Genomic DNA, 72089 nt, shown 5'->3' on the forward strand with positions numbered 1-72089 from the left:
TGCATTTCTGGGATAAATACTAATTGATCTCAGTTTAGTTTTGTAGTGCAGTCTTGGATTCAGTCAACTATTTTATTGAAAATGTGTATGCCTGAGAAACTGAATAGAAGACCATGGGGGAGGGGAAAGAAAAAAACAAAAAGGGAGGGAGCCAAACCATAAGAGACTCTTAAAAACTGGGAAGAAATTGAGGGTTGATGGGGTTGGGAGGGTGGGGAGGGTGGGTGATGGGTATTGAGGACGGTACCTGTTGGGATGAGCACTGGGTGTCATATGGAAACCAATTTGACAATAAATGTCACATGAAAAAAAATGCCTGGTTGAATTCCCCTGAGAAGCCATCTGGTCCTGGACTCTTACTTGTTGGGAGATATTTTTTTTTTCCAACATTTTTATTTTTACCCTTGGGACGGAGAGAGACAGAGCATGAACGGGGGAGGGGCAGAGAGAGAGGGAGACACAGAATCGGAAACAGGCTCCAGGCTCCAAGCCATCAGCCCAGAGCCCGACGCGGGGCTCGAACTCACGGACCGCGAGATCATGACCTGGCTGAAGTCGGACGCTTAAACGACTGCGCCACCCAGGCGCCCCGGGAGATATTTTTTAACTGATTAAATTTCTTCGCTGGGTATGGGTCTGTTCATGTTTTCTGTTTCTTCCTGTTTGAGTTTTGAAAGTGTGTGGGTGCTTAGGAATTTGTCCGTTTCTTCCAGGTTGTCCAGTTTGTTGCCATATAATGTTTCATAGGTTTCCCTGATAAATTGCTTGTATTTATGAGGGATTGGTTGTAATAATTCCATTTCATTCATTATTTTATTTATTTGGGTCATCTCCCTTTTCTTTTTCAGAAGCCTGGCTGGAAGTTTATCAATTTTGTTTATTTTTTTTCAAAAAAAAAGAAAAAAACAACAAAAAAACCACAACTCTTGGTTTCATTGATCTGCTCTACAGTTGTTTTTCTTTTTTTCCTATTTTTTATATCTGCTCTGATCTTTATTATTTCTCTTCTTCTGCTGGGTTTGGAGTGCCTTTGCTGTTCTGCTTCTATTTCCTTTAAGTGTGCTGTTAGAGTTTGTATTTGGGATTTTCCTTGTTTCTTGAGATAGGCCTGGATTGCAGTGTGTTTTCCTCTCAGGACTGCCTTCGCTGCACCCCATAGAGTTTGGATTGTTGTATTTTCATCTTCATTTGTTTCCATATATTTTTTAATTTCTTCTCTAATTGCCTGGTTAACCCATTCATTCTTCAGTAGGGTGTTCTTTCAACTCCATGCTTTTGAAGGTTTTTCAGACTTTTTCCTGTGGTTGATTTCAAGTTTCATAGCATTGTGGTCTGAAAGTGTGCATGGTATGATCTCAGTTCTTTTATACTTATGAAGGGCTGTTTTGTGACCCAGTGTGTGATCTATCTTGGAGAATGTTCCATGTGCGGTCGAGAAGAAAGTATATTCTGTTGCTTTGGGATGCAGAGTTCTAAATAGATCTGCCAAGTCCATCTGATCCAATGTATCATTCAGGGCCCTTGTTTCTTTAATGATCTGTGTCTACATGATCTATCCAATGTTGTCAGTGGAGTATGAAAGCCCCTGCAATGACCACAGTCTTATCAATGAGGTTGCTTATGTTCGTGGTTAATTGTTTTATATATTTGGGGGCTTCCATATTCACCGCATAGACATTTTTAATTGTTAGAACATCTTGATGGATAGACCCTGTAATTATTATATAATGTCCTTCCTCATCTCTTGTTACAGCCTTTAATGTAAAGACTAGTTGGTCTGATAAAAGTATGGCTACTCCAGCTTTCTTTTGACTTCCAGTAGCATGATAGATAGTTCTCCATCCCCTCACGTTCAATCTGAAGTTGTCCTTAGGTCTAAAATGAGTCTCTTGTAGACAGCAAATAGATGGGTCTTGTTTCTTTTATAGATTCTGATACCCTATGTCTTTTGGTTGGAGCATTTAGTCCATTTACATTCAGTGTTACTGCTGAAAGACATGGGTTTAGAGTCATTGTGACATCTGATGTTTTCATGCTTGTAGTGGTGTCTCTGGTATTTTGTGGTCCTTGCAACATTTCCCTCACAGAATCCCCCTTAGGATCTCTCGTAGGGATGGTTTAGTGGTGATGAATTTTTCAGTTTTTGTATGTTTGCGAAGACCTTTATCTCTCCTTCTATTCTGCATGACAGGCTTGCTGGATAAAGGATTCTCGGCTGCATATTTTTCCTGTTCATCACATTGAAGACTTTCTGCCATTCCTTTCTGGACTGCCAAGTTTCAATAGATAGGTCTGCTACTACCCTTCTGTGTCGACCTTTGTATGTTAGGGCCCATTTATCCCTAGCTGCTTGCAGGATTCTCTTTATCCTTCTTTTTCCACTTTCACTATGATATGTCGTGCAGAAGATCGATTCAAGTTATGTCTGAAGGGAGTTCTCTGTAGCTCTTGGATTTCAATGCATGTTTCTTTCCCCAGATTGGAGAAGTTCTCAGCTATTATTTGTTCAAGTACACCCTCAGCCCCTTTTTCTCTGACTCTTCTGGAATTTCTATGATACGGACATTTTATCAAAGAACAAAGAACAAAGATTAGGTGAAGGCCCCTACTTGAAATATCTTCATTGTCTGGCATGGGGACCCTCTGGGGTTTGACACAAGAGCAGAAGCCAGAAGACAAATGTCTGGACCAGAGAGAATTCCTTGAAAATCTTTCATTTTCCTGGACAGGCCATGGTGATATTGGTCTATGTGCATATTATAAAAATACCCAAATGTAACAGTCAATATTCCATTTATACTAATCTATTAGGCGATAAAGTATAACGTTGTTAAAGGTTTTCTACAGGTGATGTTTATTTAGTAAAAGGAAGATTTAAATAATGAGGACAGGCACCAAGGTGGCTCAATGGGCGAGTTTCTGAGTCGATTTGGCTCAGTTCATGATCTCATGGTTCTTGAGATCAAGTCCCAAGTCAGGCTCTGCAATGACAGCTTGAAGCCCTGGTCAGGATTCCACTTCTCGCTCTTTCCAAATAAATAAAGAGGAAACAACAAATACAGACAGAGAAAAAATATACATTCTTTGAAGAAATAATAGCCCGTAAGACATGGTGTCATCTTCACAGTCCTTTGGCTTTGAGTGCAGCAGGTGTCTGTGTTTGTGTCTACGCGTGGTGAGCAGGTTGGGCATCCATCCAGGACTATGGTCTTGTACTATGGTATGTCCCCACAGTGGACAGGCACAGTCCTGTCCCCTTCTGCATTCTCAGGGGCCACACATCATCCTGTACTCTGCGTCTCCAGAAGCTGAATGACTGGGCCAATTCCAATATTTTGACTCTCATCATTGTACAAAAGGGCACATCTGTACGGGAACTCTCTCTTTCTTTAGGCGTGTACACCTAGCACAACTTTGGGGATGTGATTTATAGGCATTTTTCGGGCACTGCCTCCAGTTTCCAATATCTACAGACTCTTTACTCCGTTGCGGTCTTATGTGAAAATCAGGGACCCCCGGGACTGAGTGGATACCTGAAGAATAGGAGGACAAGCCAGCACTGAGGCCATCAGGGTACCTAGGAGTGACCCATGGGGCAGGGAAGAAACCACACTCCCTCATTCTGACCTCCTGCACAGCATCCCTGCCCCATGTCCTAGAACACACCCATCCAGGCCCCATCCCATGACAAACCCCAGTGGCCTGTGCACCTCCAGGTCCATAGCTCTGCCTCTCAGAAGAGCAGCCAGTCCCTGCTTTCAGGCCAGTGGAGGATGCAGGCTGGGCCACTGCTGTCTGCTTGCTGGCTCTCCTCCCAGGCTGGGTCGCTTACTCTCAGGAAAGTACCTTAAGTGCAGGTCAGGTCAATGAGTTAAAGACCATGACCTGAATGGGTTCATCCTGAGGATTCAGTGGCAACAGCCAAACCACTTGAACCTCGGCAAGCAAGAGAGTGCTTTACACAGCATATCAGCAGCTCAGGGAGACTGCAGGATGGAGACTCAGTCAGGCTTTGATACCGAGTCAAGCCCCTCCACCCTTCAGGCTCCTCCAGCAGTGGCGCCCGGCACCTGCCAGCCTCATCTTTGGGGAGCAGTGTCCCTGTCATGAGCAGCCACACAGCACCCACGGGTGACCACAAGACACACAGGAATACTGCAGGGCTCCCTGATCTCCCAGCAAAGAAAGTGCCATTCCAACCGACACATCCTCAGAGGATTCCAGGCAGATCAGACCCAACTCTGTAAAATCCAATGTTTTTGAGGTGCCTTTCAGGAAGTCTATGAAAAATGTAGGTCTCTTCCCAACTGCAGTATTCTGAGATGAATTCACTGAGCGGTGGAGTCAGGCACTGGGTTCCAGGACAGAAAAGAGAGACAAGGTGGCCAGCTCCCAAGATGCACAGGGCGTGTTGTGGCAATGTGTTGGGAACCATATATTTATGTTACAGCTCTCTGGGTCTGGTTGAAAGAAAACATATATCCAAACAAACCTTCTTTATGGACTTGGTGGATTATATCAACCACGAAACATTTCAGAAAATTTGCACACTCTCACTCCATATATCTGCTTACTCTCATCTAAATTCGATCACATCACCCTATATTCCCAGATACTTTTTCACTTACTGGGAGTGCATGATATGCTCTAGAGACACCACAGTGACTCTACAACAGTACTAGTAGACCTTATAAATGATTTCAGTCCTGTTAACATATGTATGCCGTTGTACATAATGTGCTTCATTTCTGTACATGAATCACAAAGTATCAGAGCGAGAAATTAAGAAAATAATTTTAAAATCACTCCAAAAGAAGAAAATTCTTGACAATAAATCACCCTACAGGCACCTGGGTGTCACAGTCAGTGAAGCATCTGACTTTCGCTCAGGTCGTGACCTCATGATTTGTGTTGTGAGACTTCTGTTGGGCTCTGTGCTGACAGCTCAAAGTCTGGAGCCTGCTTCAGATTCTGTGTCTCCCTTTCTCTCAGCTCTTCTCCACTCATACACGTGCTCTCTCTCTCTCTTTCTGTGTGTGTATGTGTGTGTGTTTCCATGTATCTCTCTGTGTCAAGAATAAATAAACATAAAAAACTTAAAAAGAAAAGAATGAATTTAACCAAGAAGATGAAAGATCTCTTTACTGAAAACCAGAAATCAGTGGAGAAAGAATTTGAACAGACAGAAATAAGCAGAAAGACATTCTATGCTAGTGGATCCCAAGAATTAAGATTGTCAAAATGTCCACACTACTTAAAGCCACCTACACATTCCCTAGGTGCAATCCTTTACAAAGTTGAAGCACTTTCCCAAAAATAGAATAATCCTTCAAGGTGGACAGAAGCACAAAAGGCTCTGAATACCAAAGTCATTAAGAGAACGAGGACCACATCTGGAAGCATCATGCTTTCTGATTTGAAACTAGATCTCAAAGCTACAATAACCCAAGTAGTACATTCTTGGGGTAAAAGCAGACACACAGGTCATTGGAACAGAACTGAAGTCCCAGGAAGAAACCCACACATATGTAACCAATTAATTCACAACAAAAGAACCAAGAATATAACCTGAGGCAAAGGCAGTCTTCCTCAATGGTGGTGCCCAGAATCACTGAGCACAGAAAAACAACAGGCGCGGAAAAACAACTTGACACCTATTTAGCATCACACACAGAAACGAAGTTGAAATGTACTACAGACTTGAGACCTGAAACCATAAATACCTGGATAAGAACTTGGACAGAAGGTGTGGGAAATCGCACAACGATCTCCTGAGTTGGGAGATTATAGGGCACGCTTGGCAGAGCAGATCACTGCTCTCTGGCCTTCCTGCAAACAGCCAGCAGCAGCTCACTTACCTAGTTGGTGTGTATCTGGGGGGCAGGCGAGACTTGGCTGATCTAGTGCGTGTGTATCTAGGGGTTGGGTTCTGCATGGGCTCACCAAGTCCTTGGACCGTGTTGTCACGTGGAATATTTTATCCTGTCTAGATATGGTTCGCACCATGTCTTCAATACGTTCTTTCTAGCATGTGGCCCGCTGGTGTGTTGCACATCGTTTGTAGGCTTAATGACTACGGGAGCCTGAGAGCAGCTCGCAGAGACGTCCCTTAAACTCCCTCTCACCTCTCTTGACTTGCATGGAGTGTGAAGCAATCCTTTCTGCTGTCCTTGGCTTTGCTGGACAGAGCCAAATGCCAAACCCATGAGAATGTTTGGATCACAGTCTTGACTTGAGTTTTGGGATTTGACACCAGAAGCCAAAGCTACAAAGGAAAACTAAACAAGTGGGACTACATGAAACTAAAAACAAAAAACAAGTTCTGCACAGCAACAATATCTTCCACAGAATGGAAAGGCAACATTGTTAATGGGAGAAAATACTTGCAAACTATATACATGGTCAAGGGTTAAAACACAAAAGATATCAAGAACTCCTACAGAGCGACAATGCAAAACCAAAGAGCAATGATAGAACTGGCAGAGTCCTGAAGAGGCATTCTTCCAATGAAGACATACAGATGGCCACCACATACATGAAGAGAAGTTCCATGTCACTCCACATTAGGGAAATGAAAGTCCAAAGCCAAAGAGATATCACCTGAAACCTGTCTGAATGGTCTTATCAAAAAGACAAGAAAACACAAGCATCGGGTACAATGTGGAAGAAAGGGAATCATTGGGCCCTGTTGGTGGCATTGGAACTTGGTGCAGAGGCAGTCGCAAACAATGTAAAGTTTCCTCACACAATTCAGAGGAGAACATCCATATCATCCAGCAACTTCCCTCAATTACCCCCCTAGGTACTACTCTGAACATGAAATCACTAACTCCCGAAAATACCTTCACACCTGTTATTATGCCACAGTGTTTATAATAGCCTGGAGGGCATTTTGCCAAGTGAAAAAATTCACACAGAGAAAAACACATACAGAATGCTTGCACATATATGGGGAATCTGACTCAAAAACTAAGGAAACAAAAAACAAAAATCCTCAAAACAGAATGAAACAAGCCCATCCATACATAAAGATGATTGCAACGGAGGGGGGGGGGGGGTGCAGGAAGGAGGGAAATAGGTAAAGGTCAAGACACATCATCGAATAAAAAAAGACCATGTCAACAGGGAAAGGGAGAGTAAAGGTGACTCAGTATCTCAAATTCTAGCTTCCTCTATTTCAGAGACATTAGTTCAGTCCATTCCATTCACTAGACCTACGTGAATAGTAACCAATTACAAGGACTTGGCAGTTCTTTACCAGGACTTGAGTTCTTTAATTAGGATTTCGTATCCAACAGGACAGATTGCTTAGATTACTAGGTAACTTAGATTTTCCATTACATTTATGGTTACTTGAAGTACCATGATGTCACTAAAACTCCTTAGATCTAAGTGGACGCTTTCATTACCCTCAACATATGTACATACCACTAAAAGAGTACAATGAAGTTAAGGTGCATTGTCCATCACACAAAAGTGATTGTTTTTTCCTTGTTGTAGCGAGCGTTTGGTGACAAAAAGGTTCCGGGAATCGAGCTCCTTATCAAATTCCATGCGATGGGTTATGCAGAATATAGTAATCATGGTAATCAAGAAAATAATGATCTTCAAGACAATCATAATCTCCAGAATTGCTGACAGAGACAACTCACCCCCCGGGGACAAAACAGATGCTTAGGAGCCTCAGCTGCTCAAAGTGGCCGACACCACACCATCTTACTGAAAATATAAAGTACCAGTCAGCTTGATATGTAAGTTTGGGAAAGCCTCAGTTCTCAGACTTTTGCTTTTGGTGAGGTCACGGTGCTGCCTGCAGGAAGTTTTCATCCGGTGTAACAGCATTGGGACACACTATTGAAATGAGAATTTCCTATGCAACAAAACTGTTTCTTTGGAAAGAACTGGGACCCTGCCGTGGTCCGGACTAAATACAAGACATGGTACCGCAGACAATTACACACATGCACGAACACAAACGCCAACAACCTGACAGAGGTGGAACCCATGCAATGAAAGAGCGTTTGCTCAAGACCTCATTTCCAAAGGAGGCTGAGAGAGGAGCACTGCCTGCTCCAGTACACACGCACTGGTTTCTAGGGACCCGGTGGGCTCCGAGTCACTGCTCCCTCGTGCTGCCTGGGGAGACCCGGAGGAGATGTGATTGCCAAGGACTGAAACTCTTGAGACACGGAACGAATGCAAGACAGGAGGCGCTCCACGGAAACGGGAAGCACCACGCCCCACCGATAGGAACAACAAAACCCACAAGTCTGCCTTGGACAAGGAGCTTTTCCATCCACCTTCCTCGCCAGAGTGCGAAGAAGACGTTCCCACCCAACATGTCCCAAAAGGATGACTTTGGACGCCATCCACAACACCCAGTTCTCTTCAGCACGCATCTCCAAGGAGGAAAGAGTCTGCATCACCCTCTAAAACACAGAAGCGCCACTTATTCCTGCCTCCCTGGCTCCGAGTTCATTGCTGGAATGCACACGGCCTTCAGAAACGAAGAGCTCAACAGGGAGTTGCACTTGCCCTAATCCAGACTCCTACCCCCTAGTCCCATTGACTCCCACGATGATAGAGGACCCCCCTTTCACCACAAGCGGGGTGAGATCTCCCCCTCCCCATCAGAGGGTGCAACTCTGCCACCAGGGGCAGGGCAGGGCGGGGCGCGGTGAGGCTTCGCAGGGCAGGAGAGCAGGTGTGGAGGGGGGAGGCAGGAGGCCTGTGTTCACCTGCTGCTTCCACTCTCAATCCCTTCAACACCATCCCCTGCTGGCCTCCAGCAACTCAGGCCCACCACCCTGACTCTCCCTGGAATGTTTCTCTGGAATCTCAGGTCCCTTGTACTTCATTTTCCCAGGCAGGAATGATTCCTCCTGCTCATGGCTGCCACTTCCCTGGCCCTGCCTTGACACTTTCCCACAACCGCAGGTCCACGCTTTCCTTCCTTCCTTCATTAGTTCGTTCTTTCCTTCGTAGGATCCCACCTCTACCCGCCAACCACCAACCCAGTCAGACCTCCATGGGCACTCAGGGTGCCCCCCTTCTCGACCTGAGACACTCCCCACCGCCTGGGCCTAATCCCCTACTCGATCTGGGGCCCTCCTCCTCCAGGGAACCGGGGTCCAACCCAGAAAGCCCACTCCTGAGGCCTCCAGACCGCAGCCGCAAAAGAGCCCAAGAAGAAACCCGGAGCACCAGGGAGGTGGGGGGGTGCTCATGGAAGGGGAAGACAGAGAGGGGCAGGGGGGAAGGCCACGTGCGACCTCGTCACTAGGGTCCCTACCTTGGCAGCACCGCGACTGAGGCAGGTCCTGGAGGGAGGCTGTGGGTCTCAGCTGCTCCACCTTTAGGCTTCTCCCAGATGGTCTTTCCGGGGCGCCGGGGGGGCATCGCATCGTGCTCTGCTCCAGCCAGTGCTGGCACTCCACCAGCGCGGCCAAAGACAGAGGCGCCTGGGAAGCGCGTCCCGCGCCCTGATCTCTGGCTCCAGGAGCAGCAGGAGCAGCAGGGCCGCCACCCTCCGAGGCTGGAGGCTTATGGCTCCCAGTCTTCTCCACGCGGGCTCCGCCCACGCTCCCGCGAGCGCCCCGTGAGCACTACCGCTACCCCTACCGCCAATGCCATGGCTACCGAGTCGCAGGCGCCAGGCAGCAGCATGTCCCCGGTCGGGGGCTGAGGTGGGCGTCAGTCCCTGGCTGGCCCAGACACTTGGGGGCTTGGGGCGGCAGGCGGTCTGGGAGCCAACTCACAGCACCGCCGCAGCCTCAGCTGTGTCCCTCACCGGGCTCTGGCCCTGGCCCACGCGCATGCGCGCACTCGTGCGCGCGCTCCCGCACATCTGCTTGGGCCCAGGATCCAGGCCGCCCCATCCCCCCACCCCCACCCCCACCCCCACCCCCCCGCAGGGGGCACAGCTCCTGGGCGCCAAGGTCTGCACCACCGCACCTCCCTGTGCCCACCAGATGCTCTGACCGACTGCCCGCCAGCCTGACAGCCGGGAGCCAGGCAGAGGGCTCCAGAGACCAGGCCAGTGGGACAGGGACTGGCAGGTGTCTCCTCCCAAGGTGGACACCTCCCTGTCACCCCTCAAGAGACCCAGGAAGCTTTTGCAAAGCTGGTTTCCCAGGGAGGTGGCTGTACATGAACCCAGTGCTCCTCAAATAATAATACTCAAATACTCAATAATGCTAAAGTAACACCGTCAAGTTAATTACAAAGCGAATGAATGGCTGTGACCGGGGCCAGCACCTGCCCTGGGGAACGTTCTGTTAATATTTGTTCATGTTTCCTTACTATGGAGAGAGAGGGAGTGAGATGGCAGGAGGGCCACCTGATACATATCTGCACCTTCCCTTTACCCACCTCCTCATTTCCCAACTCAAACCACATTCTTTCCCCTGAGGCTAACATCTATATCCAACTCTGTTTCCATTTTCCCCTCCATCTGCTAAGCTTTTCTGCACCAAGGTCCTCTAGGTTATGGTCTAAGAGGTTTACACTCCACAAAGAGGCAGTTAAAATACATGAGCTAGGAGGTACTCAAAATGGTTTGCCCAGGTCTGGCACTTAACTCTTACCTGAGGGAACAGTCAGCATCCTGTTCTCAGACATCAATCACCTGAGCCTCTTCATGTATGGTGGGTATTCAAATGGCAAAGGAAGAGAGGAGGGAAACAAGCAGAGATCATGTGGTACTTTCAGGAACCTGCCGCATCCAGGTTAGTCGCTGACTAGACTGCCAAGTCTTCATCCCCTCAGAGCCACTGTGCATCTGTTAAGAAATCAACACGCCAGAGGGCCTGCTTAGAGCCAAGTTCACAATCTGTTGATCCAGCCAACACAAAGAGTTAAGGTTCAAGTGGGGGACTTTCCCATGGCCTCCCACAACACTAAGGCACTTCTCCTTTTACAAGTGAATCAACTGTATTCAATGAGAGCTTCAGTAATTTCCTCAAAGACTCCCAGCCAAGGCACACAAAGTGGAGATTCTACAACACATGGTCATGTCATCATCTGCTAACATCCATATGTTCATTTCCCCTCAAAATCCATATGTTGGAATCCTGATGCCTGATGTGATGGTATTAGCGGGTGGGCCTCTGGAAGTTGATTAGACCATAAGGTCCTCACGAATGGGATTAGTGCTCTTGTAAAAGAGACGCCACAGACACCCCTTGCTCCTTCTACCAAGTGAGGACACAGCCCTAAGGTGTTTGGCTATGAATCAAGAAGATGGCCCTCATAGGACTCAACCATGCTGGGGCCTTGATCTTAGACTTCCTGGCCCTCAGAGCCATAAGAAAGAAATTTCTGTGTTCGATTTTGTTAGAGCAGGCCGAGCGGACTGAGACACCACCCAAACAGATGTTGACAAGTTTAACTAGATGAGATAAAGAATGCTAATGTGAAATAGAATTACAATAAATACATTGACCTCAATTTCAGGGTTTTTTTTTTAACGTTTTATTTTTGAGAGAGACAGACAGATGGACAGAGCACGAACAGGGGAGGGGCAGAGAGAGAGGGAGACACAGAATCTGAAGCATGCTCCAGGCCCAGCACAGTACCCAACTCGGTTGCTCCAACACACAAACCGCAAGATCACCACCTGAGCCAAGGTCAAACACTCAACGGACTGAACCACCTAGGTACCCCATTTACAGTTTGAAAAATATATACATTACATTACACATCTCCACAACTGTTGTGAGGATTTGTGGGTTACCAGGAGCCCTTGTCAAAAGATTTTAATGCCACTGAAAACTCAATGTGACTCTCTTGGCTTATCTTATCTGCATATGACAAGGTCCACAGGAGGGTTCTGATAGAGCCAGTCAGATCACGCCTATAGAACAGAGTGTCCTGAATGTTCAAGTAAGACATAATGGGAAGACATAGGAGGCAAGCCAAAGGCTTCATGACAAAATATACTTACCACTGAACTCATTCTTTCTTAGTAGTGTACCAACAACCCAGCCCACTTAACAGAAAGCAGCTCTAGAATCAATCTTTGGCAACAGGATCATAGGAGAGTACACCACAAATACCACACAAATGGACAGCAAAATGATCTCGCAGATCTCACGAAGATGCACTACCCCATGAAGCCTATGAAAGGGACAAAGATTCTGGCAGTTCAGCCATAATAATGACCCAATCCATGCTGAAAGGAGAATGGTAGCAAGAAAAAAGACCGAGAGAAGCTAAAAGAGGGCAATGAAGCTAGAGGGTTCGTTACTAGAGCAATTAATTATGTAAATATATATACATATACATACGTATATGTATATGTATATATATGGAAAAGTAAGACAGTACCTAGAGGCGCAATCAAGACATAGGCAAATCAGACCCCAGAAGTGCTCTGCTGATGACCATAAAATTGCCCAGATGCTTCTAGTGTCTTCAGAATAGTTGTTTGGCTTTGTTTTCAAGACATGGCTTTGTTCCCTCCAAAGGCTGATTTGGATTGCACAAATCTCATCCAAGGTGCAGTCGTGGAGGAACTCAAGGGAAGAATGAGGTGTGCCTGGAACCCTGTTCACCTCCTGCTGTCAACTCTCAGCTGGGCCTAAAGGGGAAGGTGGGATGGTATCCTTTGGACCTGCCCTTGCCTCAATCCTGGGATCCTTGTGCACCTCCCCCAAGAGGCTACGAGGGGCACCGTGGTCCTGCTCTCGGAACCCACAGCGTAGAAGCAGGAACCCAGATGTTCAGTGCGTGGAGATTTTGCAGGCAGGTGTCATCCTGAATGCCCAGGGCTTCCTGACTTTTGGTCACCCTTCCCCCAACAGTGGCCTAAAGCCTGTCGTGCCCAGGCCTGTGGGGGAAGGGTCGGGGGGCAGGTGGCCATGAATGCTGAGCTCCCCAGGATCTGATCAAACAGGGAGAAAAATGAGTGCTTCTCTTGCTGGTGCAAAGTTTTCCCTCATCTTCCCCTCACGCTGACACAGCCTTTCCTGTGTTGGCCTGTGTGAAAGACAATTTCAAGGTGGAGCCAGGCAAACCTAGATGAGCAGAGTACCTGTGCCTGCCCAAATGGAGCTGGTGGCCATGTGCAGATACACCTGTGCTGGCACAGACTGTCTTCTCCCTCAGGCCGCGGTGCCGTTGGCCTGTGCATGTTCTTCCCACCTGAGTTTTCGTTTGCGAGATTACCTCCACTAAGCACACTCCACCTATCTGCAAAGGGCTCCTTATCCGCTTGGTGAACTCACACTTCTCGGACTTTGAGGTCCTCTTCTGCTGTGCTGGCTTGCCATCTATGTAAGAGCCTCCAGGCCTTCAAATCTAGAGGCTGCACGGAATCCTTGCTTCTATAAATTATTATGATGGTTTTTGACTATTGCTGGAAGTGTCTCATCTGCTGCTCCCACAAAAGGAAGGTTTGGGCCCGCCGAAAAGCGGAGTGGGACAGGGGCTCTCATGCTCAGCTTCTGTTCCTCCCACAGGAACATCCTCTGTAATTCCATACACCACAACATACCCTGATTCTGGGGATTCTTTCCTTTTCAACTGTGTCTCCCCAAGACTAAGCCCAGCTCTCTCCACAGCAGTCAAATACGTGTCTTGTGGTTCTGGAGAGTCAGAAGCACAGAAATTTCCCAAGAGAAAAGGAAGAGCATGCCATGTGGGGTCAAGGAGTCACCCTGCAGAATCTGGACCTAGATTTCCCAGGTCATTCTAGGTTGATATTTGAGGTCAAAGTGGATGACAAGAAAATCCAAGAAGATCTTCGGTCTAGGTCATTCCTACATGTAAGAAATTGTGCTATGAAATCATCAACCATGTGACAAGTCACAGGTCAGTCACACCTGGCTGGCTCCATTGGTAGAGCATGGGAATCTTGATCTTGGGGTCAGTGAGTTCAAGCCCCACACTGGGCATGGAGCTAACTGAAAAAAAGTAAATTCACAGATCATCCTTCACAGGGGGGAAGTGGATTGTGAGTGCCAGTTCCGGAACATAGACAAAACTGAGTTAGATTCTGGAAATGCCCAGGTAGGATAAGCTGCTGAGGCCGATGCCCGAGTGTCACCCGCCTTAATCAGCTTAGGCTACCTTCACAGAATACCACAGAACACCATGTCTGGGTTTACCAGACATCTGTTTGTCACAATTCTGGAGGCTGGAAATCTAACATCAGAATGGGAAGTTCTCACCAATTCAGGTGTCAGTGAGAGCTCTGTTCCCATCCTCACACAGGGCCCTCTTTGCCCTGTGGTGTCACGTGTCCTTTTCTGGGTGCTTGTGCACGGGTGGGAGGTGGGGAGCTCAAGCTCACTGTTTTGGGGACATTAAACCTATTGGATCAAGGGCCCCATGCCCCTAACTTCATTTAACCTTATATCTTCTGTAAAGGCCTTTCTGCAAAGTCAGTCACATTAGAGTTACATTAGGCATTAGAGTTCAATGTGTGACTTTTTTTTTTAATTTTTTTTTTTAATGTTTATTTATTTTTGAGACAGAGAGAGCATGAACAGGGGAGGGGCAGAGAGAGAGGGAGACACAGAATCTGAAACGGGCTCCAGGCTCTGAGCTGTCAGCACAGAGCCCGACGCGGGGCTCGAACTCACGGACCATGAGATCATGACCTGAGCCAAAGTCGGCCGCTCAACCGACTGAGCCACCCAGGCGCCCCAATGTGTGACTTTTTAACAGGACACAGTCAATCCACACACACTCCTCCAGCCCTGTCCCCCCATGAAATCTGCTTGCAGCACACAGCTCTTATCCCTGAGAACCTTCAAGGCACTGGATCCTCAGATTCCTCCCACCACAGGGTTCCTCCTTCTCTCTCCCCAATTCAAATGCCTCAACACTGGCACGTGCACGGTCTTTCTTTCCCTTTTCCCTTTCATTCAGTTATGTTCTGGGAAATGTATACATGGCATACTGAAATAGTTTGAAAAATGACAAGCTCTGCTCATAATTTCTGCAGCAGCAAGCACAGAGCTGAATGTATTGCTTCCTTCAGGAAGGGCAAGCCCTGTCAGTCACTCACGGTCTCTCTGAACTGGCCACACTGCTGATCTTATGTAGAATTTTTGGGAAGTGTGGAGTTCTGGAAACGGTGGATGTCGGGGACATACATGAGTTGGTGTCAGCTGCTGACAGGTTGGCTCTCAAAAGCAGTAGACTGACGGGTGGTAATGTGCTGATTTAAGGAATGAGGAGATTGCATTGATTGACATGCTTTAGAGGTGTGTTCACTGATGGGGGTAGTAGCTATGGTAGACTAGAGCTTCCCACAAATGTCCACATGCTCACCCCATGAGTTTGGGAATACGTTACTTTACACGGTGATAGAGACTTTGTAGCTGTGATAAGATGAAGGAATTTGAGCTGGGGAGATTAGCCTGGAGGGGCCAATGTAATCACAAGGGTCCATGTCAGTGAAAGAGGGAGAGTCAGTGTCAAGATCATGTGATGTGAGAGTAACTGATCAGACATGGCCGGCTTTGGCTTTGGAGATGTCACGGGCTCCAAGAGAAAAAGGTGGGCATCCTCTAAAGGCTGGAAGGGACAACAAACAGATTCTTCCATGGAGTCCAGAGAAAGAAATTCAGTCCTGCTGCCATGTTGACTTTAGTGCCGGGAGACTCACTGTGGACTTTTCGTGTCCAGAGCGTAACAATTAGTTGGTGTGGTTTTAAGCAAGTGAGTTTGTGGGAATCTGTTACAATAGTAGGAGGCTCCTAGAGTGGTGATTGACGGATACAGATGATTGAAAACACGCTCTAATGCCTGTTCGGTACCATGGCTTTAGAATAATCGCTCTATTCCGAGAAATGTGAACTTTAAAAGTTTTCAAGTTTCATTGTAAATAATTTAAATAATACTGAAGGTTGAATCAACCATCCACACTAAGGATTCTATGCCCTGACCCTATGCTCTGGGCAGTATCAATGTCTGAGTTGTATTGTGCACGGGTGTGTGTTTGGGAGAGGGTCGGGGAGCGATTGGCACTGGGTTTAGAATGTTCTCCACAAGGCTGTCTCCATGGTGTTGGGCATTGGAGGATCTTTTGTCATATCCTGTCCATTCAGTGTCTGAAATCCCTTTGCATGCATGAGGAATTTCCCACATTTTGAAACCTGAATGTTCACATACCAGGTTTCTTAGTTTCCCTAAGAGCTAAGATGCCAGCCAGTCCCAATCAGAGACGTTTACTACAGGTTTTAACATGAGTTGTGAGACTCAGGGAGCAAGCACTGGAGATATTCCTTCTGGACTCTGCAAGAAAATCAACTCAAGCCCAGAAAAGGCTATCAGTTTTTCCCCATTGAGGATGATATTCGCTGTGGGTCTTTCACACATGGTCTTTGGGATGTTGAGGGATGTTTCTTCAGTTCCTAATTTATTGAGGGTTTCGATTTGAGAAAGAATGCTGTCTTTTGTTAATTCCTTCTTCTCCATCGATTGAGAGGATCATATGTCCTGCCCTCCTCAAAAGGAGTCACGATTCCCTGTTGACAAATCTCCCATGATCTAGGGGGAAATCGCGAGGGAACTAAGGTCAACTCTTGCAAGAAATTTGGCCACATCTCCAGGAAGTCAGCAGAAACAGGAACTCCCAGCCTTGCCTAATGCACACAGGGTATGCTGGCAGGTCTGGGACATTCCTGGATTGAGGACCGCTAAGAACAACGGTGGTTGCACCAAAGCTCAAAGATGCCACCAGCACTTCCACATCAGGTGCCTGGCTCATACCCCCAGCCTTTCAGCAGGAGGGTGAGATGCAGACCAAGACATAGGAAGGGATGAACCAGACAGCCCATTTTCCACACACAAATACAGGAGACACAAACCAGAATGCAGGAGGAGTATGGAGAGACAACGCACATAGGAACTGGCCATGAGCACACGAACCAAGTCCCTGAGAACTTTCCCAGGCTTTGGACATTTCAGGGCAGTCTGTGTCGTCCTGCCCCTGAATTCACAGGCACTCTTCCCTGGTGACCACTAGCGCTTGATGAAGGGAAAATCTCCTGAGATCTAAGGTCATATCTCAGAAGACGTGTGTCCAAAGCTCACCAGATCTTGAGTCACATCTCACAGGAAATTGGCAGCAGGAGGAACTTCCTGGTCTTGGCTGTACCTGCAAGGCACACCGCCAGGGCTGGGCCATTTCTGCATGGGGACCGCTGCGACATCCAGGGGTGTACAAAAGCCAACAGACACCAGAAGCAATTCACATGAATGGCCTCGCTCGTACTTTCTGCCACTCCCAGCCTTAAGGTACACTACAGCTAAACACGGACCAATGAAGTAAGAACAAATGGACCGGAGGCCCATTTGTCACACCGAACTACAGGACAGAGAAACCTGACGGCAGGAGGGGAAGGGAGAAACAACGTGCACAGAAAGTGGCTTCTGTGATCACACTAAGAGGCTACCTGAGAGCTGTCCCAGACATTGGACATTTGAGCATAGTCTGTGTCTATCCTGAGTCTGTAAAACGAAGCCACAGTCCCCTGGTCACAAGTATCTTGTGATCTAGGGACAATTCTCGTGAGATATAAGGCCAGATCATGCGAGATCTAAGTGCACCTCTCAGGAGATCTTGGGACAAATCTCACAGGAACTCAGCAGGAGTGGGAACTCACTCACCTAGTCTGGTTTGTGCAGGACAGGGACATTTATGGATTGGGGACACCTAGGAACTCCTGGACTTCCACAAATGTCTCCAGGCACCACCACCAAAGTGTCCCGAGGTGTCTCACCAGTACTCCCCAAGCCTCTCAGCATTCTAGGAGCAGTGGCGGTAACACGGACTACTGAAATAGGAAAGAATGACTGTGAGAAGAAAACCTTGGGAAAAAAAAAAAAGATAAAAGGGGCCAGCCTGATGACTGAGGCTGGATACTCCCCATGCTTTCTAATAGCTTCTGTGATCTTTTTTGCCTCCTGCCTCCACCAACTACCCGTAGAGCACACCACTGATAAGTACCCCCTCCCATTTTTCTTTTGTCTCTCAAGCCCCTGACATCACCGCCGGAAAAGGAGGCAAAGGCTGAGGTGCGGGGGCTCAGCCTTTGGAGGGAACTCCACTGGGCCGGCAACGTTGCCCCATAAACAGTGTTTTCTCATTGCCTGAATGAGTGTGGCTTGGCTCTTCCTGGGTGCCGAGTATGTGCTGTAACAGCTGGACTGCATATTGTTCATGCTAAATGAGAGGTGATGCAAACAGGAGGTCAGGAGGTGCAGAGAGAAACAAAGTGCACAGGAGCCGCCTCTTCTGAACACACAGGCATCCTGCCATTGCACCTCCCAGGGTGCAGGAACTTGAGGGCATTCTGTGTCTCTCTTGCCGCCAGAGAACACAGCCACCTTGTCCCTGTTGACAAGTCTCCCGTGATCTCGGGGCAGATCTCATGAGATCCATGGCCAAATTTGGCAAGATCTTTTCCAACCTCCTGGGAACTTGGCAGGAGCGGGAACTAGGTAGCCTAACCTCTTTTGTGCAGGATAAAGAAGTCGACTTGTGCTCTGCCTGGGTTGGGGACACCTTGGAAAACCTGTGGTCCCACAGTAGACCCTGCCATGTCACCAGCATCAAGACACGAGGGGTCGTGTTCGTATTTCCTGTCTGTCTCAGCACCCTAGATGTGGTGGGTGAAACACCTGGCCACAGAAACGGGGGCTGCTGGACCAGACTGACCCATTACTCCCAGTAAACTAGAGGCACAAGACACAGCAGAGGAGGAGGAGTGGGGTGAAGCACAGTGCCCAGAAATGGACTCATGTGAACACAGAAAAAGTATCCCTGAGCGCTGTCCTAGGCCATGGACACTTAGCGCAGTCTGTGTCTGTCGTGACTCTAAAAGATGCAGCCACCTCTGCTCGGTTGACAAATCTTGTGAGATCCCCAGGCCAAATCTCATGAGATGTCAGGCCAAATATAGCCAGAAGGGGGCAGGCACGACAACTCCTTAGTGTAGTCACCTTTGTGCAGTGTAAATAGGCAGGGTTGGGACACTCCTGCTTTGTGGACTGCTACCAACACCCAGGGTCCCACAAACAACCCAAGGCCACCACCCAAACGATATGAGGTCCCTGGCTCATCCTTTCCAACTCATCCAGCGTTCCAAGAGCAGCCGGGGTAACAACCACCACTAAAATAGGGAAGACTTGGCCTGGTGGCCCTTGCTTTCTGTGAAGCTAGAGGGGATTGAAACAGGAGGTGAGGAGGTGCGGGGGGAAAGGAAAGTGCACAGCACCTGGCTCCCCCGGACACACAATAAGCCCTCGTTGATTCTCCCAGGCTGTGGAACCTTGAGGGCACTCTGTGTTTCTTCTAATCTCAGAGCAAACGGCCAACTCTGTCCTGTTGACAGATGTCATGAGTTTGAGGGGCAAATCTCATGAGATCTTAGGTCAATTCTGTCGAGATCTCAGGCCACATCTCACAGGAAGTTGCGGCAGCCAGAACTTCCTCTCCTAGCCCGGTTTGTGCAGGGGAATTAGGGAGGGCTGTAATATTCCTGGACCGTGGACACCTAGGAAAACATGGAGGCCCACAATAGCTCCCTCCATGTCACCAGCACCCAGACACAAGGGGGCTCCTTCCAACTTCCTCTCTCAGCATTCTCACTACCGAGAGATCATGACCTCACCAGAAAGAAAGAGTGGGGTGCTGAAGTGTAAGTGAACACAGATATGTAGAATTCTTTCCATTTAACTGGCTAACTGGTCTGCAGTTTCAATATTTACACTATACTTGCAGTCATGTGGTTTATGAGAGTTTTCGTACTTGAAAACAATCAACCTTAAGAGGCACTTCATTGATTTCTCAACCACCAGTCGTTTAATTCCTACTGGCATAGATCTTAATGTAATTTCTTTAAATGTTTTTTAATGGTTATGTATTTTTGAGACAGAGGGAGACAAAGCGTGAGTGGGGGAGGGGCAGAGAGAGAGGGAGACACAGAATCGGAAACAGGCTGTCAGCACAGAGCCCGATGCGGGGCTCGAACTCACGAACCGTGAGATCATGATCTGAGATGAAGGCGGACGCTCAACCCACTGAGCCACCCTGGCGCCCCGATACTGTCATATATCTTAATACTATATGTCTGTAAGCTCACAAATTATGATTTTTAACCTATTGTTTTACTAATTCTTCTATTTAAAAGTCAATGATCCTTCACTTCTTAAAGATATTCAGAGATAGTGATAAAACGTCATATTCATGGGGCACCTGGGTGGCGCAGTCGTTAAGCGTCCGACTTCAGCCAGGTCACGATCTCGCGGTCCGTGAGTTCGAGCCCCGCGTCGGGCTCTGGGCTGATGGCTCAGAGCCTGGAGCCTGTTTCCGATTCTGTGTCTCCCTCTCTCTCTGCCCCTCCCCCATTCATGCTCTGTCTCTCTCTGTCCCAAAAATAAATAAAAACGTTGAAAAAAAAATTAAAAAAAAAAAACCAACAAAAATGGTCATATTCATTAATATGTAGAAATCACACACAAACACACACATAGATGTTTACTCTTCTTATTTCCTTCATACAATGTGTCCCGGAGGGAGAAAATTTTCCTTCAGCTCAGGAATTACCTTTGTATGTTTTCTGGTGCATATCTAGGGATGCATTTTCTATGGTTTGTGGGACATAGTTTCGCACAGATCATTACTTAAAACTTCCTTGCCTTTAAAACAAGGAATGAGTGTGGCGCCTGGGTGGCACAGTCGGTTAAGCGTCCGACTTCAGCCAGGTCACGATCTCGCGGGCTGTGAGTTCGAGCCCCGCGTCAGGCTCTGGGGTGATGGCTCAGAGCCTGGAGCCTGTTTCCGATTCTGTGTCTCCCTCTCTCTCTGCCCCTCCCCCGTTCATGCTCTGTCTCTCTCTGTCCCAAAAATAAATAAAAACATTGAAAAAAAAATTAAAAAAATAAATAAATAAAACAAGGAATGAGTGAAAAGGTGGATATTTTAGGCACTCTAGACCAGGCTGATAACATGCTCCCAGGTGCATTTCCTTGTTCTCTTTCCCCTTTATCGCCCCTTGTGCTGCTGGTTGTGCAAGTACCTGATATCCTCGGGAGGGAGAAGGGTAAAATGGAGGAACTCTGGGTTCCTCAATGACCACATGAAGGACTTTAGTCTCCAATCTAAACACACACCCAGCACCGTCATGTGAGGAAATCTATGGGGACATGCTTTTGAAATGTGGCACGTTCTCTTGTAATTCAGCATAACCTAATATATGTACAAAATGTTAACCTGCAAGATAACTTAGAAATCAGTCTAGTTCCATTAAAATTGGTTCTTTCAGTCAGTAGGGCATGAGACTCTTGATCTTGGAGTGTGATTTCACACCCAAAATTATGACTATACTGGAGTGAACAAATATACGATAAAATAAGTATTGAAAAATGACCCAGGTAAATTAGGCTACGATGACTGAGCTGCTAAATGGTGGGATGGATCTCCTTACCTCTTCAGTCAGCCACTGGGAATGAGCATCTGAGCATTCACATAGTGCCAGTGCTGGTAAGGCAGCCACGTCTTCCCTCTAGGAGTTCAAGGTCTAGCCAGGAAGATGGAAAGAACATGAAACAAAAATGGGAATGACATGAGCACTGACTCCATAGAAAAAAAATCCAGGTGTGACAACTGGGTCCTGAGCTCCACCAGGGGAGGGTCTGACAAGGCTGTGCTGAGGAAACGTTAATATAGCCTGCAGCAGTGCAAGAACGAGTCATCCCTGCACAAGTCCGAGTAAACGTAGCCTGGCAAATTGGTGTTCAGTTGGGGATCCTAGTCCCATCCTTGTGACTGTGGAATAGGTTTGGTAACAGGGCCCCTGGGAAGTTGGTGTCAAAACCATTCAGGCATTCAGATGCCTAGGGAAATGGAAGAGCCCAGGTTGGAACATTTGCACTTCGACTAGGCCAGAGGACTGGGAAGGGAGCTGGCCTCCTTTCTTGGCTGAGGGGACATGAAGTTACACATCCCCTTTCCAGATTGTTCCCATTCCCATTGGAAATATTGGCCCTCATAATGGACACTTGCTTTCCATGGTTCTATGTCTAACTATGTACCTGTTTAGACTTAGGAGTGGTGGAGCTGTCACTAACTCAACTGGCGCCCAGGCATAGATTTTCACACAAGCCTGTGCATGTTGGAAGTGGGCAGCCCACTTCCACTGGCAAGCAAGCAAGGCAGCCCAGCCACTGCTAATGGCAGCACTTGCACTTATTCAGACTTGGATTTACCTTCCATCTGGGGGCACAGAGGGCTCAGCAGGACCACAGGCATCAGTGGTGGGTGCAGGTCACCACCACAATGAGGTTTCTGCGTCAGGTGCCAAGGCATGAACAACCCTGTGCATCAGGCAGTTCCATAGCAGCCTCAGTGGCCCAGCAAAGCCATTCTGTGGTCAAGGTGTGGCAGCCATGGCATTGGCCTATGCAGTACTGTCCTCCTTCAACATACTCAACAGTAACAACAGTGATAGTTCTGGCTGGCAGGACTAGTTCCACAACAGCCTCAAGGACAGTGGCAGAAGGCAGGGCCTGGCAGATAGGGTGGAACCCATTAGAGCAATACTTAGTGTTTGCCTCCTTACCAGTTCACCTCTCCCAGCCCACATTTGGAGGATTAAAGTGCTTTCACATGTTTACCCTCACATGAAATGGATATGCATGTTGTGATGTGTAAGAGGACCAGGAATAAACTATGTGAGGAGATACTTAGTCAAGATGCTGGCCAGTGTGCAGTATGCCTGGAGAAATGCAGAGGAACGAACTAGAACAGGGTTGCTTTGTCTATTCCCATATTACTAAGGTTGCACTGGTTTAAAATAAATAGATACTGACCTGAGCATCATTCAGACACTGTAACACCTTCCCATTTTATAGTTTATTCTTGTCTTTTCAAGATGTTTCAAAACCCAAGAGGCTCTGAGGATCTGTTCATGGCAAAACAAAAAGAAAAACATAGGCCTACTTGGCCAGAAACCTGAGTTTGAGACTCATGCAGAGATGAACAAGCATATAGGGAAGTCTATCCTGTAAAGACCCTGGGGCCCTTTGGGACAACATATGCCACACTCACAATAAATGGACCAGAACCCCAGTGGAGAGCCCAGGATATGACAGTAAGACAATCACATGGAATGGACCCCAGCATGGGCTCAGCACTAAAATAGAGCAAAGGGGTGAAAACACATAGAGGGAATCCAAGAAGTCTGCATCAGAGATAAGAATGAGATAATATAGGAAGTTATGTGACTAGCACAGTCTTCCCCAGTTCACTGACTGACTCAGGAAAGAGAAACGCCAGCAGGATTTGGCCAACAGTGCCATGTATAAGTTCCACCTGAAAGCCCTGTCATCAAGAAGCCTTCCGATCTTGTTTTTTCAGAATCAGAGGGAAAGACCTGGTTCTACTTATGTGCTCTATCCTTGCCATCAGGACATAGGGGCAGTGGTGATACAGCTGTAGCAGGGATGTACTCCCAGCCGATGGGTAAGTGTTTGGAAGCAGTACATGGTACAGGATTCCATCCAAGGGGACTTTATGTGGTGATCAGATCTTGGAGCATCATGCCCACATGAAAACTGCCTGTTCTTCAAAATGAATGGATCTATATTAGTGAGGGGAGGGAGGGCAACTGGATAGTGATGCTTGTGCATACACTAGCCAGCTAAGCAACACCATGTGCTCAGGGACAGAAGGGCCAGGTTTCCTCTTAGATATTAGACCCAGAGAACCTTCAATTTACAGAAACTGACTGGGAACCTGGCACCATTCATATAGTCATGGCTGTGTTAATAACAGCCCTATGGTCCTGGAACATGAACTGAGACCTAGCTAGAAAATCAGCAATGGGATGTGTATGAGTACAAGCAGTGACAAAGTTCTTCATCTCCAAAGAGAATAGCATCCATCTGCAAAGGAGATATCTTTCTTAATTAAGTCTTGATGCAGATAGTAGGACGGTTCCCTTCCTAAAACCTCTGGCTTAGCCTACACACAAGCATTTTCCAGTGGGCACCTGCAAATGCTCTAGGCCTGGCGATGTCTACAAATTCTGAAACACAACTCCCAAAGTCCCTGTGACCAAACCTATTGCACACTCACCAAAATTGTTCCAGACTCCCTGCTTAATAGGAAAAGATATGACTCTGAGACACTGGCTCTGAAAGGATTCCAGGGAATCCCTTGATTCAAAAGAAGAGCAGTTATTCACTATTCCTATAATAGCCCGCTAAGCAAGAAGAGTTTGAGGACATGAGGGTCAGTTGTTCTCTGAGACATCAGACTCTGAGAGTCCTCCACTGGCTCAGGAACTGACTGAAACTGACTTCCAATCCTTGGAACATGGCTGGGTATAGACAGCCACATTGTCTTTCTGTGTGAACAGAGAGCAAGTTAGAAAAGCAGCAATGGGAGAGGAATGACTACAAGGCCAAAGTTCTCCATTCAAATGGGCACAGGTCTAATTGAGGAAGGAGATATCTCTAACATCCCTTCCTCTTGTCCCACCCAGGATGCAGGATCCTCCCCTAAACACTGGCTTAAACTACCCTCAAGGATTCTCCGTGGGCATCTTTACACACCTTAGGTTTGGGGTGGCCACGTAATTATAAAATGAAATTAAGAAGGACCCAAAGCAATACCTATATCAACATCACAAAGATACCACCAAATTCCCAAGCTGAAACAAGAGGACATTGCTCTGAGAAACTGGCTCTGAATAAATTATATGCAGAATGTTTCTTCACAAAAAGGGTTAAGTGGTGGAGATGGAGACACAGACTGCGAGAGTTCTTCATCACGCATGAGATTTGGAGAATGTTGAGAATGAAGTACCCAGTGCAGTCTCCTCTCAACCAAGTTATATCCGGAATAAGAAATGCCTGTGGGCTTAGGACAAAAGAAGCCTCTGAAGGACTACATCTGGGAGCCCTGTCAGCAAGAAGCCTGCATTTTTTTCCATAGGAACCAGTGAATTATGGCTTTGGGTATCCCTCCCCCTTTTTCAATCAGTTGAGCGAGGCAGCAGTGTTTGAGCTGTAGCTGTTGGGTTCTGCTGGCTCTTGCTCAGGATTCTGGAACAAGGATTTGGTTCCCTCCATCCTGGCAAGGGCGCTTCTAGTGCTGACCCCCTCCCATTCATGTTGCCCATGTGCTAACTTTCTGCTTCTCAGAATGAAGAAAACTCAATCATCCAGGTCAGTCAGGCAAGCTGGCTCCCCTTTACCTTACATAGCACAGCAGGCCAACCACCAAGCACCAAGGGAGTAAAGGTTTTCTTTCCTTTGGTAGAACAAAGCCTGATAGCTCTCACTTAGCACAGGAGCATAGTGGGGGTTTGCAGCCTACCCAGTAGTGCCAGCTGAGTGAGTGATGGCCCCATGGCTCCTAAGGGAGAAAAAATTATCAAAATACAGAAAGGAAAAGGAAATGCAAGGAGAGCCAAAGCTCAACACTTCCAGTGGGAATGGGGATACACTTGGAAAGAAGATGTCTTGTTTCATTTGCTCTCAGCCCAGAAAGATACCAGCTCCCTGGCCAGACCTCTGGCCCAGCCTACATATGAAACATCCTTTGCTTGGCCGCTAAAAATGCCCTGAATGGCTGTATCCTTCTGAAAGCCAGTCACAAGGCTTTTGAATAGGAGCCCTGTGGCAAAATCTCTCCACCAGTCACAAGGACTGGACCAGACTCCCAGGTGGAAGGCAGAGGATAGGACCTGGAGACATTGACTCTGAACGGATTGTGGGAAGAACCTTGTTTTTAGAGAAGGAGCAAAGATGTGTGAAGTTGAATAAGGAAAACCAGAACTCTTCAAAGATTGGAAGGGGAATTCTATGGAAAAGTGAGTGCCCAGCAAGAGCTCTGGTAACATGGCTGTGGGAAGAAGAAGAAACACCAGAGGTCTTAGGGAAATATGCTCCCTAGAATCTCCATTTGGGAGCTGTGTTGGCACCAGGCCTGACTTCTGCCTTCAGAAGGACCTAGAGAGCCCTGGGACTTGGTCTGCCTTTCTTGCTTTCTCCATCATTGACTGGAGTGAGCTCTGACAGTGTTTTAGCTGGGAGGTGCCCCAGATGTGGCTCCAAAGTGTGGAGAGAGGCATTGGTGCCCACTTCCTGTCAAGGGAAGTTTCTGGGCTCACCAGCTTCTGGAGCTCACCAGCTCACCAGCTACTGCTCTTGTGTGAACTGTCTGCCTTTCAGGGGGAAGAAACCTCAATCAGGCAGAGCAATGGGTCAAGCTGTCTACACTCCCCCCACCCCTTGCTAAAAACAGCCAAGCACTAAGCTCAGGAATAGGAGGGCTATTCTCATTTGGTATATACGATGCTGATGGCTGTCACTGAGCACGGGACAGTGAGAACACAACATCCATCCCTAGGAGCCCACTGAGTGTGTGCCAGCTCCATGGCTCCTAAGCATGAATGAAGGCAGAGTCAGAGACACAGTAAGGGTGATGGAATGGCTACAGCCATGACCAAAGGGCATTCAATATTTCCACAATGGGAGTGAAACCAATGTGGCATGGAGATGTGTTTCTTCATGTCCCCTAGGTGCAGCAAGGATGCCAGCTCCCTTCTAATACTGTCTGGTCCAGCCTCCAAACAAACTGGTCTCGGGTGGACCACTGCCAAGGCCCTATGGCTCTACATGTCGAAGTAGTCCTGAAACCAGAAGGTCAGGGTTCATTTGGCTCAACCTACCCCACAGTCACAAGGGCTGATCCACATTGGACATCTCCAAGCCAGAGATAGTACTCTGAAAGACTGAATTTGTATAGACCCTGAGAAGATCTTGATGGATAATAAACAATGTCATTAAACTTGATATACCTAAAGCAAGAGTTCTTCATTAAGGACAAGAATTGGGTTATGTTTACAAAAAATGCTGAGCCTGGCATTCAAAATTGGCTGTCCAATGCACCCAATCCTCATGCCTCTCCCACACTCTATCAGGCATGGTCAATTCAGCCTTCCAGGGAGATCTGTGCACTGGTATCAGTTCTGTCCCTGAAACCTCCTGGGACCTAACCCTGACCCTAGCCAAGGATCTTTACTTATGGGGGCCAAATTTGCAGGTCTGAAAGGAATGGATATGGGGCCCATAACAGATGCAGATTATTCAGCATGGATGTTGTGAAATCACCATGTCATATCCAAAGTAAGGATGGAGCTGCACAAGGGGGATCCTGAAGCCCAACCTGAGCTTGGCCCACATCATAGGCTGGCCCTTGAACCCGAAGACTAAGCCTGACCCACAGCCTCCCTTGAGCACTCAACTCAGCCCTCCAGCAAATTCAAGGCACTGTTGGTGGTTGTGCCCCTAGCACTTCCTGTGAGCCAACCCTAACCCTAGCCATGTCTCTGCTTCTGAGAGGGATCACGTCCTAGGTCTGAAAAAAGAACAGACTTGGGACTCATGATGGGTGCTGAAATATTGAGTGAGGTATGCTGAATTTGACCTTGGGATTTCCAGGCCCTGAATGGAGCTTCAAAGAGGATCCAGTGCCTAAATCTAAGCCTGGAACACACAATTGGCTGTTCACTGCACCCAAAGCCTATTATTGTTACGCACCCTAACAGGTGCACTTACTCACCCCTCCTGGGAAATCCCTGTATTGGTGTAGGTTCTGTTCCTGAAGTTTCCTGGACCTAACCCTGACCCTAGCCAAGGCTCTTTCCCTATGGGGGACCAATCTGTAGGTCTGAGAATAGAAAATAGATTTGGTGCCCATAACCAGTGCAAGATTATTCAGCATGGAACTTGTAAACTCATCAGACCATTTGCAAAACAAGGATGGAGATTCCCAAGGGGGATCCTGAGGCCAAAGCTAAGCTTGGCACATACCTTGGGCTGGTCCTTGAACACAAAGGCAAAACCTGACTCACACCCTGACATGCGCCCTCACCACAGTCCCCAGGGAGAAGAACCCTGTGCTGTTGGGGTTTCAGCCCCTGGAGCCTCCAGGGACCTTATGATAATCCCAGCCAAGGCTCTGGCCATAAGGGAGCCCAACATGGACATGTGCAAAAAGAACAGATTTAGGTTCAATGACCAATGGGGAATATCTCAGGGTGAAAGTCAGAATTTCACCATGACATTTCCAAAGGAGGGGTGGATCTGCACGAGATGATGCCGAGACCTTACATAACTTTGGCCCACAAATCTTCTGGCTCCTGTATTTAAACCCAAAAGTTGACATGTACCCAACCATGCACCCTCAACTCAGCCTTCAAGGCAGATGACCACATTGTTGTTGTTTGTGTCTCTGGCGCTTCCAGGGAGCCATCCTTAACCTTAGCCATGGCTCTGCTTCTAAGAGGGCCCGCCTTTTACCAAAAGAACAGATTTGGACCACATGATGGGTGTTGAAATACTCAGCGAGTAACACTGGAGTTGACCACGGGTTTTCTAAAGCCTGAAAGTGGGGCAAAGTGCTAAGCATGGAACACATAATGGGGCCATCCACTGCACCCAAATCCTGTGCCTGTCCAGCACACTAATAGTCGCACTCAAATATGCCCTTCTGGGAGATCACTGGACTAGTATGGTTCTGTACCTGAAAACTTCCAGGACCTAACCATAACACTAGCCAATGCTCTTTCATGATGGGGGTACAATTCCTTGGTCTAAGAGCAGAACAGTTTTGGGGCCCACAAACAGTGCAAGAATATTCAACATGGGATTTGGAAAATCGCTATGCAATTTCCAAAGCAGGGAAGGAACTGTTCACAGGGCATCATGAAGGCAAATCTAAGCTTTGCCATGGATAAGACCTGCCCTGGAACCCAAAGATTAAGCCTGACCCGCACCCTACCATGTGCCTTCAACTCAGTGTTCTGGGGAGACCACTGCACTACTGAGCTTTTAGGCCCTGGTGCCTCCTGGGACCTAACCTGAACATTTGGCAGTGCTCTGGTCCTACGGGGGCCCACATGGAAGTTTGGGAAAAGAATAGATGTTGTCCCAGTGGCCAACGGGGAATATCTCAGTGTGGAAGCCAGAATATTGCCATGACATTTCCATGGCTGGAATAGAGCTGCTGGAGGGGATCCCAAGACTTTGTCTAACCCTGGTCCACACAACCCTGTGGCTCTGGAATTCAAATCTTAAGCCTGACTCGTATCAGACCATGCGCCCTCAACCCAGCCCACCTTGGAGACCACTGTGCTGCTGGTAGTTCAACTCCCAGTGCCTCCTGGGTCCTTTTCCTAATCCTAGCCTGGACTATGACCCTAAGTGGCCCTGCCATCGAGGTCTGAGAAAAGAATAGATTTGTCCAGGTGGACAACAGGGAATATCTCAGCCTGGAAGCCAGCATTTCACCACAACATTTCCATGACCAGGATGGAACTGCAGGAGGAGATGGTCCTTGCCTAAGGTCCTTGCCTAACCTTGGCACACACTATCTTGTGGATCCTGAATCCAAACTCTAAGCAGCTTACAAACCATGTTACATTTTCCAGTAGCTTGATGTGCTATTTAGAAAGACAAAATAAGGATAAGGAAGAAAATAAAAATCCTGGCATTCGAAGGCAATCACAGCCTAGGTTATTTTTCTACATATGAACATTATTTTCAGAGTGGAATCTCAATGTGAATTAGGTCATTTGGTTGAGTAAACTGTTTTTGTTTTTGTTTGTTTTTGTTATTGTATTGTTTTCATTTTAACAGGGTAAATTCAAGTCCATATCTTTAAATATCCATTTATATTGGTTGTCAACCTTTTTTACTCTAGTCATCATAAAGAATAATCTTCACCTGATGACAGTGCCCTAAATAGTACACAGAAATGAGAACAACAAGTAACCATAGAAGGAATACTCTCTAACATTTTCCTTAAATAAACCATACCTAAGTGGCTGCACGAGTTTGCATTCCAACCTGCAGCGCAAGAGTGTTCCCCTTTCTCCATATCCTCACCAACAACTGATGTCTTTTCTGTTGTTAATTTTAGCCATTCTAACAGGTGTGAGGTGGAATCTCATCATGGTTTTGCTTTGCATTTCCTAATGATGAGTGATGTTGAGCATCTTTCCATGTGTCTGTTTGCCATCTGGAAGTCTTCTTTGGAAAAGTGTCTATTCATATCTTCTGCCCATTTCATAACTGGGCTGTTTGAATTTTGGGTGTTGAGTTTGATAAGTCGTGTCTAGATTTTGGATCCTAACCCTTTATCAGATATGTCACTTGCAAATATTTTCTCCCATTCTGCAGGCTGCTTTGAGTTTTGTTGATTGTTTCCTTCACTGTGCAAATGCTTTTTATCTTGATGAGAATATTACTCAGCCATCAAAAAGCATGGAGTCTTGCCATTTGCAACACGTGGATGAAACTAGAATGTATTATGCTAAGCGAAATGAGTCATCTGAGAAAGACAAATATCATATGATTTCACTCATACATGGAATTTAACATATGGGAAGGTGGGGAGGAGAAGAAAGGGAGACAATGATAGAGAACAAACTGCAGATTGATGGACAGAGGTGGGTGAGAGATGAGCTAGATGAGTGATGGTTATTAAGGAGGGCACTTGTGATGAACACTGGGTGTTATATGTAAGTAATGAATCACTGAATTCTACTTCTGAAAACATGTTAACTTTTTTTTATTTAAGAAAAATTTTTAAATGTGTATTTATTTTTGAGAGAGAGAGAGAGAGAGAGACAGAATATGAGTGGGAGAGGGGCACAGAGAGAGAGAGAAAGAGAGAGAGAGAGAGAGAGAGAGAGAGAGAGAGAGAGAGAGAGAGATACAAAGAATCAGAAGCAGGATCCAGGCTCTGAGCTGTCAGCACAGAGCCCAATTTGGGGCTGGAACCCACAAACTGTGAGATCATGACCTGAGCTGAAGTCGGATGCTTATCCAACTGAGCAATTTAGGCACCTCCTAACTAACATTTAAATTACAAAAAGAGGGGCGCCTGGGTGGCGCAGTCGGTTAAGCGTCCGACTTCAGCCAGGTCACGATCTCGCGGTCCGTGAGTTCGAGCCCCGCGTCGGGCTCTGGGCTGATGGCTCAGAGCCTGGAGCCTGTTTCCGATTCTGTGTCTCCCTCTCTCTCTGCCCCTCCCCCGTTCATGCTCTGTCTCTCTCCGTCCCAAAAATAAATAAACGTTGAAAAAAAAATTAAAACAAAATATAAATTAAAAAAAGAAAAAAGAAAGTCTTAACAGATCACTTACTAGGTCATGGTCCATTAAAGTGTTTTGACAATGGTGTGAGACATTCTGTCTGACACCATCATTTTAAATGGTTGTATCATGGTCCTGCTTCCAGGGGAAATGGATCCTCTCTGTCTGAGAAAGAGGTGTCCCATTGAAGGCTCTTAGAGTCAAGCACAGATCACAAATGCCTACATGAATTCTTTGTGCAAATTTCTAATCACTGTCTTTGGTTTCTAAAAGCAGAACCTCTCACCATAATCAAAGCTGATGGCAACTGAAATCATGGCAACAATCACCCTCCGGTAAGAGAGTTGAGGTCCCTCTCACTACTGAAACATAAGTGCCCTTAGCTCTAATGCCCAAAAAGGGGTCTAGTTTCAGGAGTTTGGTGAAATGTTTTTGCTGGTTTGGTGGACAAATCCATTGTCCTATGTTCACTTTTCTAATAATGAGTGAGGCTGGACGTTCATCACTTACAGCCATTTTGGAAATGGCCACTGTTCTCGCTTCTGGGGTATGCCTGCTCAACATACTCTCCTGGACTTTCCCAGGGGATACAGACAGTGATGCATGTCCAGTCAAGAAACTTCACTCCTTGTAAAACCACTACACTGTTAGTGACTGCCTTCTAACCAGTGAAACCCAGTTGGAGTGATGGGAGATCAGTTTCAAGACTTCATGACAAAAATTCTGTCACTTTCTTTTTACTTTGTCCTGTGTTTGTTCCATCTCTCTCTCCTGTCTCTCTACTCCACTGTCTCCCTCCTGCCCTTTCTCTCTCCTCCCTTCTTTCTGTATCTCTACTCTCTCTGTCTCTCTCTGTGTGTGTCTAACTCTCTGCTTTCTGTCCTCATTTGCTCCCTCTGTCTCTCCATGAACCCTGGAAATGGGGAGATCAAATACTTAACTTAGGGGCTACCCTATGAGACCCCTATATAGGAGAGAAAGATTATACGTTCCCTGGTCAAAAGATTGAAATAGGCTCTCAGTTCAAACTGAATTCTGATATTCTGATATTCTGATATTGCCCATATCAGTGAGCTTGGGAGTAAAATATCACCCTGTCCAGTCTCCGTTGAGACCACAGCCCTGGCTTCATAGAGACTTTGAGGCAGTATCACACAGCTATGCTGTGCCTGGATTTTCTCCCAGAAAAATGTGAGCTATTAAATATTCATAGTTTTAAGATTCAAGGTATTCGAATAATGCTGTCAGAGAGGAATGGATAACTAACGGTCTAATAGGTCCCAGCATCTGGTCTATGATCTGCCTTCTCCCTGCCTGTCCCCTTCCAGGATCCTACAGGCACATTTTCCACCTTTTTAATGTTTCTAACGGACAAACACAATTTTGTCTCCTATTCTCTGCACCAGCAATATCTTCTCCCTGACACACTGCAGACATGTGCAGTGTGGATTCCTTTTGTCATTCTGGCTTCAGTAAATGTCACCTCAGTGCAGCCTTTCATATACTCCAGTGACTCCCCAACCTGTCCTCACATCACACTCATTCTTTTCACAATTATATTTCTGGCTTTTTTTTTTTTCCACATGTCTTTCATACTTTTGTTCATCTCCCCCTCCAAAATGTGAATACCTGGCAGGCAGGGACCACTTTGTCATTGTAAGCCTTGCACTTAGGCCCTGACCTTGTCATTGCGTTCTTTGTCATTTCTGTAGTTCTTATAGAGGTATTTACTGTCCTTATATATTAGTGTTTTATAAATAAAAGATAAACTAAGTTCCAAACAATTTACTCTGATCCTTTGAAATTACAACTTCAAGTGTCAGTACGTACATTCGCAGGATTTTACACCCGTGACCACTATGTACTCCTAGAACATTTCCATCACAGAGACACGTGGACTACTAATCACCCACGGCTCATTCCCTCACCCCAGTCTCTGCAACCAGCGATCTCGGTTTCTGCTGCTTTAGCTCCTCTGGAATTTCCATGTGTGTGCAAACACACAACATGGCCTGTTGTGTCTGGCTACATGACAGGAGACTGATTAATAATTGCTTAAATATTCAATGGCACTAATATTTTTTATGACAGAGGAATAGTCCTCAAAGAACAAAGATTAGGTGATGCCCCCACTTGAAATATCTTCATTATCTGGCATGGGGACCCTCTGAGGTTTGACACAAGAGCAGAAGCCAGAAGAGAAATGTCTGGACCAGAGCGAATACCTTGAAAATCTTTCCTTTTCCTCGACTGGCCATGGTGGTATTAGTCTAACGTGCATACTATAAAAACACCCAAATGAAACCGACAATATTCCATTTATGCTAATCTATTAGGTAATGAAGTATAAAGTTCTGAAAGGTTTCCTACAGGTGACATGTATTCAGTAAAATGAAGATTTAATAATGAGGACAGGCACCAAGGTGGCTCAATGGGCAAGTTTCCGAGTCCAATTTGGCTCGGGTCATGATCGCACGGTACTTGAGATCAAGTCCCAAGTCAGGCTCTACAATGACAGCTTGAAGCCCTGGTCAGGATTCTTCTTCTCGCTCTCTCCAAATAAATAAATAAATAAATAGGAAACAACAAGTACATACACAGAAAAAAATGTATACTCTTTCAGGAAATATTGGCCCAGAAGACACGGTGTCATCTTCACAGTCCTTTGGCTTTGAGTGCAGCAGGTGTCTGTGTTTGTGTTCATGAGTGGTGTGACAGGTTGGGCATCCCTCCAGGACTATGGTCTTGTACTATGGGATGTCCCCACAGTGGACAGGCACAGTCCTGTCCCCTTCTGCATTCTCAAGGGCCACACATCATCCTTTACTCTGCGTCTCCAGAAGCTGAATGACTGGGCCGATTCCAATATTTTGACTCTCATCATTGTACAGAAAGGTACATGTGTACCGAAACTCTCCCTTTCTGTAGGTGTGTACACCTAGCACAACTTTGGGGACATACTTTATATGCATTTTTCGGGTGCAGCCACCAGGTTCCAATATCTACAGACTCTTGATTCCGTTGGGGTCTTATGTGGAAAGCAGGGACCCCTGGGACTGAGTGGATCCCTGAACAATCAGGACGACAAGCCAGCACTGAGGCCATCAGGGTACCTAGGAGTGACCCATGGGGCAGGAAAGAAACCACACTCCCTCATTCTGACCTCCTGCACAGCATACCTGCCCCATGCCCTGGAACACACCCATGCAGGCCCCATCCCATGACAAACCCCAACTGCCTGCGCACCTCCTGTTCCATAGCTCTGCTTCTCAGTAGAGCAGCCAGTCCCTGCTTTCAGGCCAGTGGAGGATACAGGCTGGGCCACTGCTGTCTGCTTGCTGGCTCTCCTCCCAGGCTGGGTCGCTTACTCTCAGGAAAGCACCTTAAGTGCAGGTCAGGTCAAGGAGTTAAAGACCATGACCTGAATGTGTTCATCCTGACGACTGAGTGGCAACAGCAAGAACCACCTGGACCTCGGCAAGCCAGAGAGTCCTTTACACAGCACATCAGGAACTCAAGGAGACTGCAGGATGGAGACTCAGTCAGGCTTCTGATAGCGAGTCAAGCCCCTCCACCCTTCAGGCTCCTCCAGCAGTGACACCCGCCACCTGCCAGCCCCATCTTTGGGGAGCAGTGTCCCTGTCATGAGCAGCCACACAGCACCCTCTGGTGACCCACCACAAGGCACACAGGAATACTGCAGGGCTCCCTGATCTCCCAGCAAAGAAAGTGCCATTCCAACCGACACATCCTCAGACGATTCCAGGCAGATCAGACACAACTCTGTAAAATCCAATGTTTTTGAGGCGCCTCTCAGGAAGTCTATGACAAACGTAGATCTCTTCCCAAATGCAGTATTCTGAGATGAATTCACTGAGTGGTGGAGTCAGGCACTGGGTTCCAGGACAGAAAAGAGAGACAAGGGGCTACCTCCCAAGTGCACAGGGCACATTGTGGATATGTGTTGGGAAGCATATGTCAATGTCACAGCTCCCTGGTTCTGGTTGAAAGAAAACATATATCCAAACAAACCTTGTGTATGGACTTGTTGGATTATATCAACCAAAAAACATTTCAGAAAACTTGCATACTCTCACTCCATATATCTTCTTACTCTCATCTAAATTCGATCACATCATCCTATGTTCCCAGGTACTTTTTCACTTATTGGGAGTGCATGATATGCTCTAGAGAGACCGCAGAAACTCCACAAACTTACTGGTAGACCTAATAAATGAATTCAGTCATGTTAAGATATCTATGTCGTTGTACATAACATCCTTCAATTCTATACATGAATAATAAAGTATCGGAGAGGGAAATTAAGAAAATAATTTAAAATCACTGCAAGAGAAGAAAAAACTTAACAGTAAATCTAGCCTACAAACACCTGGGTGGCACAGTCAGTGAAGCATCTGACTTTGGCTAAGGTCGTGATCTCATGATGTTGTTTTGAGCCCTGTGTGGGGCTCTGTGCTGACAACTCAGAGTCTGGAGCCGACTTTAGATTCTGTGTCTCCTTTCTCTCAGTTCTTCCCCACTCATATGCGCTCTCTCTGTCTCTCTCTCTTTCTCTGTCTCTCTTTCTCTGTTTGTGTGTGTGTGTGTGTGTGTGTGTGTGTATGTGTGTGTTTCCACGTATCTCTCTCTGTCAAGAAAAAGATAGAAAACTTAAAAAAGAAAAGAATGACTTTAACCATGAAGGAGTGAGACCTCTTTCCTGAAAAGAAGAAATCACTGGAGAAAGAATTTGAAAAGACAGAAATAAGCAGAAAGACATTCTATGCTAGTGGATCCCAAGAATTAAGATTATCAAAATGTCCACACTACTTAAAGCCACCTACACATTCCCTAGGTGCAATCCCTATCAAAGCTTAAGCACGTTCCCAAAAACAGAATAATCCTTCAAGGTGGACAGAACCACAAAAGGCTCCGAATACCAAAGTCATTGTGAGAAGGAAGAAAACAGCTGGAAGCACCATGTTTTCTGATTTGAAACTAGATATCAAAGCTACAATAACCCAAGCAGTACAGTATTGGGGTAAAAGCAGAGACAGAGGTCCCTGGACCAGAACTGAAGGCCCAGGAAGAAACCCACACATATGTAACCAATTATTTCACAACCAAAGAACCAAGAATATAACCTGAGGCAAAGGCAGTCTCCTCAACAGGTGGTGCCCAGAAACACTGGGCACAGAAAAACAACAGGCGCGGAAAAACAACTTGACACCTATTTAACCCCACACACAAAAATGAAGTTAAAATGTATTACAGACTTGAGACCTGAAACCGGAAAGTCCTGGATAAGACCTTGGGCAGGAGGTGTGGGAAATCGCACAACGATGTCCTGAGTTGGGAGATTATAGGGAACGCTTTGCAGAGCAGATCACTCACTGCTCTCTGGCCTTCCTGCAAACAGCCAGCAGCAGCTCACTTACCTAGTTGGTTTGTATCTGGGGGGCAGGCGAGACTTGGCCGATCTAGTGAATGTGTATCTAGGGGTTGGGTTCTGCATGGGCTCACCAAGTTCTTGGATCGTGTTGTCGCGTGGAATATTTTATCCTGTCTAGATATGGTTTGCAGAATATCTTCAATACGTTCTTTCTAGCATGTGGCCCGCTGACGTGTTGTACATCGTTTGTAGGCTTAATGAATGTGGGAGCCTGAGAGGAGCTCGTGGAGACGTCCCTTAAACTCCCTCACCTCTCTTGACTTGCGTGGAGTCTGAAGCAACCCTTTCTGCTGTCCTTGGCTTTGCTGGACAAAGCCAAATGCCAAACCCACGACAATGTTTGGATCTCAGTCTTGACTTGAGTTTAGGGATTTGACACCAGAAGCCAAAGCCACAGAGGAAAACTAAACAAGTGGGACTACATGAAACTAAAAAAACAAGTTCTGCACAGCAACAATACCTTCCACAGAATGGGAAGGCAACATAGTGAATGGGAGAAAATACTTGCAAACTACATACATGGTCAAGGGTTAAAACACAAAAGATATCAAGATCTCCTACAGCACAACAATGCAAAAGCAAAGAGCAATGACGGACCTGGCAGAGTTCTGAAGAGGCATTTTTCCAATGAAGACATACAGGTGGCCACCACATACATGAAGAGAAGTTCCATGTCACTGCACATTAGGGAAATGAAAGTCCAAAGCCAAAGAGATATCACCTGAAACCTGTCTGAACGGTCTTATCAAAAAGACAAGAAAACACAAGCGTCGGGTACAATGTGGAAGAAAGCGAATCATTGTGCCCTGTTGGTGGCATTGGAACTTGGTGCAGAGGCAGTCGCAAACAATGTAAAGTTTCCTCACACAATTCAGAGGAGAACATCCATATCATCCAGCAACGTCCCTCAATTCCCCCCCTAGGTACTACTCAGAACACATGAAATCACTAACTCCCAAAAATGACTTCACACCTGTTATCATGCCACAGTGTTTTATAATAGCCTGGAGGGCATTATGCCAAGTGAAAGAACTCACACAGAGAAAAACACATGCAGAATGCTCGCACATATATGGGAAATCTGAAACAAAAACTAAGAAAACAAAAAACAAAAATCCTCAAAACAGAATGAAACAAGCCCATCAATACATAAAGATGATTGCAAAGGTGGGGGGGCAGGAAGGAGGGAAATAGGGTAAAGGTCAAAAGACATCACCGAATAAAAAAAGACCATGTCAACAGGGAAAGGGAGAGTAAAGGTGACTCAATATCTCAAATTCTAGTTTCCTCTTTTTCAGACCTTAGTTCAGTCCATTCCATTCACTAGACCTACTAGAATAATCAGGACTTGACAGTTTTGGCATGATGAGTTCTTTACTCAGGATTTCATATCCAGAAGTACACAGTGCTTAGATTACTAGGTAACTTAGATTTTCCATTATTTTTATGGTGTCTTGAAGTACCATGATGTCACAAAAAACTCCTTAGATCTAAGTGGACACTTTCATTACTCTAAACGTATGTACATACCACTAAAATAGTACAATAAAGGTAAGGTGCATTGTCCATCGCACAACAGTGATTGTTTTACTCCTTGTTGTAGTGAGCTTTGGTGACGAAAAGGTTTGGGGTATCGAGCTCCTTATCAAATTCCATGCCATGGATTATGCAGAATATAGTAATCATAGTAATCAATAAAATAATGATCTTCAACATAATCATAATCTTCTGAATTACTGACAGAGACAACACACCCCCGGGGACAAAACAGACGGTTAGGAGCCTGAGATGCTCCAAGTGGCCTACACCACACCATCTTCCTGAAAACATAAAGCACCAGTCAGCTCGACATGGAAGTGTGGGAAAGCCTCGGCTCTTAGGCCTTTGCTTTCAGTGAGGTCAAGATGCTGCCTTCAGGATGGTTTCAGCCTTTGAGACAGGATTGGAACTCTGTAGTGAAATGAGATATTCCCATGCAACAAAACGCATTCCTTGCAAAGAACTGGGTCCCTGACGCGGTCCGGACTCCACACGGGCCACAGCACCACACTCACGCACACACACTCCCCCCCCACCCCCCAACAACCGGGGAGAGATACAACCCATGCAATGAAAGACCGTTTGCTCAAGACCTCATTTCCAAAGGAGGCTGAGAGAGGAGCACTGCCTGCTCCAGTACACACGCACTGGTTTCTAGGGACCCGGTGGGCTCCGAGTCACTGCTCCCTCGTGCTGCCTGGGGAGTCCCGGAGGAGATGTGATTGCCAAGGACTGAAACTCTTGAAACGCGGAACGAATGCAAGACAGGAGGCGCTCCACGGAAACGGGAAGCACCACGCCCCACCGATAGGAACAACAAAACCCACAAGTCTGCCTTGGACAAGGAGCTTTTCCATCCACCTTCCTCGCCAGAGTGCGAAGAAGACGTTCCCACCCAACATGTCCCAAAGAGATGACTTTGGACGCCATCCACAACACCCAGTTCTCTTCAGCACACATCTCCAAGGAGGAAAGAGTCTGCACCACCCTCTAAAACACGGAAGCGCCACTTATTCCTGCCTCCCTGGCTCCGAGTTCATTGATGGAATGCACGTTGCCTTCAGAAAGGAAGAGCTCAACAGGGAGTTGCACTTGCCCTAATCCAGACTCCTACCCCCTAGTCCCATTGACTCCCACGATGATAGAGGACCCCCTTTCGCCACAAGCGGGGTGAGATCTCCCCCTCCCCATCAGAGGGTGCAACTCTGCCACCAGGGGCGGGGCGCGGGGGGGCTGGGCAGGGCAGGAGAGCAGGTGTGGAGGGGGGAGGCAGGAGGCCTGTGTTCACCTGCTGCTTCCACTCTCAATCTCTTCAACACCGTCCCCTGCTGGCCTCCAGCAACTCAGGCCCACCACCCCGACTCTCCCTGGAATGTTTCTCTGGAATCTCAGGTCCCTTGTACTTCATTTTCCCAGGCAGGAATGATTCCTCCTGCTCATGGCTGTGACTTCCCTGGCCCTGCCTTGACACTTTCCCACAACCGCAGGTCTACGCTTTCCTTCCTTCCTTCGTTAGTTCGTTCCTTCGTTCGTTCCCACCTCCACCCGCCAACCACCAACCCAGTCACACCTCCATGGGCACTCAGGGGCCCCCCCCTCTCGACCTGAGCCACTCCCCACCGCCTGAGCCTAACCCCCTACTCGATCTGGGGCCCTCCTCCTCCAGGGTACCGGGGTCCAACCCAGAAAGCCCACTCCTGACGCCTCCAGACCGCAGCCGCAAAGGAGCCCAAGAAGAAACCCAGAGCACAAGGGAGGGGGGGGTGCTCACGGCAGGGGGAGACAGAGAGGGGCTGGGGGGAAGGCCACGTGCGACCTTGTCGCTAGGGTCCCTACCTTGGCAGCACTACGACTGAGGCAGGTCCTGGAGGGAGGCTGTGGGTCTCAGCTGCTCCACCTTTAGGCTTCTCCCAGATGGTCTTTCGGGGGCGCCGGGGGGCATCGCATCGCGCTCTGCCCCAGCCAGTGCTGGCACCCCACCAGCGGGGCGAAAGACTGAGGCACCCGGGAAGCGCGTCCCGCGCCCTGGCCTCTGGCTCCAGGAGCAGCAGGAGCAGCAGGGCCGCCACCCTCCGAGCCTGGAGGCTCCTGGCTCCCAGTCTTCTCCATGCGGGGCCCCACCTGCGCTCCCGCCAGCGCTCCCGCGAGCACTACTGCTACCCCTACCGCCAATGCCATGGCTACCGGGTCGCAGGAGCCAGGCAGCAGCATGTCCCCGGTCGGCGGCTGAGGTGGGCGTCAGTCCTTGGCTGGCCCAGACACTTGGGGGCTTGGGGCGGCAGGCGGGCTGGGAGCCAGGACTCACAGCACCGCTGCAGCCTCAGCTGTGTCCCTCACCAGGCTCCGCCCCTGGCCTTCTAGCCTGCTGGCACCCGTGCCCGGGCTCCTGCGCATGTGCTTGGGTCTGGGATACAAGCCCCCGCCTCGGCCCTCCCCCACAGGGGACACTGATCAGGGCGCCAGGGTCTGCAACAACACATTTAGCAGGAAGCTGAAACAAGCAACGTGGGGGAGCGGGAACATGTTTTTCTGTGATATGTTTCAGGAAACACCGCCTGAGGGATCCAGAGGCCCTGATGGTTCCAGGCCAATTTCAACAATTTGTTGAACAACAATTAAATTAAATTGTTGTTCAACAATTAAATCATTTTAAGAGCAAAAGTAATCAACAGTAGTATAATTCATTTGTATGACTACCTTAAAATGCACCTTAGATGTTCCACACACCCCTGCATCCAGGAAGGAAAAGGGCACAATGTTGATGGTAAGGGATGAGAGAGACTGGTTTCAGTGTGAGTAAGTGGACTTGGGCGCACTTCAAGGTACTCCACCCTGGGACTTCTTTCCCAAGAGGGAGGTGAACACAGGTGTTGTTTTGTCCAGAACTGAGCGAAAGAGATGATCAGGAAGTGCGGCTGTGAATAAGGGATTCAAATGTGGGACAGGTTTGTGGGGACAGAGGAATTCAAAGTGTGGGCTTATAGGCAGGCTCCGTTCACACATGGGAACAGGTATAACACAAGCAATTCTCCAGTTTTCATGTTTGTGGGCCTCGTTGTGAGATTCCCAGGGAAGGTATACTTTAACAGCGATCAAGGTCAAAATAACCCTGCAAAACCTCAAAGCATGGGCTCTATTACTCCCGCGAGGACATACTGTACATCTGATAGGTTTTAAAAATGACAAAAAAGGTTCATTCCAATCATAAAAATAAGAAAAAGAAAAAAATTCCCTGTTCCCATATGATTAAATTCATATAGCCTTCCATATACTAAAATCTTAAGATTAAGTCTGTAACTTTCTGCAATGTCTTTCTTCATGAGTATTCCTTACCCTTTACACATACGTATGCATATTTATATACCCTTACACCACGTGATCCTTCAGTGGAGCACAGGTTTTTTGAGAAAATTGTGTATCCCGAGCAGCTCTTCTAACTGGAGCTCAGATAAAACCCATTTTCTTTTCATTGTTTTCCCCGATTTGTTCATTTAGTGTCGACATTTCTTGGCATAGTGGGCAGGATATCACAGACACTTGCCTGAGAACACCTGGAGGTCTTTGGGAACTCAGTGCTTGATACCAGCACAGGCTCTTTGTGCCCCTCTGACTTCTCACCATCTGAAAGTGTATCCATGAGTTCTGCTGACATCTGGAACTCCCCAGTTTCCGTTGGTGGGCTTGACTTTTATTCCAGGTGTTAAGTGTTACTGTTAATGTTCTCTAGGTGGGAATACCATAGAGATGTTGGCCTGGATGGGTTGGTTGTTTGAATTTGACTTCATAGTGATTGCAATTTTCTGGCTAGAATTATGAGAGACTAAGGCATTCCTCTCCAATTAAAGAGGAGGACTTGTTCCTTCCAGCTGAATGTCACCTTTTGCTGGCTGAAAGCCTAGTGCAAATGTCTGAGGATATTCCTTGAGATGTGTATCAGTCCTAGCGGAACTTCCTATTCCATAATGTAATTAGTGATTGGCTCATCCAGAGATGCACACGTCCGGATCGATCTTCCAGTGCTCTGAGCCCCCTCGACGGTTTGAGCCCTCTCTGGGAGAACCTGACACCCATGAGAGTCTATTGTGGCCATTTGTAAGAGACACTCACAGGCAGCACCCTCCCAACCCACTATACTTACCATTTTTGATTTTGCTCAAGCTTTATTCTAAAACTGAAACTAAATGAATGGGGAATTGTGCTTTCAAAGCCAACCGGCTTCTGGAAAAGCAACCACCCCCCACAGGAATTCCACAGGATATAGATACAATGTATATGGAACCTCTCTTTGGAAGTACTTACTTAACTGGGAAAACTAACCAAGAATAACTTGGGTCACAGATGACTCAGACGTGCTCCTGTTGACATGTCTAAATGAGTTTTCTTCTACACGGAGTTAAGAGAAACCCAGCTCTAACACTAAGCAACCAGAGACTAGGAAGCCATGTAGTCCTGTCAGTGAAACCCCTGACTTCTTGAGAGGAGCCGATGCTCACAGAAGCAGACTGGGCTTCACTTGCTGTGCTGGTGGCTGCAGCATTTGGCATCTTTGGACAAAACTGGTCGTATTCTAGTCGGAAACTGGAAAATAGCTAATTCATACGTCCCTAAATTGACATGCTATCTTGCCATTTGATTTGCTTTAATAACGGGGAGATCATTGGAAGTTGGATCTTTAATGTTCACTCCACAAATATCAGTGAAACAAAGGCTAGATTTTGTTTGCATCTGGATTGTGTGTATGTGCCCATATGTGTTACAAGTGTGACCGATATTTTTTCTACCTCTGGATAGTATTCCAAAAAATAATTTATAGATGAGCTCTACTTAATTGGCTTAAAATCAAGCACTTGTGGAGGAAGACTGCTTTCTAAAACTCAGAAAAATAAAAACTAAACAAAGTGTTTTTCAAGTTCACCCGATCTGGGATGAAATCACCTACATTCAGGCTTTGTTGTGACTCCATCATAAAGATACCTGGTGGGGAGGATCCCAATTTATGGTCCAGAAAGATAAGGACGGGTGAAAATCTACGACACCGGACACCCTTGCCAATCGTCAGAATAATGAGAAAAAGAAGAAGGAAGGCAGGCTGACACTGGAAACACTCCATCCATCTCCTCAAGCACGAGCACCAGCTGTCCAACCCATTTCCTGCTCCTCTGCCTCCACCAGAGGGCTCAAAACCAAGGAGAGAAAACGACATGTGTTGCAGGAGGAAGAGACAGGAGTCGGTGACAGCGGAACGCAAGTCCAAACTTTGAACCTGCTTCTGGCCTTGCTGGTGGCATCCCTACCAGCACACCTCTGCCCCTGCCTTCCCCTCTTCTAGTTCCTGCACGACCGGCAAGGCTTCCACTGTCACAGTGGACTCCATCCTCCGCATTTCTGCCACTATCAGATCTTGCTTCTCCTCCCCTCACTGTTGAGGAGCAAAAGTACCCCAGGCTGTTGGGTCGCAGCCTTATGAGCTTCAGAGTGGAGCATCTACCAAAGCAACATGAAAAGGCTCCAGGCCTGCTTTGGGGTTAAATTGCCCACTTGAGATTTCCCCATGGGAGCCCCAGGTAAAATTGCCAGTGTGGAACAAAGTGATTAACTTTCAGGGGGTGCAGGTGCCACATATTCCATACGAAACATTGTTCTTTCAAGGAAGAGAGATACGTCTTCCTGAGTTATCAGTGTCAAACGTGATATAGATAATCCACTTTTATTCTACCTGAATTTATTAGTTAAATTCATGTTGTAATTATTGCTCTCTGTCAGTAAGGATTCCTGAAAGTGCTGACTGATTTTGCCTATTTTATTAAGTATTTGCTGGTTTCATAATGTTTTGTAAATTGAGTTAAAGTCACTACATGTCTAAGTCTTTTCCAAAGAAGCTAAAACGCTAAACCATTCATTGCTAAACAGAGGTTTATCATTTGTTGGCTTCTTATTATAGAGATGTAAAGGTAAATATGGGTGTATTGGAAACATGTTTCATTCATTATGAAAGAGTTGTACTATGAAAGAACAGGTTCTAAAAATTACAAAATATTCATGAATTTGCTAACCTAAAGAATTCTCCTGTGGTAATTCACAACTGGTTACTACTTAGTTTTCATCAGATAAATGGAATCGAAACTACTGAATATTGTAAGGAACAATCTTTTCTTTTTTCTTTTTGTTTATTTAGTTTTGAGAGAGAGAGCGAGCAAGCAGGAGTGGGGAAGAGAGAGAGAGAGAGAGAGAATCCCAAGCAGGCTCTGTACTGTCAGTGCAGAGCCTGACCTGGGGCCTGAACTCACAAATCATGAGGTCATGACCTGAGCCAAAACCAAGCGTTGGATGCTTATTGAACTGAGGCACCAGGGCACCCTGAAGGAAATAATCTTGTATGTAAGAAATTAGGAGACATGCATAAAAGGAATGAGAAGTGAGAATACATTTTTCTGGAAAGAAAAGAATGTAATTTTGCCAGGAAACAAGACAGATTATTTGGAAAGGGAAAAACTTAGGACCAAATCTCAATGAAAGAGAAAGTTGTAGAAGCATGTGAAGGCAAATTTTCCAAAAAAATTACGTATGGACAGGACTGGCCGACCTGACTTCAAGCTATATTACACAGCTGTAGGTCATCAAGACAGTATGGTCCTGGCATAAAAACAGGCACAAAGATCAGTGGAACAGAATACAAAACCCAGAAATGGATCCACAACTCTATGGTCTTCTAATCTTCAACAAAGCAGGGAAGAATGGCCAATGGGAAAAGGACCGTCCCTTCAACAAATGGTGTTGGGAAAACTGGACAGCAACATGCAGAAGAAGGAAACTGGACTACTTCCTTACAGCGTACACAAAAAGAAATCCAGACTGGATGCAAGACCTAAATGTGAGACAGGAAACCATCAAAATCCTAGAGGAGAACACGGGCAGCAAAATCTTTGACTTTGGCCATAGCAACTTCTTACCACACACATCACCATAAGCAAGGGAAACAAAACCAAAGATGAACTATTGGGAATTCCTCGAGATAAAACATAAAACACCACCACCACCACCAACAACAACAATAACAGACAAAAACAAAACAAAAACTTCTTTTCAGTGAAGGAAACCATCAACAAAAGTAAAAGTCAGCCTATGGAATGGGAGAAGACATTTGCAAATGACATATCCAATAAAGGTTATTATCCAGAATACATAGAGAAGTTACATAACTCGATGGCCCTAAAACAAAGAATCCAGTTAACAAATGGGTAGAAGAGGCATGCTGGGTAGCACAGTTCTGTGTCCAACTCTTGATTTCAGCTCAGGGCATGATCTCATGGCTTATGGGATTGAGCCCCTCATCTGGTTCTGTGCCAACATCATGGAGCTTGCTTAGGATTCTCTCTCTCCCTCGTTCTCTGTCTCTCCTGTATGTGTGTGCGTGTGCACGCGCGCACACACACACACCCACACACTCTCTGTATCTCTGTCTCACAATAAATTAATAAATCTTTTACAAATGAAATATGAAGAAGATATGAATAGACATTTTTGCAAAGAAGACAGCCAGATGGCTAAAAGACACATGAAATGATGCTCAACATCCCTCAACATCAGGGAAATACCAATCAAAACCCTGATGAGTTCCCACCTCACCCCTGTCAGAATGGTTAACATTAACAACCCAAGACACAATAGGTGTTGGTGAGGATTCAGGGAAAGGGGAAGCGTCTTGTATTGATGGTGGGAATGCAATCTGGTGCAACCACTCTGGAAAACTGTATGGAGGTGCCTGAAAAAGTTGAAAATAGAACGACCCTATGATCCAGCAATTACACTCCTAGTTAGTTACCCAAGCAAGCAGCAGAGGCCCAGCCTGCATCCTCCCCTGTCCTGAAAGCAGAGAATGGCTGCTCTACTTAGAAGCGGAGCTATGGAACAGGAGGTGCACAAGGGTCTGGGGTGTGTCACGGGATGGGGCCTGGATGAGTGTGTTCCAGGACATGGGGCAGGGGTGCTGTGCAGGAGGTCAGAATGAGTGGGAGTGTGGGCTCTTCCCTGCCCCCTGGGTCACTCCCAGGTACCCTGATGACCTCAGTTCTGGCTTGTCCTCTGAATTCCTCAGGTATCCACTCAGTCTCAGGGGTTGCTCCCTTCCCAAAGAAGGCCCTAACGTCATAAACAGTCTGTAGATATTGGAAACTGCAGGCTACACCTGAAAAATATGTACAAATTATGTCCCCAAAATTGTGCTAGGTGTGCCATTCTAAAGAAATAGAGATTAATGGTACACATGTACCCTTCAGTACAAGTATGAGAGTCAAAATATTGGAATTGGCCCAATTATTCAACTTGTAGAGACACAGAGTGAATGATGATGTGTGGCCCCTGAGGATGCAGAAGGGGACAGAACTTGAGCCTGTCCATTATGGGGACATCAGGTACTAAACAGCATACTCATGAAACCCTTCCTCCCAACCTGTCACACAACTGATACACACACACACACACACACACACACACACACACGCACACACACACACAAACACACACAATTGCTGCACTCAAAGCGAAAGGACTGGAAGGAGGGACCCCATGTCTAATGGCAAATATTTCTTGACAGGGGTATATCATTTTCTTCATATGTATATGTATTTATTTATTTTTTTCTAATTCTTAATTTTCAGAGAGAGAGAGAGAGAGAGAAAATCCAGAGGGCTTCGTGCTGTCATTGTAGAGCCTGACTTGGGGCTTGATCCCATGAACCATGAGATCATGACCTGAGACAAAATCAAGTCAAAACACTCAACCGATTGTGCCACCTTGGCGCCTGTCCTTATTATTCAGATTTTTATTTCATTTAACAAACAACACCCGTATAAAACCTGTATCAGTAGTAAATGAGAAGATTTCTTATTTGAATTTGATGTTTGTTTAATATGCACCTTAGACTAATTTATTTTTAAAAAAATTTTTTATTAACGTTCTTATTTATTTTTGGGACAGAGAGAGACAGAGCATGAACGAGGGAGGGTCAGAGAGAGGGAGACACAGAATCTGAAACAGGCTCCAGGCTCTGAGCGGTCAGCACAGAGCCCGATGCGGGGCTCGAACCCATGGACTGCGAGATCATGACCTGAGCTGAAGTCGGCCGTTCAACTGACTGAGCCACCCAGTCTGCTCCAGACATTTCTCTTGTGGCTTTTAGCTCTTGAGTCAAACTTCTAAATGGGATCCCTATCCCAGATAATGAAGATATTTCAAGTAGGGGGCTTCACATAATCTTTGTTCTTTGGGGAATATTCCTCTGTCCTAAAAATATTAGTTTGATTGAACATTTAACCAATTATTAATCACTCTCATGTTATGTAGCCAGACACAATAAGCCATGGTGTGTGATTGCACACACCTGAAAACCCCAGAGGAGCTAAAGCAGCAGAAACCGAGGTCAGTGGTTGCAGAGACCGGGGTGAGGGTTGAGCCATGGCTGACGGGTAGTATACATGTGTCTGTGATGGAAATATTCTAGGAGAACATAGTGGTCATGGTTGTATAATTCTGTGAATATACGTAATGGCCCTTCAACGTGTACATTCAAAGAATCAGAGTAAAATTATTTTGAAGTTAATTTATGTTTACCTTATTAAAAATACATAAGGACGGTAAATACATAAGGACAGTAAATATCTCTATACAAACCACAAAATTTACAAAACAAAGACTGTAACAAGAGACAAAGAAGGACACTATATAATCATAAAGGGTACAGTCCAACAAGATGTGATTGCAAATAATTTGGCACCCAACATGAGAGCACCCAATACATAAAGCAGCTATTGAAAGCATAATGGAAGCATTGACAAGAACACAATAACAGTAGGGGACTTTAACAGCACACTTACATCAATGCACAGAACATCCAAAAGGAAAATCATCAAGAAAAGGGTGCATTTGAATGACACATTGGACCAAATGTATCTAATGCGTATATGCAGACCATCCCATGTTAAAACAATGGAATACACATTGTACATTGCACACAAGCGTCCATGGAACATTCTCTGGAATAGATCACATCTTAGGTCACAAAACAAATTTTAACAAATTCAAGAAGATTGAAGTCATACAATGTACCTTTTCTGATCACAATGCTATGAAAGTAAAAATCAGCCACAAGAAAAAATTTGGAATGACCAAAAATACATGGGGGTTAAATAACATGCGACCAAAGAGCTAAAAGGTGAGCCAAGAAATAAGAGAGGAAATTTTAGAGATAGATATAGATTATACACACACACACACACACACACATATAAATATATATATATATATATATATATATATATATATATATATATATATATATATATGAGAGAGACAGAAAATGAAAATACACAGGTCCTAAATCTTTGGGATGCAACAAAAGTGTTCTCAGATAGAAGTTTTTAGCAATACACTTCCTCACAAAGCAAGAAAAACTCCCTCATAAACAATGTAACCTTACATCTAAAGGAGCTAGAAAAAGAACAACAAAACCCAAAACCATTAGAAGGAAGGAAATAATGAAGAGTAGAGCAGAAATAAACAAAAATCAAGGTAAACAAACAAAGGAACAGATCAATGCACCAGGAGCTCATATGTAGCATTGCTGGTGTGATGTGGGCTGAGAGCAAACAGTCAAGAAAGAATTTTGAGCCATTTTTGGTGCAAAAATGTGCTTATTACAGGATGGAGCTAGAACCCATGGGTAGGAAGAGCTGCACTTGTGTTTGTGAGAAGTGACTGATGCCATACTTTCTACTTAGTGGGGGCTAAGGGTAATGCAAGTCTCTAAGGAATTTAGAAGTAGCACTTTCAGGACCATGAGGAGCTAGCTGCTGCTAAGATAAGGTTGTTTACTACTGGCTATTAAAACATCAGTCTTGAAACCCTTCCGATGTGTATCAGTAGGCCATATGCTTGAGAGGTAATTGCTAACATCTATCTGGGGAAGTGTTTATGGCTATCAGGGAAAGTGACACTAACCGGGGCCAAGCTATAGTGGTAAAACGTTAAATAAAGTCCTGGAGAGACCTGTAGGAGGATGACAATCTGTAAGCCTCAGGAATTCTACCTGGAGACTATGAGCTGCAGCCAAGTCCAGCTTTTGTTTCTTTTTCTTAATTCTTTTTTTTGTTTACTATGAAGTGTATTGTCAAATTGGTTTCCACACAACACCCAGTGCTCATCCCATCAGGTGCCCTCCTCAATGCTCATCACCCACCCTCTCCTCCCTCCCAACCCCATCAACCCTCAGTTTATTCTCAGTTTTTAAGAGTTTCAATGATGGTTTGCCTCCTTCCCTCTCTGTAACTTGTGTTCCCCCTTCTCCTCCCCCCAGGTCTTCTGTGGAATTTCTCAGGATCCATACAGGAGTGAAAACATATGGTATCTGTCTTTCTCTGCCTGACTTACTTCACTTGGCATAACACTCTGCAGCTCCATCCACGTTGCTACAAAAGGCCAGATTTCCTTCTTTCTCATTGCCAAGTAGTATTCCATTGTATATATAAGCTACAACTTCTCCATCCATTCGTCAGTTGATGGACATTTGGGCTCTTTCCATAATTTGGCTATTGTTGAAAGTGCCGCTATAAACATGGGGGTACAAGTGCCCCTATGCATCAGCACTCCTGTATCCCTTGGGTAAATTCCTAGCAGTGGTATTGTGGGTCGTAGGGTAGATCGATTTGTAATTGTTTGAGGAACCTCCACACTGTTTTCCAGAGCGGCTGCACCAGTTTGCATTCCCACCAACGGTGCAAGAGGGTTCCCTTTCTCCACATCCTTGCCAGCATCTATAGTCTCCCGATTTGTTCATTTTAGCCACTCTGACCGGCGTAAGGTGGTATCTGAGTGTGGTTTTGATTTGTATCTCCCTGATGAGGAGCGACGTTGAGCACCTTTCCATGTGCCTGTTGGCCATCTGGATGTCTTCTTTAGAAAAGTGTCTATTCATGTCTTCTGCCCCTTTCTTCACTGGATTATTTGTTTTTGGGGTGTGGAATTTGGTGAGTTCTTTATAGATCTTGGATACTAGCCCTTTATCCGATATGTCATTTACAAATATCTTTTCCCATTCCATCAGTTGCCTTTTAGTTTTGTTGATTGTTTCCTTGGCAGTGCAGAAGCTTTTTAGCTTCATGAGGTCCCAATAGTTCATTTTTGCTTTGAATTCCCTTGCCTTTGGAGATGCGTCAAGCAAGAAACTGCTGCAGTTGAGGTCAGAGAGGTTTTTTCCTGCTTTCTCCTCTAGGGTTTTGATGGTTTCCTGTCTCACATTCAGGTCCTTCATCCATTTTGAGTTTATTTTGGGGAATGGTGTAAGAAAGTGGTCTAGTTGGTCGAGTTTCATTCTTCTGCATGTTGCTGTCCAGTTCTCCTAGCCCCATTTGTTAAAGAGATTGTCTTCTTTCCATTGGATATTGTTTCCTGCCTTGTCAAAGATTAGTTGGCCATAGTTTTGTAGGTCTCACCCTGGGGGTTCTATTCTATTCCATTGGTCTATGTGTCTGTTTTGGGGCCAATACCATGCTGTCTTGAGGAAGGCAGCTTTGTAGTCGAGGCTAAAGTCTGGGATTGTGATGCCTCCTGCTTTGGTTTTCTTTTTCAACATCACTTTGGCTATTCGGGGTCTTTTGTGGTTCCATACACATTTTAGGATTGCTTGTTCTCGCTTCGAGAGGAATGCTGGTGCCGTTTTGATTGGGATTGCGTTGAATGTGTCGATTGCTTTGGGTAGTATTGACATCTTAACAATATTAATTCTTCCAATCCATGGGCACAGAGTATTTTCCATTTCTTTGTATCTTCTTCAATTTCCTTCATAAGCTTTCTATAGTTTCAGCATACAGATCATTTACATCTTTCGTTAGGTTTATTCCTAGGTATTTTAGGATTCTTGGTGCAGTTGGGAATGAGATCAGTTTCTTTATTTGTTTTTCTGTTGCTTCACTATTAGCGTATGAGAATGCAACTGATTTCTGTACATTAATTTTGTATCCTGCGACTTTGCTGAATTCATGTATCAGTTCTAGCAGACTTTTGGTGGAGTCTATTGGGTTTTCCATGTATAATATCATGGCATCTGCAATAAGTGAAAGCTTCACTTCATCTTTGCCAATTTGGATGCCTTTGATTTCCTTTTGTTGTCTGACTGCTGATGCTAGAACTTCCAACACTATGTTAAACAACACTGGTGACAGTGGACATCCCTGTCGTGTTCCTGATCTCAGGTGGAAAGCTCTCAGTTTTTCCCCACTGAGGATGATATTAGCTGTGGGCTTTTCATAAATGGCTTTTGTGATGTTTAAGTATGTTGCTTCTATCCCAACTTTCTTGACGGTTTTGATTAAGAAAAGATGCTGAATCATCAAATGCTTTTTCCGCATCGACTGACAGGATCATATGGTCCTTATCTTTTCTTTTATTAATGTGATGTATCACACTGATTGACTTGGGAACATCGAACGAGCCCGGCAGCCCAGGAATGAATCCCACTTCATCATGGTGAATAATTCTTTTTCCATGCTGTTGAATTCGATTTGCTAGTATCTTGTTGAGAATTTCTGCATCCATATTCATCAGGGATATTGGCCTGTAGTTCTCTTTTTTTTGCTAGGTCTCTGCCCGTTTTGGGAATGAAAGTAATGCTGGCTTCATAGAATGGGTCTGCAAGTTTTCCTTCCCTTTCTATTTTCTGGAACAGCTTGAGAACGATAGATATTATCTCTGCTTTCCATGCCTGCTGATGGGTATTGAGGAGGGCACCTGTTGGGATGAGCACTGGGTGTTGTATGGAAACCAATTTGACAATAAATTTCATATTAAAAAATAAATTAAAACAATAAATTAAAAAAATAAAACATCTTTGCATTTCTGGGATAAATACTAATTGATCTCAGTTTAGTTTTGTAGTGCAGTCTTGGATTCAGTCAACTATTTTATTGAAAATGTGTATGCCTGAGAAACTGAATAGAAGACCATGGGGGAGGGGAAAGAAAAAAACAAAAAGGGAGGGAGCCAAACCATAAGAGACTCTTAAAAACTGGGAAGAAATTGAGGGTTGATGGGGTTGGGAGGGTGGGGAGGGTGGGTGATGGGTATTGAGGACGGTACCTGTTGGGATGAGCACTGGGTGTCATATGGAAACCAATTTGACAATAAATGTCACATGAAAAAAAATGCCTGGTTGAATTCCCCTGAGAAGCCATCTGGTCCTGGACTCTTACTTGTTGGGAGATATTTTTTTTTTCCAACATTTTTATTTTTACCCTTGGGACGGAGAGAGACAGAGCATGAACGGGGGAGGGGCAGAGAGAGAGGGAGACACAGAATCGGAAACAGGCTCCAGGCTCCAAGCCATCAGCCCAGAGCCCGACGCGGGGCTCGAACTCACGGACCGCGAGATCATGACCTGGCTGAAGTCGGACGCTTAAACGACTGCGCCACCCAGGCGCCCCGGGAGATATTTTTTAACTGATTAAATTTCTTCGCTGGGTATGGGTCTGTTCATGTTTTCTGTTTCTTCCTGTTTGAGTTTTGAAAGTGTGTGGGTGCTTAGGAATTTGTCCGTTTCTTCCAGGTTGTCCAGTTTGTTGCCATATAATGTTTCATAGGTTTCCCTGATAAATTGCTTGTATTTATGAGGGATTGGTTGTAATAATTCCATTTCATTCATTATTTTATTTATTTGGGTCATCTCCCTTTTCTTTTTCAGAAGCCTGGCTGGAAGTTTATCAATTTTGTTTATTTTTTTTCAAAAAAAAAAGAAAAAAACAACAAAAAAACCACAACTCTTGGTTTCATTGATCTGCTCTACAGTTGTTTTTCTTTTTTTCCTATTTTTTATATCTGCTCTGATCTTTATTATTTCTCTTCTTCTGCTGGGTTTGGAGTGCCTTTGCTGTTCTGCTTCTATTTCCTTTAAGTGTGCTGTTAGAGTTTGTATTTGGGATTTTCCTTGTTTCTTGAGATAGGCCTGGATTGCAGTGTGTTTTCCTCTCAGGACTGCCTTCGCTGCACCCCATAGAGTTTGGATTGTTGTATTTTCATCTTCATTTGTTTCCATATATTTTTTAATTTCTTCTCTAATTGCCTGGTTAACCCATTCATTCTTCAGTAGGGTGTTCTTTCAACTCCATGCTTTTGAAGGTTTTTCAGACTTTTTCCTGTGGTTGATTTCAAGTTTCATAGCATTGTGGTCTGAAAGTGTGCATGGTATGATCTCAGTTCTTTTATACTTATGAAGGGCTGTTTTGTGACCCAGTGTGTGATCTATCTTGGAGAATGTTCCATGTGCGGTCGAGAAGAAAGTATATTCTGTTGCTTTGGGATGCAGAGTTCTAAATAGATCTGCCAAGTCCATCTGATCCAATGTATCATTCAGGGCCCTTGTTTCTTTAATGATCTGTGTCTACATGATCTATCCAATGTTGTCAGTGGAGTATGAAAGCCCCTGCAATGACCACAGTCTTATCAATGAGGTTGCTTATGTTCGTGGTTAATTGTTTTATATATTTGGGGGCTTCCATATTCACCGCATAGACATTTTTAATTGTTAGAACATCTTGATGGATAGACCCTGTAATTATTATATAATGTCCTTCCTCATCTCTTGTTACAGCCTTTAATGTAAAGACTAGTTGGTCTGATAAAAGTATGGCTACTCCAGCTTTCTTTTGACTTCCAGTAGCATGATAGATAGTTCTCCATCCCCTCACGTTCAATCTGAAGTTGTCCTTAGGTCTAAAATGAGTCTCTTGTAGACAGCAAATAGATGGGTCTTGTTTCTTTTATAGATTCTGATACCCTATGTCTTTTGGTTGGAGCATTTAGTCCATTTACATTCAGTGTTACTGCTGAAAGACATGGGTTTAGAGTCATTGTGACATCTGATGTTTTCATGCTTGTAGTGGTGTCTCTGGTATTTTGTGGTCCTTGCAACATTTCCCTCACAGAATCCCCCTTAGGATCTCTCGTAGGGATGGTTTAGTGGTGATGAATTTTTCAGTTTTTGTATGTTTGCGAAGACCTTTATCTCTCCTTCTATTCTGCATGACAGGCTTGCTGGATAAAGGATTCTCGGCTGCATATTTTTCCTGTTCATCACATTGAAGACTTTCTGCCATTCCTTTCTGGACTGCCAAGTTTCAATAGATAGGTCTGCTACTACCCTTCTGTGTCGACCTTTGTATGTTAGGGCCCATTTATCCCTAGCTGCTTGCAGGATTCTCTTTATCCTTCTTTTTCCACTTTCACTATGATATGTCGTGCAGAAGATCGATTCAAGTTATGTCTGAAGGGAGTTCTCTGTACCTCTTGGATTTCAATGCATGTTTCTTTCCCCAGATTGGAGAAGTTCTCAGCTATTATTTGTTCAAGTACACCCTCAGCCCCTTTTTCTCTGACTCTTCTGGAATTTCTATGATACGGACATTTTATCAAAGAACAAAGAACAAAGATTAGGTGAAGGCCCCTACTTGAAATATCTTCATTGTCTGGCATGGGGACCCTCTGGGGTTTGACACAAGAGCAGAAGCCAGAAGACAAATGTCTGGACCAGAGAGAATTCCTTGAAAATCTTTCATTTTCCTGGACAGGCCATGGTGATATTGGTCTATGTGCATATTATAAAAATACCCAAATGTAACAGTCAATATTCCATTTATACTAATCTATTAGGCGATAAAGTATAACGTTGTTAAAGGTTTTCTACAGGTGATGTTTATTTAGTAAAAGGAAGATTTAAATAATGAGGACAGGCACCAAGGTGGCTCAATGGGCGAGTTTCTGAGTCGATTTGGCTCAGTTCATGATCTCATGGTTCTTGAGATCAAGTCCCAAGTCAGGCTCTGCAATGACAGCTTGAAGCCCTGGTCAGGATTCCACTTCTCGCTCTTTCCAAATAAATAAAGAGGAAACAACAAATACAGACAGAGAAAAAATATACATTCTTTGAAGAAATAATAGCCCGTAAGACATGGTGTCATCTTCACAGTCCTTTGGCTTTGAGTGCAGCAGGTGTCTGTGTTTGTGTCTACGAGTGGTGAGCAGGTTGGGCATCCATCCAGGACTATGGTCTTGTACTATGGTATGTCCCCACAGTGGACAGGCACAGTCCTGTCCCCTTCTGCATTCTCAGGGGCCACACATCATCCTGTACTCTGCGTCTCCAGAAGCTGAATGACTGGGCCAATTCCAATATTTTGACTCTCATCATTGTACAAAAGGGCACATCTGTACGGGAACTCTCTCTTTCTTTAGGCGTGTACACCTAGCACAACTTTGGGGATGTAATTTATAGGCATTTTTCGGGCACTGCCTCCAGTTTCCAATATCTACAGACTCTTTACTCCGTTGCGGTCTTATGTGAAAATCAGGGACCCCCGGGACTGAGTGGATCCCTGAAGAATAGGAGGACAAGCCAGCACTGAGGCCATCAGGGTACCTAGGAGTGACCCATGGGGCAGGGAAGAAACCACACTCCCTCATTCTGACCTCCTGCACAGCATCCCTGCCCCATGTCCTAGAACACACCCATCCAGGCCCCATCCCATGACAAACCCCAGTGGCCTGTGCACCTCCAGGTCCATAGCTCTGCCTCTCAGAAGAGCAGCCAGTCCCTGCTTTCAGGCCAGTGGAGGATGCAGGCTGGGCCACTGCTGTCTGCTTGCTGGCTCTCCTCCCAGGCTGGGTCGCTTACTCTCAGGAAAGTACCTTAAGTGCAGGTCAGGTCAATGAGTTAAAGACCATGACCTGAATGGGTTCATCCTGAGGATTCAGTGGCAACAGCCAAACCACTTGAACCTCGGCAAGCAAGAGAGTGCTTTACACAGCATATCAGCAGCTCAGGGAGACTGCAGGATGGAGACTCAGTCAGGCTTTGATACCGAGTCAAGCCCCTCCACCCTTCAGGCTCCTCCAGCAGTGGCGCCCGGCACCTGCCAGCCTCATCTTTGGGGAGCAGTGTCCCTGTCATGAGCAGCCACACAGCACCCACGGGTGACCACAAGACACACAGGAATACTGCAGGGCTCCCTGATCTCCCAGCAAAGAAAGTGCCATTCCAACCGACACATCCTCAGAGGATTCCAGGCAGATCAGACCCAACTCTGTAAAATCCAATGTTTTTGAGGTGCCTTTCAGGAAGTCTATGAAAAATGTAGGTCTCTTCCCAACTGCAGTATTCTGAGATGAATTCACTGAGCGGTGGAGTCAGGCACTGGGTTCCAGGACAGAAAAGAGAGACAAGGTGGCCAGCTCCCAAGATGCACAGGGCGTGTTGTGGCAATGTGTTGGGAACCATATATTTATGTTACAGCTCTCTGGGTCTGGTTGAAAGAAAACATATATCCAAACAAACCTTCTTTATGGACTTGGTGGATTATATCAACCACGAAACATTTCAGAAAATTTGCACACTCTCACTCCATATATCTGCTTACTCTCATCTAAATTCGATCACATCACCCTATATTCCCAGATACTTTTTCACTTACTGGGAGTGCATGATATGCTCTAGAGACACCACAGTGACTCTACAACAGTACTAGTAGACCTTATAAATGATTTCAGTCCTGTTAACATATGTATGCCGTTGTACATAATGTGCTTCATTTCTGTACATGAATCACAAAGTATCAGAGCGAGAAATTAAGAAAATAATTTTAAAATCACTCCAAAAGAAGAAAATTCTTGACAATAAATCACCCTACAGGCACCTGGGTGTCACAGTCAGTGAAGCATCTGACTTTCGCTCAGGTCGTGACCTCATGATTTGTGTTGTGAGACTTCTGTTGGGCTCTGTGCTGACAGCTCAAAGTCTGGAGCCTGCTTCAGATTCTGTGTCTCCCTTTCTCTCAGCTCTTCTCCACTCATACACGTGCTCTCTCTCTCTCTTTCTGTGTGTGTATGTGTGTGTGTTTCCATGTATCTCTCTGTGTCAAGAATAAATAAACATAAAAAACTTAAAAAGAAAAGAATGAATTTAACCAAGAAGATGAAAGATCTCTTTACTGAAAACCAGAAATCAGTGGAGAAAGAATTTGAACAGACAGAAATAAGCAGAAAGACATTCTATGCTAGTGGATCCCAAGAATTAAGATTGTCAAAATGTCCACACTACTTAAAGCCACCTACACATTCCCTAGGTGCAATCCTTTACAAAGTTGAAGCACTTTCCCAAAAATAGAATAATCCTTCAAGGTGGACAGAAGCACAAAAGGCTCTGAATACCAAAGTCATTAAGAGAACGAGGACCACATCTGGAAGCATCATGCTTTCTGATTTGAAACTAGATCTCAAAGCTACAATAACCCAAGTAGTACATTCTTGGGGTAAAAGCAGACACACAGGTCATTGGAACAGAACTGAAGTCCCAGGAAGAAACCCACACATATGTAACCAATTAATTCACAACAAAAGAACCAAGAATATAACCTGAGGCAAAGGCAGTCTTCCTCAATGGTGGTGCCCAGAATCACTGAGCACAGAAAAACAACAGGCGCGGAAAAACAACTTGACACCTATTTAGCATCACACACAGAAACGAAGTTGAAATGTACTACAGACTTGAGACCTGAAACCATAAATACCTGGATAAGAACTTGGACAGAAGGTGTGGGAAATCGCACAACGATCTCCTGAAGTTGGGAGATTATAGGGCACGCTTGGCAGAGCAGATCACTGCTCTCTGGCCTTCCTGCAAACAGCCAGCAGCAGCTCACTTACCTAGTTGGTGTGTATCTGGGGGGCAGGCGAGACTTGGCTGATCTAGTGCGTGTGTATCTAGGGGTTGGGTTCTGCATGGGCTCACCAAGTCCTTGGACCGTGTTGTCACGTGGAATATTTTATCCTGTCTAGATATGGTTCGCACCATGTCTTCAATACGTTCTTTCTAGCATGTGGCCCGCTGGTGTGTTGCACATCGTTTGTAGGCTTAATGACTACGGGAGCCTGAGAGCAGCTCGCAGAGACGTCCCTTAAACTCCCTCTCACCTCTCTTGACTTGCATGGAGTGTGAAGCAATCCTTTCTGCTGTCCTTGGCTTTGCTGGACAGAGCCAAATGCCAAACCCATGAGAATGTTTGGATCACAGTCTTGACTTGAGTTTTGGGATTTGACACCAGAAGCCAAAGCTACAAAGGAAAACTAAACAAGTGGGACTACATGAAACTAAAAACAAAAAACAAGTTCTGCACAGCAACAATATCTTCCACAGAATGGAAAGGCAACATTGTTAATGGGAGAAAATACTTGCAAACTATATACATGGTCAAGGGTTAAAACACAAAAGATATCAAGAACTCCTACAGAGCGACAATGCAAAACCAAAGAGCAATGATAGAACTGGCAGAGTCCTGAAGAGGCATTCTTCCAATGAAGACATACAGATGGCCACCACATACATGAAGAGAAGTTCCATGTCACTCCACATTAGGGAAATGAAAGTCCAAAGCCAAAGAGATATCACCTGAAACCTGTCTGAATGGTCTTATCAAAAAGACAAGAAAACACAAGCATCGGGTACAATGTGGAAGAAAGGGAATCATTGGGCCCTGTTGGTGGCATTGGAACTTGGTGCAGAGGCAGTCGCAAACAATGTAAAGTTTCCTCACACAATTCAGAGGAGAACATCCATATCATCCAGCAACTTCCCTCAATTACCCCCCTAGGTACTACTCTGAACATGAAATCACTAACTCCCGAAAATACCTTCACACCTGTTATTATGCCACAGTGTTTATAATAGCCTGGAGGGCATTTTGCCAAGTGAAAAAATTCACACAGAGAAAAACACATACAGAATGCTTGCACATATATGGGGAATCTGACTCAAAAACTAAGGAAACAAAAAACAAAAATCCTCAAAACAGAATGAAACAAGCCCATCCATACATAAAGATGATTGCAACGGGGGGGGGGGGTGCAGGAAGGAGGGAAATAGGTAAAGGTCAAGACACATCATCGAATAAAAAAAGACCATGTCAACAGGGAAAGGGAGAGTAAAGGTGACTCAGTATCTCAAATTCTAGCTTCCTCTATTTCAGAGACATTAGTTCAGTCCATTCCATTCACTAGACCTACGTGAATAGTAACCAATTACAAGGACTTGGCAGTTCTTTACCAGGACTTGAGTTCTTTAATTAGGATTTCGTATCCAACAGGACAGATTGCTTAGATTACTAGGTAACTTAGATTTTCCATTACATTTATGGTTACTTGAAGTACCATGATGTCACTAAAACTCCTTAGATCTAAGTGGACGCTTTCATTACCCTCAACATATGTACATACCACTAAAAGAGTACAATGAAGTTAAGGTGCATTGTCCATCACACAAAAGTGATTGTTTTTTCCTTGTTGTAGCGAGCGTTTGGTGACAAAAAGGTTCCGGGAATCGAGCTCCTTATCAAATTCCATGCGATGGGTTATGCAGAATATAGTAATCATGGTAATCAAGAAAATAATGATCTTCAAGACAATCATAATCTCCAGAATTGCTGACAGAGACAACTCACCCCCCGGGGACAAAACAGATGCTTAGGAGCCTCAGCTGCTCAAAGTGGCCGACACCACACCATCTTACTGAAAATATAAAGTACCAGTCAGCTTGATATGTAAGTTTGGGAAAGCCTCAGTTCTCAGACTTTTGCTTTTGGTGAGGTCACGGTGCTGCCTGCAGGAAGTTTTCATCCGGTGTAACAGCATTGGGACACACTATTGAAATGAGAATTTCCTATGCAACAAAACTGTTTCTTTGGAAAGAACTGGGACCCTGCCGTGGTCCGGACTAAATACAAGACATGGTACCGCAGACAATTACACACATGCACGAACACAAACGCCAACAACCTGACAGAGGTGGAACCCATGCAATGAAAGAGCGTTTGCTCAAGACCTCATTTCCAAAGGAGGCTGAGAGAGGAGCACTGCCTGCTCCAGTACACACGCACTGGTTTCTAGGGACCCGGTGGGCTCCGAGTCACTGCTCCCTCGTGCTGCCTGGGGAGACCCGGAGGAGATGTGATTGCCAAGGACTGAAACTCTTGAGACACGGAACGAATGCAAGACAGGAGGCGCTCCACGGAAACGGGAAGCACCACGCCCCACCGATAGGAACAACAAAACCCACAAGTCTGCCTTGGACAAGGAGCTTTTCCATCCACCTTCCTCGCCAGAGTGCGAAGAAGACGTTCCCACCCAACATGTCCCAAAAGGATGACTTTGGACGCCATCCACAACACCCAGTTCTCTTCAGCACGCATCTCCAAGGAGGAAAGAGTCTGCATCACCCTCTAAAACACAGAAGCGCCACTTATTCCTGCCTCCCTGGCTCCGAGTTCATTGCTGGAATGCACACGGCCTTCAGAAACGAAGAGCTCAACAGGGAGTTGCACTTGCCCTAATCCAGACTCCTACCCCCTAGTCCCATTGACTCCCACGATGATAGAGGACCCCCCTTTCACCACAAGCGGGGTGAGATCTCCCCCTCCCCATCAGAGGGTGCAACTCTGCCACCAGGGGCAGGGCAGGGCGGGGCGCGGTGAGGCTTCGCAGGGCAGGAGAGCAGGTGTGGAGGGGGGAGGCAGGAGGCCTGTGTTCACCTGCTGCTTCCACTCTCAATCCCTTCAACACCATCCCCTGCTGGCCTCCAGCAACTCAGGCCCACCACCCTGACTCTCCCTGGAATGTTTCTCTGGAATCTCAGGTCCCTTGTACTTCATTTTCCCAGGCAGGAATGATTCCTCCTGCTCATGGCTGCCACTTCCCTGGCCCTGCCTTGACACTTTCCCACAACCGCAGGTCCACGCTTTCCTTCCTTCCTTCATTAGTTCGTTCTTTCCTTCGTAGGATCCCACCTCTACCCGCCAACCACCAACCCAGTCAGACCTCCATGGGCACTCAGGGTGCCCCCCTTCTCGACCTGAGACACTCCCCACCGCCTGGGCCTAATCCCCTACTCGATCTGGGGCCCTCCTCCTCCAGGGAACCGGGGTCCAACCCAGAAAGCCCACTCCTGAGGCCTCCAGACCGCAGCCGCAAAAGAGCCCAAGAAGAAACCCGGAGCACCAGGGAGGTGGGGGGGTGCTCATGGAAGGGGAAGACAGAGAGGGGCAGGGGGGAAGGCCACGTGCGACCTCGTCACTAGGGTCCCTACCTTGGCAGCACCGCGACTGAGGCAGGTCCTGGAGGGAGGCTGTGGGTCTCAGCTGCTCCACCTTTAGGCTTCTCCCAGATGGTCTTTCCGGGGCGCCGGGGGGGCATCGCATCGTGCTCTGCTCCAGCCAGTGCTGGCACTCCACCAGCGCGGCCAAAGACAGAGGCGCCTGGGAAGCGCGTCCCGCGCCCTGATCTCTGGCTCCAGGAGCAGCAGGAGCAGCAGGGCCGCCACCCTCCGAGGCTGGAGGCTTATGGCTCCCAGTCTTCTCCACGCGGGCTCCGCCCACGCTCCCGCGAGCGCCCCGTGAGCACTACCGCTACCCCTACCGCCAATGCCATGGCTACCGAGTCGCAGGCGCCAGGCAGCAGCATGTCCCCGGTCGGGGGCTGAGGTGGGCGTCAGTCCCTGGCTGGCCCAGACACTTGGGGGCTTGGGGCGGCAGGCGGTCTGGGAGCCAACTCACAGCACCGCCGCAGCCTCAGCTGTGTCCCTCACCGGGCTCTGGCCCTGGCCCACGCGCATGCGCGCACTCGTGCGCGCGCTCCCGCACATCTGCTTGGGCCCAGGATCCAGGCCGCCCCATCCCCCCACCCCCACCCCCACCCCCACCCCCCCGCAGGGGGCACAGCTCCTGGGCGCCAAGGTCTGCACCACCGCACCTCCCTGTGCCCACCAGATGCTCTGACCGACTGCCCGCCAGCCTGACAGCCGGGAGCCAGGCAGAGGGCTCCAGAGACCAGGCCAGTGGGACAGGGACTGGCAGGTGTCTCCTCCCAAGGTGGACACCTCCCTGTCACCCCTCAAGAGACCCAGGAAGCTTTTGCAAAGCTGGTTTCCCAGGGAGGTGGCTGTACATGAACCCAGTGCTCCTCAAATAATAATACTCAAATACTCAATAATGCTAAAGTAACACCGTCAAGTTAATTACAAAGCGAATGAATGGCTGTGACCGGGGCCAGCACCTGCCCTGGGGAACGTTCTGTTAATATTTGTTCATGTTTCCTTACTATGGAGAGAGAGGGAGTGAGATGGCAGGAGGGCCACCTGATACATATCTGCACCTTCCCTTTACCCACCTCCTCATTTCCCAACTCAAACCACATTCTTTCCCCTGAGGCTAACATCTATATCCAACTCTGTTTCCATTTTCCCCTCCATCTGCTAAGCTTTTCTGCACCAAGGTCCTCTAGGTTATGGTCTAAGAGGTTTACACTCCACAAAGAGGCAGTTAAAATACATGAGCTAGGAGGTACTCAAAATGGTTTGCCCAGGTCTGGCACTTAACTCTTACCTGAGGGAACAGTCAGCATCCTGTTCTCAGACATCAATCACCTGAGCCTCTTCATGTATGGTGGGTATTCAAATGGCAAAGGAAGAGAGGAGGGAAACAAGCAGAGATCATGTGGTACTTTCAGGAACCTGCCGCATCCAGGTTAGTCGCTGACTAGACTGCCAAGTCTTCATCCCCTCAGAGCCACTGTGCATCTGTTAAGAAATCAACACGCCAGAGGGCCTGCTTAGAGCCAAGTTCACAATCTGTTGATCCAGCCAACACAAAGAGTTAAGGTTCAAGTGGGGGACTTTCCCATGGCCTCCCACAACACTAAGGCACTTCTCCTTTTACAAGTGAATCAACTGTATTCAATGAGAGCTTCAGTAATTTCCTCAAAGACTCCCAGCCAAGGCACACAAAGTGGAGATTCTACAACACATGGTCATGTCATCATCTGCTAACATCCATATGTTCATTTCCCCTCAAAATCCATATGTTGGAATCCTGATGCCTGATGTGATGGTATTAGCGGGTGGGCCTCTGGAAGTTGATTAGACCATAAGGTCCTCACGAATGGGATTAGTGCTCTTGTAAAAGAGACGCCACAGACACCCCTTGCTCCTTCTACCAAGTGAGGACACAGCCCTAAGGTGTTTGGCTATGAATCAAGAAGATGGCCCTCATAGGACTCAACCATGCTGGGGCCTTGATCTTAGACTTCCTGGCCCTCAGAGCCATAAGAAAGAAATTTCTGTGTTCGATTTTGTTAGAGCAGGCCGAGCGGACTGAGACACCACCCAAACAGATGTTGACAAGTTTAACTAGATGAGATAAAGAATGCTAATGTGAAATAGAATTACAATAAATACATTGACCTCAATTTCAGGGTTTTTTTTTTTAACGTTTTATTTTTGAGAGAGACAGACAGATGGACAGAGCACGAACAGGGGAGGGGCAGAGAGAGAGGGAGACACAGAATCTGAAGCATGCTCCAGGCCCAGCACAGTACCCAACTCGGTTGCTCCAACACACAAACCGCAAGATCACCACCTGAGCCAAGGTCAAACACTCAACGGACTGAACCACCTAGGTACCCCATTTACAGTTTGAAAAATATATACATTACATTACACATCTCCACAACTGTTGTGAGGATTTGTGGGTTACCAGGAGCCCTTGTCAAAAGATTTTAATGCCACTGAAAACTCAATGTGACTCTCTTGGCTTATCTTATCTGCATATGACAAGGTCCACAGGAGGGTTCTGATAGAGCCAGTCAGATCACGCCTATAGAACAGAGTGTCCTGAATGTTCAAGTAAGACATAATGGGAAGACATAGGAGGCAAGCCAAAGGCTTCATGACAAAATATACTTACCACTGAACTCATTCTTTCTTAGTAGTGTACCAACAACCCAGCCCACTTAACAGAAAGCAGCTCTAGAATCAATCTTTGGCAACAGGATCATAGGAGAGTACACCACAAATACCACACAAATGGACAGCAAAATGATCTCGCAGATCTCACGAAGATGCACTACCCCATGAAGCCTATGAAAGGGACAAAGATTCTGGCAGTTCAGCCATAATAATGACCCAATCCATGCTGAAAGGAGAATGGTAGCAAGAAAAAAGACCGAGAGAAGCTAAAAGAGGGCAATGAAGCTAGAGGGTTCGTTACTAGAGCAATTAATTATGTAAATATATATACATATACATACGTATATGTATATGTATATATATGGAAAAGTAAGACAGTACCTAGAGGCGCAATCAAGACATAGGCAAATCAGACCCCAGAAGTGCTCTGCTGATGACCATAAAATTGCCCAGATGCTTCTAGTGTCTTCAGAATAGTTGTTTGGCTTTGTTTTCAAGACATGGCTTTGTTCCCTCCAAAGGCTGATTTGGATTGCACAAATCTCATCCAAGGTGCAGTCGTGGAGGAACTCAAGGGAAGAATGAGGTGTGCCTGGAACCCTGTTCACCTCCTGCTGTCAACTCTCAGCTGGGCCTAAAGGGGAAGGTGGGATGGTATCCTTTGGACCTGCCCTTGCCTCAATCCTGGGATCCTTGTGCACCTCCCCCAAGAGGCTACGAGGGGCACCGTGGTCCTGCTCTCGGAACCCACAGCGTAGAAGCAGGAACCCAGATGTTCAGTGCGTGGAGATTTTGCAGGCAGGTGTCATCCTGAATGCCCAGGGCTTCCTGACTTTTGGTCACCCTTCCCCCAACAGTGGCCTAAAGCCTGTCGTGCCCAGGCCTGTGGGGGAAGGGTCGGGGGGCAGGTGGCCATGAATGCTGAGCTCCCCAGGATCTGATCAAACAGGGAGAAAAATGAGTGCTTCTCTTGCTGGTGCAAAGTTTTCCCTCATCTTCCCCTCACGCTGACACAGCCTTTCCTGTGTTGGCCTGTGTGAAAGACAATTTCAAGGTGGAGCCAGGCAAACCTAGATGAGCAGAGTACCTGTGCCTGCCCAAATGGAGCTGGTGGCCATGTGCAGATACACCTGTGCTGGCACAGACTGTCTTCTCCCTCAGGCCGCGGTGCCGTTGGCCTGTGCATGTTCTTCCCACCTGAGTTTTCGTTTGCGAGATTACCTCCACTAAGCACACTCCACCTATCTGCAAAGGGCTCCTTATCCGCTTGGTGAACTCACACTTCTCGGACTTTGAGGTCCTCTTCTGCTGTGCTGGCTTGCCATCTATGTAAGAGCCTCCAGGCCTTCAAATCTAGAGGCTGCACGGAATCCTTGCTTCTATAAATTATTATGATGGTTTTTGACTATTGCTGGAAGTGTCTCATCTGCTGCTCCCACAAAAGGAAGGTTTGGGCCCGCCGAAAAGCGGAGTGGGACAGGGGCTCTCATGCTCAGCTTCTGTTCCTCCCACAGGAACATCCTCTGTAATTCCATACACCACAACATACCCTGATTCTGGGGATTCTTTCCTTTTCAACTGTGTCTCCCCAAGACTAAGCCCAGCTCTCTCCACAGCAGTCAAATACGTGTCTTGTGGTTCTGGAGAGTCAGAAGCACAGAAATTTCCCAAGAGAAAAGGAAGAGCATGCCATGTGGGGTCAAGGAGTCACCCTGCAGAATCTGGACCTAGATTTCCCAGGTCATTCTAGGTTGATATTTGAGGTCAAAGTGGATGACAAGAAAATCCAAGAAGATCTTCGGTCTAGGTCATTCCTACATGTAAGAAATTGTGCTATGAAATCATCAACCATGTGACAAGTCACAGGTCAGTCACACCTGGCTGGCTCCATTGGTAGAGCATGGGAATCTTGATCTTGGGGTCAGTGAGTTCAAGCCCCACACTGGGCATGGAGCTAACTGAAAAAAAGTAAATTCACAGATCATCCTTCACAGGGGGGAAGTGGATTGTGAGTGCCAGTTCCGGAACATAGACAAAACTGAGTTAGATTCTGGAAATGCCCAGGTAGGATAAGCTGCTGAGGCCGATGCCCGAGTGTCACCCGCCTTAATCAGCTTAGGCTACCTTCACAGAATACCACAGAACACCATGTCTGGGTTTACCAGACATCTGTTTGTCACAATTCTGGAGGCTGGAAATCTAACATCAGAATGGGAAGTTCTCACCAATTCAGGTGTCAGTGAGAGCTCTGTTCCCATCCTCACACAGGGCCCTCTTTGCCCTGTGGTGTCACGTGTCCTTTTCTGGGTGCTTGTGCACGGGTGGGAGGTGGGGAGCTCAAGCTCACTGTTTTGGGGACATTAAACCTATTGGATCAAGGGCCCCATGCCCCTAACTTCATTTAACCTTATATCTTCTGTAAAGGCCTTTCTGCAAAGTCAGTCACATTAGAGTTACATTAGGCATTAGAGTTCAATGTGTGACTTTTTTTTTAAATTTTTTTTTTTAATGTTTATTTATTTTTGAGACAGAGAGAGCATGAACAGGGGAGGGGCAGAGAGAGAGGGAGACACAGAATCTGAAACGGGCTCCAGGCTCTGAGCTGTCAGCACAGAGCCCGACGCGGGGCTCGAACTCACGGACCATGAGATCATGACCTGAGCCAAAGTCGGCCGCTCAACCGACTGAGCCACCCAGGCGCCCCAATGTGTGACTTTTTAACAGGACACAGTCAATCCACACACACTCCTCCAGCCCTGTCCCCCCATGAAATCTGCTTGCAGCACACAGCTCTTATCCCTGAGAACCTTCAAGGCACTGGATCCTCAGATTCCTCCCACCACAGGGTTCCTCCTTCTCTCTCCCCAATTCAAATGCCTCAACACTGGCACGTGCACGGTCTTTCTTTCCCTTTTCCCTTTCATTCAGTTATGTTCTGGGAAATGTATACATGGCATACTGAAATAGTTTGAAAAATGACAAGCTCTGCTCATAATTTCTGCAGCAGCAAGCACAGAGCTGAATGTATTGCTTCCTTCAGGAAGGGCAAGCCCTGTCAGTCACTCACGGTCTCTCTGAACTGGCCACACTGCTGATCTTATGTAGAATTTTTGGGAAGTGTGGAGTTCTGGAAACGGTGGATGTCGGGGACATACATGAGTTGGTGTCAGCTGCTGACAGGTTGGCTCTCAAAAGCAGTAGACTGACGGGTGGTAATGTGCTGATTTAAGGAATGAGGAGATTGCATTGATTGACATGCTTTAGAGGTGTGTTCACTGATGGGGGTAGTAGCTATGGTAGACTAGAGCTTCCCACAAATGTCCACATGCTCACCCCATGAGTTTGGGAATACGTTACTTTACACGGTGATAGAGACTTTGTAGCTGTGATAAGATGAAGGAATTTGAGCTGGGGAGATTAGCCTGGAGGGGCCAATGTAATCACAAGGGTCCATGTCAGTGAAAGAGGGAGAGTCAGTGTCAAGATCATGTGATGTGAGAGTAACTGATCAGACATGGCCGGCTTTGGCTTTGGAGATGTCACGGGCTCCAAGAGAAAAAGGTGGGCATCCTCTAAAGGCTGGAAGGGACAACAAACAGATTCTTCCATGGAGTCCAGAGAAAGAAATTCAGTCCTGCTGCCATGTTGACTTTAGTGCCGGGAGACTCACTGTGGACTTTTCGTGTCCAGAGCGTAACAATTAGTTGGTGTGGTTTTAAGCAAGTGAGTTTGTGGGAATCTGTTACAATAGTAGGAGGCTCCTAGAGTGGTGATTGACGGATACAGATGATTGAAAACACGCTCTAATGCCTGTTCGGTACCATGGCTTTAGAATAATTGCTCTATTCCGAGAAATGTGAACTTTAAAAGTTTTCAAGTTTCATTGTAAATAATTTAAATAATACTGAAGGTTGAATCAACCATCCACACTAAGGATTCTACGCCCTGACCCTATGCTCTGGGCAGTATCAATGTCTGAGTTGTATTGTGCACGGGTGTGTGTTTGGGAGAGGGTCGGGGAGCGATTGGCACTGGGTTTAGAATGTTCTCCACAAGGAAGTCTATGAAAAATGTAGGTCTCGTCCCAACTGCAGTATTCTGAATTGAATTCACTGAGCGGTGGAGTCAGGCACTGGGTTCCAGGACAGAAAAGAGAGACAAGGTGGCCAGCTCCCAAGATGCACAGGGCGTGTTGTGGCAATGTGTTGGGAACCATATATTTATGTTACAGCTCTCTGGGTCTGGTTGAAAGAAAACATATATCCAAACAAACCTTCTTTATGGACTTGGTGGATTATATCAACCACGAAACATTTCAGAAAATTTGCACACTCTCACTCCATATATCTGCTTACTCTCATCTAAATTCGATCACATCACCCTATATTCCCAGATACTTTTTCACTTACTGGGAGTGCATGATATGCTCTAGAGACACCACAGTGACTCTACAACAGTACTAGTAGACCTTATAAATGATTTCAGTCCTGTTAACATATGTATGCCGTTGTACATAATGTGCTTCATTTCTGTACATGAATCACAAAGTATCAGAGCGAGAAATTAAGAAAATAATTTTAAAATCACTCCAAAAGAAGAAAATTCTTGACAACAAATCACCCTACAGGCACCTGGGTGTCACAGTCAGTGAAGCATCTGACTTTCGCTCAGGTCGTGACCTCATGATTTGTGTTGTGAGACTTCTGTTGGGCTCTGTGCTGACAGCTCAAAGTCTGGAGCCTGCTTCAGATTCTGTGTCTCCCTTTCTCTCAGCTCTTCTCCACTCATACACGTGCTCTCTCTCTCTCTTTCTGTGTGTGTATGTGTGTGTGTTTCCATGTATCTCTCTGTGTCAAGAATAAATAAACATAAAAAAACTTAAAAAGAAAAGAATGAATTTAACCAAGAAGATGAAAGATCTCTTTACTGAAAACCAGAAATCAGTGGAGAAAGAATTTGAACAGACAGAAATAAGCAGAAAGACATTCTATGCTAGTGGATCCCAAGAATTAAGATTGTCAAAATGTCCACACTACTTAAAGCCACCTACACATTCCCTAGGTGCAATCCTTTACAAAGTTGAAGCACTTTCCCAAAAATAGAATAATCCTTCAAGGTGGACAGAAGCACAAAAGGCTCTGAATACCAAAGTCATTAAGAGAACGAGGACCACATCTGGAAGCATCATGCTTTCTGATTTGAAACTAGATCTCAAAGCTACAATAACCCAAGTAGTACATTCTTGGGGTAAAAGCAGACACACAGGTCATTGGAACAGAACTGAAGTCCCAGGAAGAAACCCACACATATGTAACCAATTAATTCACAACAAAAGAACCAAGAATATAACCTGAGGCAAAGGCAGTCTTCCTCAATGGTGGTGCCCAGAATCACTGAGCACAGAAAAACAACAGGCGCGGAAAAAACAACTTGACACCTATTTAGCATCACACACAGAAACGAAGTTGAAATGTACTACAGACTTGAGACCTGAAACCATAAATACCTGGATAAGAACTTGGACAGAAGGTGTGGGAAATCGCACAACGATCTCCTGAAGTTGGGAGATTATAGGGCACGCTTGGCAGAGCAGATCACTGCTCTCTGGCCTTCCTGCAAACAGCCAGCAGCAGCTCACTTACCTAGTTGGTGTGTATCTGGGGGGCAGGCGAGACTTGGCTGATCTAGTGCGTGTGTATCTAGGGGTTGGGTTCTGCATGGGCTCACCAAGTCCTTGGACCGTGTTGTCACGTGGAATATTTTATCCTGTCTAGATATGGTTCGCACCATGTCTTCAATACGTTCTTTCTAGCATGTGGCCCGCTGGTGTGTTGCACATCGTTTGTAGGCTTAATGACTACGGGAGCCTGAGAGCAGCTCGCAGAGACGTCCCTTAAACTCCCTCTCACCTCTCTTGACTTGCATGGAGTGTGAAGCAATCCTTTCTGCTGTCCTTGGCTTTGCTGGACAGAGCCAAATGCCAAACCCATGAGAATGTTTGGATCACAGTCTTGACTTGAGTTTTGGGATTTGACACCAGAAGCCAAAGCTACAAAGGAAAACTAAACAAGTGGGACTACATGAAACTAAAAACAAAAAACAAGTTCTGCACAGCAACAATATCTTCCACAGAATGGAAAGGCAACATTGTTAATGGGAGAAAATACTTGCAAACTATATACATGGTCAAGGGTTAAAACACAAAAGATATCAAGAACTCCTACAGAGCGACAATGCAAAACCAAAGAGCAATGATAGAACTGGCAGAGTCCTGAAGAGGCATTCTTCCAATGAAGACATACAGATGGCCACCACATACATGAAGAGAAGTTCCATGTCACTCCACATTAGGGAAATGAAAGTCCAAAGCCAAAGAGATATCACCTGAAACCTGTCTGAATGGTCTTATCAAAAAGACAAGAAAACACAAGCATCGGGTACAATGTGGAAGAAAGGGAATCATTGGGCCCTGTTGGTGGCATTGGAACTTGGTGCAGAGGCAGTCGCAAACAATGTAAAGTTTCCTCACACAATTCAGAGGAGAACATCCATATCATCCAGCAACTTCCCTCAATTACCCCCCTAGGTACTACTCTGAACATGAAATCACTAACTCCCGAAAATACCTTCACACCTGTTATTATGCCACAGTGTTTATAATAGCCTGGAGGGCATTTTGCCAAGTGAAAAAATTCACACAGAGAAAAACACATACAGAATGCTTGCACATATATGGGGAATCTGACTCAAAAACTAAGGAAACAAAAAACAAAAATCCTCAAAACAGAATGAAACAAGCCCATCCATACATAAAGATGATTGCAACGGAGGGGGGGGGGGGTGCAGGAAGGAGGGAAATAGGTAAAGGTCAAGACACATCATCGAATAAAAAAAGACCATGTCAACAGGGAAAGGGAGAGTAAAGGTGACTCAGTATCTCAAATTCTAGCTTCCTCTATTTCAGAGACATTAGTTCAGTCCATTCCATTCACTAGACCTACGTGAATAGTAACCAATTACAAGGACTTGGCAGTTCTTTACCAGGACTTGAGTTCTTTAATTAGGATTTCGTATCCAACAGGACAGATTGCTTAGATTACTAGGTAACTTAGATTTTCCATTACATTTATGGTTACTTGAAGTACCATGATGTCACTAAAACTCCTTAGATCTAAGTGGACGCTTTCATTACCCTCAACATATGTACATACCACTAAAAGAGTACAATGAAGTTAAGGTGCATTGTCCATCACACAAAAGTGATTGTTTTTTCCTTGTTGTAGCGAGCGTTTGGTGACAAAAAGGTTCCGGGAATCGAGCTCCTTATCAAATTCCATGCGATGGGTTATGCAGAATATAGTAATCATGGTAATCAAGAAAATAATGATCTTCAAGACAATCATAATCTCCAGAATTGCTGACAGAGACAACTCACCCCCCGGGGACAAAACAGATGCTTAGGAGCCTCAGCTGCTCAAAGTGGCCGACACCACACCATCTTACTGAAAATATAAAGTACCAGTCAGCTTGATATGTAAGTTTGGGAAAGCCTCAGTTCTCAGACTTTTGCTTTTGGTGAGGTCACGGTGCTGCCTGCAGGAAGTTTTCATCCGGTGTAACAGCATTGGGACACACTATTGAAATGAGAATTTCCTATGCAACAAAACTGTTTCTTTGGAAAGAACTGGGACCCTGCCGTGGTCCGGACTAAATACAAGACATGGTACCGCAGACAATTACACACATGCACGAACACAAACGCCAACAACCTGACAGAGGTGGAACCCATGCAATGAAAGAGCGTTTGCTCAAGACCTCATTTCCAAAGGAGGCTGAGAGAGGAGCACTGCCTGCTCCAGTACACACGCACTGGTTTCTAGGGACCCGGTGGGCTCCGAGTCACTGCTCCCTCGTGCTGCCTGGGGAGACCCGGAGGAGATGTGATTGCCAAGGACTGAAACTCTTGAGACACGGAACGAATGAAAGACAGGAGGCGCTCCACGGAAACGGGAAGCACCACGCCCCACCGATAGGAACAACAAAACCCACAAGTCTGCCTTGGACAAGGAGCTTTTCCATCCACCTTCCTCGCCAGAGTGCGAAGAAGACGTTCCCACCCAACATGTCCCAAAAGGATGACTTTGGAC

The 72089-nt window shown here is 46.2% G+C and overlaps 1 long non-coding RNA gene across 1 annotated transcript; it reads right to left on the minus strand.

Moving 5' to 3' along the window:
* Positions 1–10021: 10021 nt before the first annotated feature.
* LOC123383576 lies at positions 10022–40244 on the minus strand. The gene is made up of 5 exons (XR_006593421.1): positions 39954–40244; positions 22828–22919; positions 21444–21536; positions 17623–17789; positions 10022–10780 (listed from the first exon to the last, which is right to left on the minus strand). It is a non-coding gene; the product is annotated as an uncharacterized LOC123383576 (long non-coding RNA).
* Between the last annotated feature and the right edge of the window lie 31845 nt (positions 40245–72089).

Source organism: Felis catus, assembly GCF_018350175.1.
Source record: "Felis catus isolate Fca126 chromosome A2 unlocalized genomic scaffold, F.catus_Fca126_mat1.0 chrA2_random_Un_scaffold_66, whole genome shotgun sequence".
In the NCBI taxonomy this organism is placed as follows: Eukaryota; Metazoa; Chordata; class Mammalia; order Carnivora; family Felidae; genus Felis; species Felis catus.